This window comes from Passer montanus, unplaced genomic scaffold (assembly GCF_014805655.1).
Source record: "Passer montanus isolate IOZ18808 unplaced genomic scaffold, ASM1480565v1 scaffold103, whole genome shotgun sequence".
Taxonomy (NCBI): domain Eukaryota; kingdom Metazoa; phylum Chordata; class Aves; order Passeriformes; family Passeridae; genus Passer; species Passer montanus.
This window is the reverse complement of record NW_024356838.1, coordinates 673,816-745,904: the sequence shown is the minus strand read 5'-3', so window position 1 is coordinate 745,904 and position 72,089 is coordinate 673,816. Positions and strand designations below refer to the sequence as shown.

At 42.3% G+C, this 72,089-nt stretch overlaps 2 long non-coding RNA genes across 2 annotated transcripts in view; both read left to right on the top strand.

The window, feature by feature from the left end:
* The window catches only part of LOC120506554, a 20,615-nt gene extending 9,722 nt beyond the window's left edge, over positions 1-10,893 (top strand). The window contains exons 4-6 of the long non-coding RNA XR_005628536.1: positions 939-1,160; positions 4,701-4,731; positions 5,089-10,893. This is a non-coding gene — a long non-coding RNA (uncharacterized LOC120506554). The remainder of the gene's footprint in view (positions 1-938; positions 1,161-4,700; positions 4,732-5,088) is intronic.
* Positions 10,894-33,078: 22,185 nt separating this feature from the next.
* Positions 33,079-47,594, top strand: LOC120506363. The gene is made up of 3 exons (XR_005628495.1): positions 33,079-33,210; positions 45,677-45,750; positions 47,415-47,594. It is a non-coding gene; the product is annotated as an uncharacterized LOC120506363 (long non-coding RNA).
* Positions 47,595-72,089: the final 24,495 nt, after the last annotated feature.

Sequence of the window (72,089 nt, the reverse complement as noted above, 5' to 3'; positions counted from 1 at the left end):
ACCAAACAAGCCACACTGAGTAAAATTTTGTAGCTTAAAAAATTCAGAAAACAGTTAAAGTTTCACTGTAGTGCAGTGAGTTTCTTAGAATGCAGAACCCAAGAACTAGCTGCTGTGGCTCACTCTAGTTTAAAAGGTGACTCCTTCTGCTCAGAAGGTTGGTTCCTATAGGTGCAGAGGTATAGAAAAACACATCCTCCCTGGCCAGGGATAAGACTTCCAGATCCATCCTTTTGCTCAGTATAATGGTAGCTGGAGAAAGTTTTACGCAAGCCAGTTGTCCCCACAGTCCTGGCTTCCTCCTGCCCTGGGGAATGGTGGGTGTGCTTTGCTCTCCCAGTGACAGCGGAGGGGAGGGATGGAGGGGCTGGGCAGGCTGGGCCTGGCAGCCTGGCCTGTGCTTCTCCCAGGGGAAGGCTGGGCCATGAGTCCACATGAGGGAAAGCAGGTGTCATTAACAGCCAGAAAGCACCCTCTTCCTCAGGAGGAATGGGCCTGATTCCAGGGGATGGGAGCACTGGAATTGTGATGAATGAGAAGTAGCACAGCCTCTCCAGGAGCCCCCCTTGCTGTGCAGTGACAGCCAACAGCACTCACTCCAAGGGACAGAGCAGGACAGGATCCCATGGCTCATGAGAACAGGACCCCCAGCAGCCTGACCCTATGGGAAAGGCAACTGTCTTTCCAGATGGAAGACTCAAAAATTGGCAATGAATGAAAAATGAACTTTTTCTGAGGCTGCCAGTGGCTGGAGGAGGGCGGCTGGACTGAGAGGCCTTCAGCAGACTGCCTGCTGCATGTTTACCAAGGAGGGAACCTTGTAAAATGTGCTGGGGCAGATGTAGTGGTTACAAATCACACGTGCTGTCTAAATAAGATCTGAATATCAAATGTTGTAATGTTTGACAATATTTGGTTCTTGACTTACCTTATTTTAGATGGTGGAAATTTTGAGGCTCCTCCCCATCTATGGGATTTTAGTCCCATCAGGGTTTGGGAAGTTTGGTCCTGGGCTGTGGTGTGTTGAGAAGACAACAAATGTACTCTGTCAGGAAGAAGAGGGAACAGTGGTCAGATGAAAAATTGAAAAATGTTGAAAAATGTTTCTTCTGCTACTGGAAAGCTTCAGCACCTTTCCCTTCAACAGCATCAGCTTGTAGGTGAGCTCATTGCATGCATGGCTGTGCTCCCTGGATGCTCAGAGCCCATGGCCACAGTGACTTGACATGTTTTCAGAATAACTTTATGTAAATGAATCCAGATGGCATGTCCTGTTGCCTCTGCACAAATACCTGCTAAATAGTTTTTTAAAACTTTATTGAAGGACGATTCCCTTCTTGATTCTCTACAACCATCCTGCTGATCACTGTAGCAGATTCTGTTCTTAATTTCACTACAATAAATGTGAAGTGACATCACTGACATCTAATCAGAGGGAATTTCAGCTCTCTGCATTGCCTTGGGTCTACAGTCTTGAACACAGGTGCTGTTCATGTAGAGTAAATTCAGTACAGAGCATTAAACATTTGTAATTAACATTGGAGAGCTATATGAAGCCTTGAAGCTATGAAATCCCTAAAGTCCTGTAGAAAACGTTTATTTATGCAGATCTGAAGTGTTATTCAAATAAATTCACCCTCAAAGATGGAGAATTGCTGGGACATGAACATAAGGCTCTAAGACTATATATTGGAGAAAAGTTCCCTCAGAAGTGTGCATTTAGTCACCTTTGGTGACACATGCTGCCTTGCCTGCCACCTCTGCAAGTGTGGCCTCACTTTCACTGTTATTGCAACATGTGTCAAATGAAATGAAAACAGAGATTTGGGAAAGGATATAATTAACCTACTTGTAAACATTAACCTTAAATATCTTGCTAATTATCTCACTAATTTAATCACTGCAGCTCTCAAACTTGTTTGTTAAATATTTAATTCTACAAATTGTTTTTGGTACAGAGGTGTGGGGAGCTTTCTGTGAATGTAAGTTACTTTGTAAAACTCTGTAAAACCATTGTTATGTTCACACTTCATTGAACAAACCCTGCTGTCAACAAGACTTTTAATGGAAATCACAAGCAACTGTGCCCTGAGGCGAAGAGATATAGTGCCCTATTATTTTAAAATCTAATGAACACATTGTGTGGAGTGTAGACCAGGGTAAATTTCTTCCTGCACATCTTCAGGTTTGATTCCATGGGAGTATAGCCTAGAAAGCTCTGGGTTTCCTTGTTCCTTTGGTTACAGGGAAGCAATACAGCTATTTCTTACCTATTCACCTCTTTATTACTTGAGTAACTCAGCAAGATTATGTCCTTGATTTTCAGCCCTTTTTATCAAGTCACAACCTTGTGCTACAAGGAACCTACAAGGCGTTTAGATGCTTCAGTTACAATGCCACCCAGAATGCCTCTAATTATTCCTGAGAGGAAGCTCTTGAATTTGGTAGTGTTTGTTGAGAAGCTGAAAGCTCTGGTTTTGTTCCTTCCTCCCTGATGGGAAGGGGGCTGTGCTTGTGCTGCCTCCTGCAAACACCCACGGCACAGCCCAGCACTGCAAGCCAGGGCATGGGGACACCTCAGTGCTGAGGCTGGGAGAGGAAACAGGCAGGGCATGGGTGCTGGGGGCATCCCAGGGAGAGTGGATGGCAAAGCCAGGACACACTGGGGACATCCTGGCTGGAGTGGATGGCAAAGCCAGGATATGTTCTGGAGGCTGGAGGCACCCAAATCCTCTGTCCCATGGGAGGCAGGGGCCCTCAGCTGTGCAGTGCCTCCCCTCAGACAGGAGCTTCAGCCAGCCCTGTGTTTCCAGCTGTACCCCCATGGCAGCTCTTTGTCAGTGTTATTTTCTCCATTTTTGTTATATTTGTCTTCTTAATTGAGGAAGCAGGTAGATTAGGAGTCACATTGTGGTTTTGCTCTGTAATTCTTACCATCAGAGAAGGTGCAAAGGTATGCTAAATTCAGGTGACAGCTCACAGCAGACCTGTGACAAGAGCCATTTGATAAGTGTCCATATAAATACCTATTTGGGACTATATTACTACCTTATCATATATTATTTAGAATTTCATCCTGATTGTCTGTGGTTCTTTATTACACACTTAGGTACTGGTTAGTTCAATAAAAAAACCCAAATTTCTGTGACTTTAGCTGAAAAAAGCTCTGTTTGTTCCTGTTAGTTATATGAAGTCTTGTTCTTTCTGTGCCTTATCTCAATTTCTGGGCATTTTTCCCTTCATTTACTCCAAAAATTACTTCAGTACTAATGAATACTGAAAGACAGCCAAGACAGGATGAACTTTTGGACAATTTATGCAAACATGACAGATGATAATAGATTTACTGTAAACATGTCAGGCACAAAAGACTTGACTGCTTTTTAAATACAGTGATACTGGAAGAGATTTATGGATATTTTCAACTGTTCATTAAAGAGAAAAACATTTTGAAACTATAGGCTCTATCCTTTTATCCATTTTTGCCTTCCAGGCTGAGTTGCAAACCTTTGATGTTTTCTTCACCAAAAAATAAAATTAGTTATGAATTTATTTCTTCCAAGTACTTTTATTTTTGTGTCATTTTACAGTTTATATTACATTCTTGGCAGTCCAAATTATGGTGTTTGGAGAGCACCTAGAGTCCACAGCTCTAAGTTTTCTAAAAATAAGGACTAAGTTCACTTAATGATGCTTTCTGGCTATTGTCTTTTTTCTTCTCTAGTAATAAAAGGTTAATAAAATCTCTGAATACTTTAACTGCCTTTTAGACCAACCAACCAATTAAAGGTTATTCTATTCTAAATGACTGGAAGCTACTTGAATTGATAAAAGTTAACATGAAATAGCTAGTACCTGTTGGATCAGGTTAATAAAAAGCAATGTCTTAGACATGGAAATCATGTATAAATATGGTTCCTGTAGTTGACCCAGGTATCAATTCTTACAGCCAGACAGGCGTATTCTTAACTGTTTATTGTCAGAGTCTGCTTCTGTGCCCTTACAAATCAATAGTGAGCCTTGCTTTCAACTTCAGTGCAGCTGATGTTGTTGGCAGTCAATGATTTTGCAAGATCAGTTCAAGATACTGGAATGGTTTCAGGGAATTATTGGATTCTTTCTTTCTAAAATAGTGTTAAACTCGTAAGTAGGAATTTAAGGAATTTAAACGTGAAAATATATGCGCTTGCACTGCTTCTTAAAACTAGTGTATCTTGCCAAATCTCCTATCAAGTCAAAGCAGTGCACCAAAATGATAGCAGGAAGGATTGTGCAGTGCTCAAACATCTAATCCTGCATGCTCACAGTGCTGAGCATGCCCTCATTTTTTGAATAGATGGAGAAGGATGGAGAAAGATGGAGAAAGAGCAGATTTGGGTGGAAAATAACAGTTTTCAATGCAACCTTAGAAGAATATTGGCAATTTTGTAACAGAATGATTTGTGCATCCTGAGACCCTTCGAAGGAAGGCAGGAAGCTTTATAAAGGCTTCATTTTGGAAAAAAACAGAGAGCTGAAAGTAGTATTTTACTAATTCTCACTGGAGGTGCATTTCCTGCTTTTGAAAATTAAGAGCCACAAACTAACACACATTTATGAATAATATAATGCTGTTGGAGATAATGCAAATGTCTTTATAAATAACATATTATAGCTTAAATCATTCATTTTAATGCCTTTTTTTTCTCCTATATGAACAGGTCTGTGCTGGACTGCATTAATTAAATGTAGGTAGGTTTCTAAGGCCAGATCATCATTACTTCTGTGTCCCTGATTTAAATCTGCAGTAAAACATTTCTCCATTTAGTTTGGTGCTTTTGTGTCATATTTCATACACTAGTTGTCTCTTAATTAAATCCATGATAGCCCACCAACACAGACTATTAAAATAACTATACTTTGCACTTGACATATTTATGAGACAGATTCATAAGAGTATAGACTGATACTTGAACTACTCTCTGAGAAATGCTAATAAGATTATGATGAAGGTAAGATTAGAACATTCGTCTCCTTTTCACTTCTCTCTTCTTTATAGGAATTTATTTTTATAACTGCAATTCACTATTTCTATTTTCACTATTCCAGGCTCTTTGATGTTGTTGTATATACCAACAGTTCTTTCTGTGTCAATTTATTGTGGCAATGAAGAGTGGGAAACTGCTAATTTATATCACACCAGCAAAGTGCATAACTGTTGTGTTCCTTGAAGTATGAATGTTTGCAGACATCTGTAAACCTTCGCATGGGACTGACAACTTCAGGATAATACCTTTGGATTATTACCTTTGGAATTGGGTGATGAAGAATATGGATGATGGTGAAGTGCCACGTTTTTTTACCTTTATTGTCTTATTCCTTCAACCCTCCTGGTGGTGTAGAGCTGGCTGAGTCTGCTCCTGGAGGAGGGCGGAGACAGTGGCATTGTGCCTGTGACCCCTCCGTGCCTTTTCCTGTCTCTGTGACCCCTCAGTGCCTGTTCCTGTGCCCATGACTCCTCAGTTCATGTTCCTGTGCCTGTGACCCCTCAGTGCCTGTTCCTGTGCCCATGACTCCTCAGTTCATGTTCCTGTGCCTGTGACCCCTCCGTGCCTTTTCCTGTCTCTGTGACCCCTCAGTGCCTGTTCCTGTGCCCATGAGCCCTCAGTTCATGTTTCTGTACCCGCAGTCCCTCAGTGCCTCTCTCTGTGCCTGTGACCCTTCATTTCACGTTTCTGTGCCAGTGCCCCCTCAGTGCATGTTCCCGTGCCAGGCAGGATGCCCTTGCCCATCCCTCAGCTGTGGCAGATGCAGTGGGGTGTCCTGAGCTGTCAAACTGCTCTGGGCAGCTGGACTGTCACTGCAGTGTTGGAAATGGCCTGGGTGTATGGCCTCAGTGGGTAAGGAAAACAGAAAAGCAAGCAAATCCACAAATCACATAATTTGAAAGGCTGTTAGACATATGCTAAGATTTTATCATTCACCTGTATGAAAATCTTGAATTGTCTTCTTAGCATTATTTACAGACAAAGTTGCTGATATAATTTGTTTGTTAATTTTCTTAGTAATTTGGATGTGGAAAGTTCAAGGAATTCCATGTTTGAGAAGAATGTTGCTAGAAGTGAAAGAACTGCTAAATGAAAATCATAAAGGATTTCTATCATTTTTCAGGACCGCAATGTTCACATCTTAGGGACCTTTCCTCTCTATTTTTTTTCAGATCCACATTCTTTCATGGAAGAGCTTCCACTCATCATTGTGTTGGGGTCCAGGTGTGGGTACAAATGGAAAGGGCTCTAAATACATGCAGCTTGAAAGGGATGTATTTTACAAGTGGGGTCTATAGAAAGCCATGTCTATATGATGTTCAGATGTTCAGGAGGGTAAAAATACATCCCTGTGTTTCATCCTGGTATTCTCTGTGAAACAATGAAAACATCAAATGCTGGGATTTCATTTAGAAATAAATACAATATTAGAAAGTAAGAATAATAAAGTTATATTAAATATTTCATCCTCTACAGAAATAAACCAGCTACAGTTCAGGGAGCTTCACTAAACACATTAAATCTAATAAAATTGCCTACACATACTCCTGACACTAGTAGTAATTAAAATAACTTGTTTCAAAAAACTGGTCCTATACATGAATACTTATTGGCAATTATTTCCAAGTTCTTCAAACCAAAGATAAAGTAATTTGATTCACACACAATGTTCTTGTAAACGTGGTTCATACTGGGTTTTATATGCAGCTTAGGACTGTTAATTGCCATTTTGAGCCTCACAGTAAAATAGAGTTCAATATGTCGCTTTTTCTGAAGTATTGAGAAATGTTTGAGAAATGCTTGTCTTAGTCTAATCAACTGTGAATAATTTATTTCTGAGTCCTACTTTTCAGTATAAATGGATCTGACTTTTCTCAGAGCTTCTCAAGTCTAATCAACTTGTTACATTCATTTAATTAAGGAAATCTGTAGCGAACTGTGAAGTCTAAGTACCAACAGGCTTTTTTGTTGTGCAAAATTGGTGTATTTTCACTGTGAATGTGATTGTGGTTGTTTATACTGACAGGTAGCCTCTACTAAAGAAGTCAGGGGTTTTTTTCTACACATATGGGTCACTATGAATAGCACATAAACTGTTTTCTGAACTGCCTCTTCTGTAGTGGACCCACCACCCAGCTTCCCAAATTCACACAGCAGTAGTTTTCAGGCAATTCTCATTTCTGGAAGGGTTATGAGTGTTCTTCCATGCCTCAAAGGGGAGGAAGATATAATGGAGGTATAACATACCAGAGTGGGGATAATAGACTGCCTTTAGTCACAGTTAGCCTGAAAAAGATCATCACACTTGAGGATTAAAACACTGGCACAGGCTTATGGTCAGGATCTGCAAGCCACAGAGTCACCCACAAAGGCATGAGCTAAGGTGCTGATTCAAAGTCCTGTCTGTTTCCCAACCCTACATAATTTGTTCTCATTTCTCTGAGAAATCAGCATTCTAGGAAGGGAGCAGCTCATACAATAAAGGGCTTTGACATCATACATGCATTTGTTTTAGAAAAGGCCCTATATTTATTTGCTAATAAATGTTCAGAAGTCCATCATTCCTCTCATATTTATGTGATATGAGGAATATTTTTTATTAGAAATATAGAGAGATGCTGTGGAGATTGACATAATATTTTTTTCTCCTTATCCTCAGACAACCTCTTCAGACTCAGAAAAAGTTCTCAACCCTGGTCTAAAATACTGTCCAGTGCTTATGGGTTATAAAATGAAAATCATCAAAGCTGTCCTTGACAGGATGTTTCTTTCCATTAGTTGATTAAAATGGTTTATTGTTGCCTACAGCATTGTTACTTTAAATGTATTTTTTAACAAAGAGCAGATGTGGCCGTGTCTTGCACTGTTTCTCTTTCTGTGGTTTCTGATACAGAAGTGAATCACTACCTTGGCAGATCCTCCTGTGGAGAGGGAGAGAGAAAGGTGAGGAGCCCAGCAATGGGCTGGTGTACCAGCTGGGGGGGGCTGTGCAACAGTACTGCAGAAAGTTGGAGGCAAAACATGCAAACCTTCAAGCAGCAAGTGTTCAGAGTAGAAGAAAACCCCAAAATCTGGAATTATCTGCCTGTCATTGCTGTATGTTTGCTCTGACAAAGCAAGAAGTGGGTTTTGGCATTTTTTCAGACTGTCAGCTCTAATGTTTCAGATAGAACGTGGAAGTGGAGAGTAACTGATCCTAAGACATTAAACAAGGTTGTACCCCCATAAACTCTCTCTACCCACTGCTATAACAAAGAGAACTGAAAAAGTCCAAGTCTTTGAGATGTATGTTAAATTTCTTTGTTCCTTGTCCCCTCCATGTTTGATAGGGGAGCTGAAATCTCGGTACAAATCCTGTTTCCAAATCTAGGGGTCAATTATGTAGAATAGTTATAGAAAAGGTACCTTTAGCATAGTTATAAAATAGATTATAGAAATAGTTATAGAAAAGGTACCTTTCCATTTCCTAGCACAATTTTTCTAAGGCATGTTGTCATCTGATGATAATTGGGTCTTTCACTAGTGAATCTCAAATTATTGGCCATGTGACCTTATTTTCAATAAATATTTATTTGAGAATCATAGGTTAATTAATTTCCATTGTTTCTGTTTTAATTCTATACATGCTTATACTATACAATTAGAGAAAAACACAGCCACGAGTAAATGTTGCTCATACAAAATGTTTCTATTACCCTTTACTTTTAAAACCATTAATAGATTATTAGGAGATATAAACATTGGAGACCATGGATCATATTTGCATGTTAATCAAGTCCATGAATTATACATTATTTGCTATGGAGAGTACTAGAAACAATATTCCTCCTTTCTAATATCTATAAAAGCTGGAGGTTTCCTGGAGCACACATCACATGCCCTCTGCAATACCTTCTAATAGAAAGAAAGAAATCCAGCTTTTCAAAGCAATCTCTCACTAAATGAAATAGATTTGTTTGTGTTGCTTTGCAACACACAAGTGTGACAGTTCATTTTAAACAAAATAGTTTTAATAATGTCATTACTAATATCTCTTTGGTCATCTCTCTGAAAAATTGTGTTTTAATAGGAATGTTTCATTTTAATAAATGGCAGAAGAGGCAAGCTGCCCTGAGTCAGCAGGAAGTGGATATACACCAGAGAACAGGCTGATTGTGTTAGATTCATCCAGAACACTGAACAGCACACAGACAGTCCAAGAAAAAGCAACTGGCTGTATTCAAATGATTAGTCTTACTGCTATGCTGTAGCACAGATTCACACATTCTTCTATTATTCCTTGACCTTCTGCCAAAAACTCCCACTTCAAGTAATAATTAGAATTAGTGTTTCCAGTGCATGCTTCCATCTTCCTAACAAACAGTAATGAAATGTGGCTTTTACAAAATATGTAGTTAATTAAACTTTTTTTTTGAACATTGTTTGATTAATACAGTTCCCCTGTGCTAGCCCCTCATTATGCCTGACTACCTGGGATTGGTGAATTGAAAGAAAAGCACTATCAATAGGATGAGTGAGATATCAGAATTTTGCACTTTAAAATTGATTGTGCTTTTAATTTTTATATTTTTTTTTGCTTATGTCTTGGAATAAACTGAAAGGACAGCCTTTATTTGTAATCCTGTTTTTTCAAGTCGAGGACAGTATGTGTATTATATAACAACTCTACAAATACTCCCAGTGTGAATTTGAAGAACACATATATCAAGTGCTACAAGATAACAAGTGGATTTCTAGGCAAGCTTTTTGAAAAGGTGTCTCAGCACTGTATTGCTTAATAACACTATGCAAATAGATATTCTGATTTCATTTTTAAAAATATTATTTTATGCTTTTTAACTGTCTGCCTTAATTATCCAAATGCTGAACAAGTATAGTCTTTTGATTGATGAGAGTTCCACCCCTTTACCCACACCCCTGCAGATATGAGGCTCCACAGTTTAGTACCATAAATCACTGTGATTGTAAAACTTAACTACTGTATGATCAGAGATCACATGCAGTGGTAGCCTGAATATGCATTCTTCCTTCGTTATGAATGTTTTAGGGCTAAATTTAGTCTGGATGTTTGGAGAAATATCTGTTTCTTCACTTAAGAAAGTAATGCATTTTAAATAAGCAATTCTTGCAACAATTGGAAATAATCACAGAAGTCTTCTATTTGCAATCTTCATTAATGTGAGTTATTTCACCACTTTAGGAGAAATCTTTTCAGAGGAAAACAACAATTAAACCCCTCCCCCCAGGCTCTGACAGCTAAGGATCTATGGATCAGCCATTTTAGTAATTAACCACAATTCCTCTGATTTGTGAATTTCCAGATGATGAGGCAGGAAGCAAGTTACATCTTGGAGAAATTGCCCTCAGGAGAGAGGAAAAACTATTGCGAGGTTGACAGCACAACCTTGTACCGGCACAGTTTCCCTTCCCCAGCGGTTCAAGGAGTTCCAAGCACCCTCCTGTAAATCATCAGCTCACATCTATTTATTATCTTCCAGCCCAGTGCACAACACTATCTGTTACACACGGATACCAGCAATATTGCAAGGTGGACTCAAGGGATAAAAGACAGCAAACCCTGCACACCTCCTATGCCTGAGTCACACCCACTATAAAGCCAGGCTCTGTTCATAAAGTGCATGCTGTTGTCAGAAATGAAACAATATGAGCTGTTCCAGTTCAGAGTGGAGTTTTTGTAGTGTTTTTCCAATATGCTTGATCTTATCATCTTGATATCTTTGTGTTCTTATACAGAGACAAAACTTATCTGCATAGTAATGGACAAAATGTCTATGGAAATATTGCTATTCGTTCAATGATTGTTGTTATATTTGGACTAGGCGCCAGCCTCACTCTGTGATGCTTGTCCTGGAATATCAATAAATAAATCATAAAAGCCAATGCTTCAAATATTGAAAAATTCACACTTCAAACTGTGTTTTGAACTATACTGAGAGCAATGCCTCAGATTGTCCTTTTGCTTTATATGAACAGAGGAAATTCAAAGTAGGAGGAAGTCTCTCCCGGGATTTGGCATAGGGGAGTGCCACAAACCATCAGCCTTCCTGTCTCTGCTGTGCCAACGAAGCCTCTCCTGGGATGTACCACGAGCAGCAGACAGAGTGTCTGGGGAGTTAATGTGGCTTCAGATGAAATTATCTCCTGCAGAATCCATCTTGCCTGTTGTTTGAGTGCATGCAAAGGAGACAGGCAGTGGTGAGGAGCCAGGCCACAGCAGGGCAGGTGAAGGCTCAGAGAAAAGTAGAAGCATCTTCCTACGGCTCTGTAAAGTGAAGTTCTTTGCACCACATACTTATGCTGCTGGTGAAAATGGGACATCACGCCTCTTTTTCTCCTTCTGTCTGGAGCCCAAATTTGGTAAGAGCAAACTCACTGAAGTCCCCACTCTGTTGCCCATTTCACTCCTCACTAGTAACAGATATGTAAATTCCGTGGTGTGATTGACAGCATTAAAAGGAGAAATGAGGGCAAATGTCCTTCTGAAAAGTACACTCTAGTTCAAGCACGAGTGCTTGGGCTGATGCCCAAGTTGCAGATTGACTTTCTATGGTTTGCATTGTGCGGGAGGCCACTAGGCAATTCTAATGGTTCTTTTTCTTTTGCTTTAAAAGCACTGAAATTAGCTGAAAGCTAGAAGTAGGAATGGTATTTTGTAGTAATTGTAAATGCAAAGCCAGACGAGCGCTGGAAGTCACTCAGGTACATCTATTCAAAGGCCAGAAGAAAAAGCACTGCAGGTATTCAGTGCTTTATCTGATTAGAAAACAGCCTGGCACAGATGTGATTTCTGCTCCATATATCAAGCTATGGCAGGCTTTTGCTGCTTCATTATGAAAGCATGTGAAGTAAAATAGGTTTTGGAACATAAAAAATGACAAATTTGGAAAAATATCTATATGCCAGATGGGTGTAGGAAGAATCCTTGTGACAAATATATTATTAAGGGAATATGCATAAGGAAAGAAACTGTGCCCAGTTCTCCCAGGGATGGACGGGCAGGAAGGTAGCGTCTCACTGTGTCTAATGTATTCTCATCTAATCTAAATCTAATTAATTATGTTGCATCGCTGACATACAATCCAGGCAGCGCACACAACAATGGAGGGCTCCGGCAGGGCTGGCGGTCGCTTCGCCCTCGCTGCTTTTGTTCTCCGCGCTCGGGGCCGCGCTCGGTGACGCCATCCCCGCGGGGCAGGCTGAGCTCATCCCCATCCCGATCCCGATCCCGATCCCGGCCCGCCCTGCCCTGCCCCGAGCCTGCTCCCGGAGGGTTTCCGCGCACGCCGGCAGCGCTCCAGCTCCTCTCGTGTTCCGTGGAGAGACTGGAGCGTTTTGGCCGGGGCTGTCTGGCTCTGCTTGCGGAGCCGAGCTCGCTGTGTCGGAGCCGGTCCCGCGGCCCGGCGCGCAGCTCCCGGCGTGGGAAGGGCCGCTCCACCGGGAGCTGCCCACCCGAGCTCCCGGCTCACCCCCACGGCATGGGTGGGACAGCTCCGCACTGCCAGGGCTGGGGACACAGGGCGCCGAGAAAAGAGGCTGGGCTCTGCTGCCAGGAGGCTCCTGGGCAGGCAGCGGCTGGGGCTGGGCAGCCAGCCGGCCGTGGGGCAGGACTGATGGACGGATCCCTGGAAACTTCAGCTTTGCCATGGTGGGATCCGTCAGCCCAGACGGGTGGGGCCAGGCGCCAGCCTGCAGACCCTTGAGGAAACATCACTGCCTCTTCTTGGAAGCAGGCGAGTCAGTGCCCCAGCTTCAGTGTACATGACCCAGCAAGGCGCGCCGCTCCGGCCGCCGCTCCCGTGGGGCGGCTGACCGCCCTGATGAGCTGCAAGGGCTACTGCACACACCGAGCGGGTTCAGCCTTGGCTCCTCCCAAAGCTGGGGTAGCATACCTGGTCTGGGTTCAAGGTGCGAACGATCTAGCCATGATTAATGTGTTCAGAACTGAAACAGAAATGGAGGTAGGGAGGGTGGCACGGCAATCGTATCATTTGGCTTCACGTAATTTGATTTTACTGATGCCTCATCCACTATCTGATTACTCTTTTCCTATTTAATCCCAGCCAAACCAGGAGGCTTTTGCTCACAGGCTTTTAGTACTATTTTATTTGGCAGTTATGGAATAAAAGAATTTTAGTATTGCCTTAGAATTTCTCCTGACATCTATCACAACCAATCCAGCTCATATGTGGGTGAACTGTGTTTTGATCCAATTATAAAATTCTATTGGAGTCTTGTTACATTCTTATCCCATGTGCATGTTGAAAAATTCAAGAGCAAAAGAAAATTCTACAAAATGTTTCTCATTTACTGTAGGCTTAGAGACACAAAACTGCATCACACAGTCATTTGTGGAGGCTAATAGCAAACTAGAAAAACAACGTATTCTTCAGGAAAAAACCCACCCTGTTAATCAGCAGCAAGATTTAGAGGGAGAATAGTACAATCTGTGTATAGATATTACTGGCAATCGTTTCTTGGAGACACAGCCTTACTTTTGTTAATTGTAGCAATGAGAACTTTGTTGATGTTCATCCCAGAAGTTATAATGAAAAAGGATCTGCCAGTCTGAAGACATTTTGGAGGGTGCATAAAAATGACAAATTTGAAAGAACCCAGACACAAAATGACCAAGGTAACACATAGCTAATGTCCCAATGGATTGCAATGAAGATATTTTACACATTCTTAGCATCTCTATAGCAAAAATGCATTATTAAATCAACAGCCCATGCACTATTTGATTACCATGATGGAGAAGTTGATCTAGGATATTTCTGTCTCAACACTTTCACCGTCTTCAGGCGACAAAATATAATAAAAGGAATTAGGTGTCTCCCTTGCTCATCGGCTATAGAAAGCCATGCAGAGGCGTAGCTTCACAGACAGAGTGCTGCTCCCAGGAGAGGAAATGCACTTGCTCCAAAGCTTTCTGCCTCCATCCTGGTGGAGTCTCACACACACCTACAATCCGAATCCCCATCCTAAAGCTGGGAGGTGTCAGGACCAAGCCAGCAGCCCTGAGCCAAGCAACTGTGGCAGGGCCAGGGCCAAGTCTGGAGCTCAGACTTCAGCTGTGAGCTGTTCAGCCACATGGAAAAGCCAAAAGCTCTTTGACTTTCCCCAGTACTGCTTGTAATTCATCCCTTTCAGGTCTGTAGGGATCCTGTGGCTGCCCCCAGGAGCAGAGGCTGGGTGGCACTGCTGGGATGGATCTCTGTGCCTTGCCCAGCTGAGCTGTGCTCTCTGTGTGCCCCAAGGCAGCAGCAAGGCCATGCTGGGGGTGGGCAGGACATGGTGGCACTGCAGGGTGCTGGCCACAGCCACCAGCAGTGGTGACCAAAGCTGAGCAACCCTGCTACGTGCAAGGATGAGAGGTGCATGTGTGCCCACAAACCATGTTGGATCATTCCCACATCAGTCTGGCCTCTCTGTGATTCCAGTAGCTTGATAGTCCCCTTTCCCTTATTTCCAGGGTACAGACAGGTTGTTGGTCCCCCATTCTGGAATGCTGTCTGTGTTTTTCTGTACCCCATGGGAGGCTGATAAACATGGCACCTCTCCCCATGGCTTCCCCTGGTCACTCTAAGCCCCATCATTAAGCTCTGACAAGAAAATCTGTTTAGTCACAGTGGCAGATTGCTTCCATGAAGCGCAGAAATGTAATTTGCCAGTACTTAAGCTACAATATTAAATACTAACATGAAGTTCCTTCCCCTTTTCAGTTCTTTGTAGCAAAAAATATTTGGTGTGAAATCTTGTTTCTACAAGGGTAAGTGATAAAATCTGCATCAGTGACAGAGCAGCTTCTGCCCTTCCTATGGTGAGTGGTTTTATTGGTTTTGCATTTAAAGCTGTTCCAGTGCATCGGTGCTTTCATTGCCAGTCCAGAGCACTCCTACACTTGCAAAGCTGGTGAAGAGGTCATCTCCATATTCCCCCTGCCCCGGTCGTGTCCCAGGCAGCAGGACAGCCCTGCTGGGGTTTATTCTGCAGTGGTTCAGCTCTGAGGCAGAGCACACTCCAGTACACCTCACCTCAGGCTCCAGCCCACTGTAGTTAATCATTAAATAATTCTCCTGGTGATGTTATCCAGTGCTGATAAATTACAGATTTCATTGTTTTGCCTGGAGCAGCTTTAAATTGTGTTAATTTCATTGAAGATTGACACTGGCTTTTATTTCCTTTTGCTACTGTTTTGTCCTGCAAAGCGACACATACTGCAGACTTCAGATTGCTCATATAATTGGTGCAATAGATTTTTTTCTTATATTTAGAGAAAATTTTAATCAGAGCCTTTGAAATACCAAGAACTTTGAGATCAATAAAATACTAATGATAGTGTATTAGAAGAGGAATATTACCACAAATCAAATAGCTTTTAAAGCAACCTTATTGTTGACCATGTTTGTTTTACATGTGATCTCAGAATGATTTCTAATTTTATACAGCAGTGAATTTATTCCACCTACAATACACGTTTCTGACACAGGGTTTTCTCAAAAAGTGAAGATAAAATACATTATACATCTTCCTGATGAGCCAAACTCTCATCGGTCTGATTCTCTCCTTTGGCAAAGCAAAAAATATCCCCAGGTAGTCCTACTCTTTTCAGGCAGAAGAAAAAGACTGTTTTAAGTTAGTGGGATCTTGATCTGTTCTTTGATGACAAATTCCACCTATTTTGGAACAATTAACATAATATTTCAATGGGTATTGAATAAAACATATGGAAAATTTTGGAGCTGTAATTTACAACTAAAAATGATATTAAATAACTTCTGTACTAGCAACAATGTGACACAATACAGTCGACTGTTGTGGTAAATAAGAGAAGGTTTTGATTGTGCACTATTGTAGCTCCCCAAGCAGAGTGTTGAGTTTAGCTAGGAGATATTGAATAAAACCTCATATCCCCTCTGAGACTCCATATCACAGCTGGTATTTTTAATAGAGATCTCTCTTAATATTTTCACCAGGGTACTTGGGGTTTGCTTTGGTGGGGTTTTGTATTTTTTTTTTTTTAGTGCATGGTGTAATGCAGTCTAACCCCCCACTTTGCTGTAAATGTGCACAGAAATTAATTGAACAATAAATTAGGTGTCAGGTGCCTCAAGGCACTGATAGGTATTAATGCCCCTGACCAGCCTCACCTGGGGCGTCCCACCCCCTCCAGGGACTCAGGATTTAAGCTCAGCCCTTTGCAGCCCCTGGTTTCTCAGCAGTGCTGTGGGGCTGCTGGTCTCCAGCTCCTGGTGTGTGCACCCTGCTGCTGTGGACTCTGGCCTGTGTGTGTCCCCAGGCTTGGTGACAGAGCTGTCCTGTCAGGATGGACCTGGCTGGCAGTCTGCATGGTGATCTGGTTTTGACCCTGACCTGCAGATTATCCCCTAAGCCTGGCCCCAGGCCTGTGTGGTTGCTGTGACCCTGCCTGATGTTGGGACTGGTGGTTGAAGCTGCCCTGTTCCCTCCACCAGCTGCTCTGTGACTGGTCCTGATCCTTTCCCACTGGGAGAAGACATGGCTAGCTGAGGTAAGTAAATGCTTTAATGGAGTTTACTTAACCTGGAGGGACCCACCCTGTCCCATGTCTCTATAACCTATTTCTTATTAGAAAGGCAAGTTTTCTTAGGAGAATAAAAAAGTAGCTAGCTTTAATATCTTGGAGCAATTGTTCTGCAATAGCTTTTCAGCTCTAGTGTTCCAGACTTTTCCTCAGGGACATGGGGACAGGGGCTGCAGCTCCTGCAGGGATGCAGCTGGTGGAAGCTGAGCTGACACAGCTGCAGCTGAGGTTGTGCTCTCCTCTGAGCTCCTGTGCAGCCAAAGGGTTTCTGTGCTTGCTCACCTGCCTCACCTTGTGTCAACCTATTCTGTGCAAACCCAAGGTATTGTTTGAGACTTTTGTAAATCAAAACATAAGCCTCCTGGCATCCATGTGTTTTGTGCAGGCCATGGTAAAAGATTTGGTGTGGTGGCAATTGGGAGCTGAGAAGAATCTGAGGGTTTGTCTTAGCTTGCCTTTTTTGGGTCAGAGTGTTAGACTGGTTAGCTGATCCAAATTGCATGCATCCTTTCAAGAGGGGGACTACAGTTATTTGCAGCAGAATGAATCAAGTTAAAATTCTCTAAAATATCTCCTCAGTAAACATCCAGCTCTTAAGAAACCTGGGGCACTGTTTCATACATTCAGCAGAACAACTTATTTACACATGTAGGCCATTTAAAGAAATGGGATAAATAAAGCACCTTATGTTGCATTTCTCCACCATTTAGAAAAAAATATGGAAAAGAATGTCACTATGCCTACATTTTTGTCCAACTCTATACAAGGCTTATCTGGCCTCCAGGAGGACAGAGGATAACTACCTACAGATTTCAATCCTTACACTCAGTTAAGCTACTACTACTTGGGCAGACTTTCCAGTTTTCCTTAAAAAAATATGAAATGTTCGCTATTTTTTTTTGCCAGATTCTGATAGGACAAGTTTGAAGTGGAAGCAAGAGTGTGCTTCTCTGGGATAAGTGCAGGGTTCTCCTCCAGGATATCTACCAGTGTATTTGGATGTATGTCTGTTTAAATGTAGTATTAGTGTGAAGGTAATAGAAGAATATGGGCTTCATCCCACAAAGTTGTAGACTGGAGCACCTGCCAAATCAGATCCTTTACATGTGGGGTTTGATTGGCATAATCTCTGAATGTTTTTTGTTTCCAACTGCTCTACATAGATTAGCCTAGAAGATGAAAAAAACCTGTGGGTCCCTCCAAGTACTTGGGATAATATATTCTCATTTTAAAACTATGGTTGAATATATTGAGTAACGGAAAGAAAGGCATAAAATCAAGACTTCAGAGGCAAAGCAAAAAGTCACAATGTTTGTTTCATTATATATCTTGGCTCTTACCACCTGAAAAGGTTTGAGAAGCAGACCTTCCAAATAAAAATAGGAGAATAATAAAACAATAATAGTAAAAAGCAGTGGTGGGGTTCTTCAAAAATCTACATTTTACAGAAGTGTAATCATGATTTAAAAATACAAAAACACTGTGACTCAAAGGAGGGAGAGCGTGGGTGTTTTGCTGGGGATGAGTCAAAAGAGAAGAAATTTCAATTCCAGAAAGCAAATGCAAAAGATGAGGCTCTGTAAGTAGCGCCTGCAAAAAGGCAGACCAAATTTATGCATTTGTTCTGCATCCAGGGTTCACCTCCATGCTATGCAGAAGTCATTGATTAACTGACATTAGATTGAAATGGGGCAATTAGACAGAGTAAAATGTCTACAGCATAAATTATACAAGAAAAGTGTCTGAAGAGAGCCTCCCCTTTGTCTTTAAGACTTGCCAGCTGTTCCTTTTCTGCCTTGTGATTTTTACCTTTCCAGATAAGCATATTCCTTTCTGTAAATCAATCTGACGGAACAGAGCTAACTGTATATCACAGAGTACAGCTGGATGTCCAGATACATTTTTAATAGGTCAGCCAGTCCAGTGGCAAGACAGCACTGATTCATGGTAGCAGATGAGGAGGAAAATGATGCTGTGGAAGCACCTACAGCAGATACTGCTGCACACTTCCTTGGCCCTGATTACTTGAAACAGTTTGTCACATGCTTGAACTGAAGCATGTGCTTTGGTTGCCTTTGTAGTCAGTGAATCAGGTGCTCAGTCTTCTACAGTATTGAAAATTAATTACAGGAGATGGAAATCCTGCTGTTTTCCAGTATAAATAATGGAAGTAAATCACTGATTCAGTGAGAAAAGAAAGCTGAGGCAGTTCTGTGGCTATGCTGGCTCAGTGCTCTTTGCTTGTAACAGTGCAAAAATGTGTTTAAATGCTTTTTTGCAACAAGAACAATGAAAACTGGGTGGGTTTTTTAGAAATTGATTACTTTAAGACTCCTCTTGTGGTTATGGCTAACACAGTGTGATCCAAAACACCTTAGTAGCGAATTCAGCTTGTTTGTAAAGGAAACGTGCAAGCCTTAGCATCCACCTGTTTGATCAGCACTGTACTACACAATGACATGGACTGGGCTGTTGGAAATAAACTGGCCATTAAGCATTTCCTGATCTTCCCTTTACTCATGATAACAGGACTAATGCATGAGCTTTTCCACTGTAGAATCATGTGCAATTTGTGGTGTGGCCATGCGAGGTGAAGTCTTGATCTTTTGTAAAGCCCAGGTTACTGTTTACAAAGTGGGGAAGGGAGAAATGGATGTTTAAAATTGCTGTTGGTCTGTGCCAGGTGATTCAGCAAGTAGTCAGTCCTGTGCTGAATGCAGGATTTGACAGTGTGTTAGCCTGAATTGGTGGTAGCTGCTGGATGACCTCTCCAGTTTTGCATTTAACTTTCAACATGTTGTCCATGTAATTCAAGTGGTATTTTCATCCATTCCTTTTCACGCCCTTGTGTAGAAAGTCAGACTTGCTCTTTCTGTGTGGTTCTAGCATGGCACTGGTTCAGAGCCACACAAACCTGATGGTATCTCCCCACTTACCTGCAGAAGTCAGTACCTGATTCCAGTTTTATCAGGACTGCCTCAAACATAGGAATTCCAGGAAAATCAGATATTTATCTTATTTGTTCAAGTTTAATGTGCCCAGCCAAGCAAAAAGGAAACCAGGTAAACATTTGGCTAAGTGGCATTTACATTGTTTTTATGCTGGGCTTTATCTGACATGTCAGACACACACTTAGTATTTTATAAACATGTCTCCCAGCCTTCAAAAATGCAGATTTATGGTTTTGAAAATATTTTACCTAAGCTGAGAGCATTTAGCTTTTCATAATTGGGTTGAAGGGTTGTACATATCTCACCCAGTCCAATCTGAAGAAAAAGTGCAGCATTTCCATTTTTCATGTATGGACCGTGAAAAGGTGAAGGTTGACTCTAATGACAATATATAAAACAAGAGAGAAATGTAAACCAAGCCAGTCTCGTGTGCTTGTTCAGTAATTTCTTGGTGGTGAGGAAACAAGAGAGAAATGTAAACCAAGCCAGTCTCATGTGTGCTTGTTCGGTAATTTCTTGGTGGTGAGGAGTATTTATACAGCACTGAAGTTAAAATATCTGAATATCACAAAGCATGATGGTTTTGTACTGTGAACTTGAACATAACTCATTTGAAATGAACCTGTCAATCATCATTAATGGTCTGTGAAACCCTATCCCAAGCTGGTGCCAAGTCTTTCCCACAGAAACATTGTGATAAGCTCTGCAGTGTTCACAGTAAATCAGGGACTTGCACAATGAGTTACATGATAAGCTTTGCAGGATTGCACAGTAAATCACTGTGTTGAACAATTACACAGTAAGCCTCCTTAGTTTTTTCTTTATGGGAGCGTCTGTCAGCAATGGATAAAAGTCAATATTCATGTTTTTATGCCACTTCTACTACTTATCTCAAATACAATTTATGGACGCTTCCTAGGTTGGTGGTAAGACCACTTTGTTAGCCTTGTATGGCTGCACATATGTGATATAGTTAATAAAGTACTGGGGGACAGGGCACAAGGAGCCTAGAGAAGTCTAAAGGCATCACTGAGGCTGACTTGGTGATGGCAAAGGTACCCTTGGCTTTCTGTGGAGCTGTGCCAGTTTACACTAGCTGAGCTGGCTTTTGTCTCAGTTCTTCAAGAAGATGTGTACTAGGATTTCCAGTTTATGCAGGCATTCACGTTTACTTTGCTCTACATTGGTTTTCATTGTCCCATTCAATTTTTTTCAGTCAGCATTGCTATAAGCAGCATCTTTCCTCCTAAACTCTGTTTTATTGATTCTTGTGGTTTACAAGACCATTTCTCTCCCTGCCAGCTCCTCTTATGTGATTTAACCTCTACACCTATTTGGTTGGTCCTATTCCAATTTATTTTTTACCCTGAATTTCAGCTCTTCAGCTGTCTCCAAGACATCTCCTATTGATGTTCCCTTGTCCTTCAATGCTGCAGGCTGGAGCTTAGCTTCTTGCCTTTCCTCCCAGGCTAATGCCTGGAGCCCCTCCCCGCCTGTTTTCAGGGTTCAGACTTGTCTTGTTTGCTTTGCTTTCAGCTCCTCCTCCCTCCCCATGTCTGCTGCTTCTTAGAGACTTGCAGGGCCTAGTGCCAAGTGCTCCAAACATGCAGTTTGCATTCCTCTTCCTTGGCAGAGCCTCCTAAACTCCCACTACTGCACCCTTTGTGTGCCACTTCACAAATGCACACCTTCTAACCTTCCAATCTTGACAAGATGAAGCAATAATAAATTAATTTCCTGGTGCCATTTCAGCATGGTTCCTTCAGGTGTACAAATTGTTGGTGTCAGATTGTAGGAGATGTCTGCCTTTCAAAGAGCAAGGAGTTGTGTTTGCATTAATGCTGCCTCAAAAAGCATCGTGGACTGGAAAGGGCCATCATGTACACCAGAACTGCAGGAGCCAATTCCCCCTCTCAGCACAGCAGAAAGGCTCCAGTGGCATCAGGGGCTGTAGCTCAGGTTTGTGCTGGCTGCAGGGCTGGCCTTGAGTGGGGGCTGTGGAGTGCAAGCCAGGAGATAGTTACTGAGGCCCTTTTACCTCTTTTGGAAACCCACTGCAGACACAAAAACCACAGGAGAGGATCTCGCTGAAAAATAGTAAGAAATCTTGACACAATGCTTTGTGGTTTTAGAGTGACCCTTCACATTTGCTTTATTGATGAATATATGTTAGAAAAATAAAATGTTTTGGTTCATGAGGTTAGAACTGCTGCTGTCTTCTAAAATCCTGGCATGAGGCATTACCTTGTACGTGTACATGAGATTTGTTAGTGGCAATCTGTCCTACATGGTGGTGAAGTCAGGAAGGAGCTCAAGTCTCTGCAGCCAAGTTTTGTTGCAATCACTGAGAGTAAAGTTTGCTATTTCTTTTGTCTATTTGAAGTCACCTTATTGTTTCTTTATAGATGTTCAGTTGAGGTGGTTGTGAGGTTAGGAAGAGAAATGAGAGGTGAGAAATGTGGAACCCTTTCTAGTCTGTGTGCAAGGCAGATCATGTACAGCATACATTGCTAGTTTAAAAGCCCTCGGAGGATGTCACAGGGCTCTGATGTAGTAAGATATGTGCAATATCACCACTTGCTGCCCTTATGAGCAATGTCATAAAATGGGATGCTTACACTTGGTGCAGGAGGCTGTGCAGCCTCAAAGAAGCATGTGTAGGTAGTTATTACAGCTTTTTCTCTGTGGTGTGCATCTGTTGTGGCCAAACTACAGATTAAATCCTGTCTTGGAGCTAGTGAAAATACTGGCACATGCTGTTGCATGAGCAGCCTCCAAACGTGGCACAGAACATGGGTGCTCCCCTTTTGCAGGGGAGCTGCTTGTGCTGGGGGGCAGGAGCCTGCAGTTCAGGTTTGTGACTGGGATGTGTGTTTGTAAAACTTGATGGGGGAACCCAGAAAGGCTCTGGGAGAGCTGGAATGGGGTGAGGCTGTCACGACAACAATCAGAACTATATGTGGCCCTCATATGTGCAAGTGTAGTGTATGTATTGACACCAGCTTATTAAAGCAGATATTTAGGAGCCAAGAGATAAATTTACAAAAGGATTTCATACTTGGGAGCTGGGCCTTTGAAGCTGTTGTTCCTCTCTTTTATAAAAATCAGGAGACATGCTGAAATTGCAAACTGCCTTGTCATCCCTGGAATCAAATCTTCAAATGAAGAGGAAATCTTTTCTTTTTCCTAGAAAAGATGCACTCACTGAGTCTTTTCAGATACCATTTCTATTTGTGACAGGAACTTTTTCAAGGAAATGAGCAGAAGGTAGAACAGCATGCTGCTTCTGATTGTACATTTCTTAATATGCTTTAGAAATATACACACTGGCAACACTTTTACAAGAAAATGCCTCATCTTTCATTAAAGAATGACTTATAAAAAAGCCTTGACTTTTGTATGGCTGTGTATTTCATTAGGTATATTTCATACTTCTCTAACAACTCCTAAATGGCAAATAGTCCCGAGTAAAGCAATTTGCTTTAAATGGTTCATTTAGGTGAATTTAGCAATTTTATTTTGTATATAAACTGAACAGCTTTTCTTAGCTCAGCTTTTCCACTTAGCAGAATACAGGTGTTTAGTTATTGACAGAGATCATGCAAAATCTCTGTAAGACAGCTTAACAAAAACAAAAATTCTTGGTTTTCAAATGTTATTTTTAATTACTCCAGAGACAGTACTTGGATATTACCATGAGCAGGTAGAGTTAGATTGTTTAACACTAATGGGGAACACATCTGATTTAATCAGATTTCCTGTAAGCTATAGGAACTGTGTGTATCAAAAAGCAACTCAGTGAACACTAACTCCAAGATAGCACCAGAAGTCAAGTTCTGAGTGTTTTATATACATGTTTTTCCCAGAAGTCATCTTGTAACTTTGATCCTCCTAACATGCTACTTCTAGCACAAATTTCTTTGAAGCAAAACAAAAGCACAGAGTAAACAGAAAAGCCAAGCCCAAAAAGATTCACATCAGCAGGCTTTGCAGTGAAATCATAGTGTATTCTCAAGCAATGATTTCTCTTACTTCCTCCTTATTACCCTTACTTACCCTTCCTTTATCCTGATGCTTGAATTAAATCAGTATACAAGTGCTTTTCTTCTCTGAATGTCCTTTAATTTGACAGCCTCATGGCCTCAGTGCCCTTCTTTGCCAAATATTGCCTTTTGTAGACACAAGTTAATTCCTATCATATTGTGAGACAGCCTTGTGCAGAGTGAAAGCCCAGCTTGCAAACTGCCTCGTTTCTTTCCAGCCCCTGAGGAATTCTGAATGTGTCAGTAAGAGCAGATAAAACTATCAGCATGTTCCTTCTGCTTTCTTTCTCCAGTCATATCCCAAAACATGGGGTGTTTGTTTTCTTACTTTTTATTTTGCCCACTATTTGCCCCATCCACTTTCTTCCCATCTGCCCCATTTCCCACTTCCCCTGCAGGAATGCAATGGCCATGTATCTTCACTTGATCTTGCTGCAGTTGTTTCCGTGGCTGGAAGGAAGTGCACTGTCACTCGTGAGCCTTCACACCTGCCAGAGCTAAGGAGCTATGTTTGACCCTCATTCTGATGGATTATTCAGAACTTCACACTCCCAGGAGAGTTGTAGTGTCCCAAAGGAGCAGCTGAGTGCTACTACAAATTTTTCTAATAACAAAAGATTTAATATGCTTTGTGTAATAAAGATATTGTGGAATAGATCCTATTTCACATCTAAAATGCATTTTTTTCATGGAATATAATTCAAGTTTCAATAGCAGAAATATAATAATGGTATTTTTATTGATAGATGCTTCAAAAGTTTATTTGGACCAATGGAAGTGATGCAGAAATAGCAGGTTTTTGCAAAGGTCCTTCTGCCTGGCCTGACCCGTGATCCTGTACTTTGTTTTTGGTGTATGTCTGCCCTCCTTGTTTTTGGTGTATGCCTTGTTCTCCTATTCACTCATGACAGTGACTACTCCTGAGTGATGGAGACTGAGCTGGGATCAGAACTGGGTCCTAAGGCTCATTGTTTTGGTGACATAACTCAAAATCATGACAAGTAGGAAAAGGAGATGGGTAGTCGTTCTAAAAACATTAGGTGATTAGTGATGTATGAACATGTTTGTGGTCTGATAAGGAAAGCACTCAGAAAACTAAGCACACATTTTCCAAAGCTTGTCTGGTGGGGAAGGGGGCAGTGAAGGCTGGTGGTGCACCCTTGGGACTTTCTCCGTGGCCATCTGGATGTGTAGCAGAGGGGCAGTGCTGCCAGTGGCACTCTGCTGATGTGGGGCAGGTGTCCCCAGAGAGAGGGTGGGCTGGTACTCACTGAATTGTTGGGGTTTTTTTTCTTTTACCTCTGTGGAGAGACTGTTATGTTTTGAGGAATTTTCAGATTAATGTCTAGACAACCTAGAGAGCCTTTCAAAAGATCCACAAACCCTCTGAGCCAGTGTGTTGTATTTATCTCTTAAGGAACCTTGTCATTAGGCTCAAATTAAAAATGAGCTGTCAGTTTCTATTAATAATTAATGCCGAAATGTTAGCACTTTGAAAGACTGTTTCAAGTGTAACACATTCCATTTAATGCTGAACAGTTTTATATTTACAGTAATTCCACCTTTCATCCCTTAATGTCAACCTCTAAATCTTTAATGCTTTAATCACACTTCTTATTTTGATATCCCAAGTGAGCTGTTCTAACCTGTCCGCTCCCTTTCGATAAGGTGCACATTTTATACTGGAAGGTTAGTCAGCAGCACTTGTTAATTATTAAGGAAAACAAAATGCTATTGCTGGAAAATTATGTTTGTTCCCAGCTGTATGTGTTACCTTTAATCTGTACTGACAAGAAGCAAGAGGAATCATAAAATAATCAGAGGAGCCAGGAGAGAGGATTGTTTGTGGAGAACATTACCCAGCAGAAATGTAGACAGCCTTGATTTGATTCCATAAATGAACCTAATTACTGGGTAATGTATTTTTCTATGGAAATAACAGATCTGTAAAATACTTAGTTAAAAGAAGGCTCTGTGAATGTGAAAGCAGATGACTTCTGCTTTTGAGCTGTGATTCCTATAGCATATTCCTGGACAGCACTAACTCACTGAGAGCTTTTGTCTTGTGCATAGACAACACAAACATTGCCCATCCTGCAGCATATGTCTGTGAGCCAAGTTCTTTATTTGCAGCCTCCCAATTGTGAATAGGGAAAAATTCTGTAGAGAAACAGGCCACCTAAATGTGAAGTTTTATTTTTAGAGTGCTTGTCTCCTGTAAATATCCAAGACATAATACAATAAATACTGGGAATTTTCTCAACTGCAAAGCAAAAAATGAATATTCTAGAAAACTAGAAAAAGCACTTACATTACTTCCCAAGAAAGGAGACGTTTTTGAACTTGTAGCTATAAAATATATTGCTCCAATTTGTTTCCCTTGCTGTTTCAGAATAACTCCTTAAAGTGAGATGTAGCTATACAATGAAGGGTATTGGTGATGAAGTTTACATAATATTAATGGGTTATAGAACAATATTAAACTAATCACGTACTGCTTAGTTACTGGGATCAGTGGAATGAGACTCCACCTTGCATCTGGCTGATCCGTGTGCCATGTATAACATATCTTGCTACCAATTTATGTTAGCAATTTGTTATTCAGGCACGTGTTTTCTGGGATAGATACTTAAGACTATTATCCATATCTTTTTCCACAAGCGCTATTGCATGGAGGAGTCAGAAAGGTGTTTCACTGTAACAGAAACCTCAGCTTGGCCCTTCCTTTGCAGAGATTGAAAACCAAGCCTGGTGCTGGGGAGGGACCTGCTCTGGCCTTTGGGAGCCCCTATGGATGGGCCCCATGAGGCTGTCCTTGTGTGGACCATGTTTTAATCATGTGTATCTGTCTCTGGGAAGACACGCAGCCTCTGAATGCTAATCATTTTTCTGTAATAATGTGTTATTTCTTTTATTCCCCTGCGTCATGTGCTCCTTTCCTTCACCTTGTTCATAGACATGTTTCTCATAGGTGTACTTGAAAATCTCTTCATTGGCTTTGGGTTGGTAGCTGAGTGTTCAAACACATGTGCAACTCACAGCAAGTCCTACCTCACTGCATGACAATTCATTTGAAGTCAGGGGACTGTTAAACTGAGACTCCAAAAAATCTCTATCCTGTTTGGCTTAGTCATTCCCATGCAGGGGAGCAGAGTGCTGTGTCAGTCAGATCGTATTTTGCACCCATTTCACCTAAGTGCTAGTGAAAGCATGATGTGCAAAGTGAAGTTTTGGTACTGTATTTTGATCAATTCTAGCAGCATTTCCACCACAGATGCACGCATTTCAGTGAAACCAAAATAGAATGAAAGAAGGTAGGATATTCTCAGCCTGTGAACTTATGCTTGTATTATCAGCTCTCATCAATATTATCTGCTTCTTTTATCAGACTCTCATTGTCTGGGCTTTTTTTGATAATTATATGAAGAGTGGATGAAGTCCTATTAAGTTGTCTGTGACTAGAAAAAGAATTACTGCACTGATACTTTCAATTTCACTGACATGTAAAAAAGGCATTCAGAGTTTACTGAACCTCTCTGCCTCACACATCAAAAAATAAATAGAAAAATTCCTGCTGATACATTATCATGCAAGCATCCAATTCAGTCTTGTCGTGCTGTGGAGACATGCACAACATACAGGAAAGACTTAATATTTATAAGATGCCCAACAGGACTAAACAAATGGACACGTGTAGAATGTGTACGTTATTCATTACAAACATGATTAGTGTTTCATATAATAGATGTGCTGTTAAAGCACAGTGGATTCTTCAAAGTTTACAAGTTTGTTATGAATTGATTTATTCATGAAATGCTTTGTTTCTATGACAACTTTATTGGTTTGCCTGTGGTCTAAATACATATAGGCATGGCAGGAATTCTACAGTACAAAACAAATTACATGCTCCCACCTGAATGGCTTGATGCCTTTAGGGAATGTACAGAAATAGTCCACAATGAGGGCTGAAATCACCATAGACTGTGCCTGTATGAGAGGGCTTACTTAATAAAGAAAAATGCTTAAAGGTCTTCCACAGGTTCCAACTCTACAGTGAAAGCAAAAGATGGAAACGAAGAAAGGAGTCTGGTAGGAAAACATAAAAGGGACCCAAAGCCCAGTTGCAGAGATGCTAGTGTATTCAAGAAAAAGCCACAGATCAAAGACCAGCACTCTCCCACAAATAGAGCTTGCAAGAAGCTATTAATATTCATAACAGATCTAGACCTACAAAAGAAACTGGAGAGCTGTTTTTTAGTAAAAAAATTAGTGTGAAAGTATAGGACATTAGTTGATAAAAGGATAGGAAGGCTTGCTAGGGCAACACAAAATGACATCAGAGAAAAAAGTCAATAAGTGGATCAAATAACAGAAATGAAAATACAAGAGCGGTAATTAAGACAGGGACTTGTAAGAGAGGTCAGAGACCTAAAAAGAGTAACAGTTTTCAAAGCAAGCAAGACAAAGTTTATGTAGCAGTGCTTCTATGAGTGACCCTGTGACACAGGGGTCTCTCCAAGACAGTGCTGTAAACTATGGTAGAACAATGATGTTTTGGCTCCTTCTGTCCTGTGTGACCAAGACAGTGCTGTAAACTATGGTAGAACAATGTTTTGGCTCCTTCTGTCCTGTGTGATGCAAAACCTTTTGGGAAATGATAAGCAAGAGCAGTGGAAACTAAGTTTTCAAAGCAGGAGCAGAGAGAGTGCACTTCCATGGAAAAGCAAGTTTTCTGGTGATGTTTTTAAATCTAAACAAAGCTGCATGGTATTCTGGATCATTTTTAGAAAATTGGTATGAGAATTTCAAAGGAAAGTAGGGGCACTGATAATCCTCTGCCTAGCCTGAAAGCCAGTGTGAAAATGCCTTAAATTAGAGCAAACCAGTACAAATGCAAATTCTGTATTGGTAAACCACAGACTGCACCTCTAGCTCTTCTGCCTCCCTTGGGAACCTGTGCTGTGGTTTAGGTGTTCCATGCTCACTTGGCTCAGACCAGGTTTTTGCCTTGTAGTTTGGCTGTTGGGCTGTCATTCATCCAAGTATTTCACTGATTTTGTCTCTTATCGTAGAATGTTCAGAGGACAGGCAGATTTTGCAGCACTATGGATTTAAGGATGCATTGCCTCCCTTGCACTGCAGCGAAGCCAGACTGTGAAGCCAGTGGGGTTTGGTACCCAAGACTTGGCTCAGGGAATGTCTTAGTCAAACGTTGTTTTGCATTTGTGAACCAGGTCATCTGCTTTGAAAGGTGACCAGGCTGATGGAGACAGCACTGCATGACAGGCAGAGTCCTGAGGCCAGAAAGCAGAGAAGAGGAAATGCAGGGAGTGAGATGGGAGGCTGCACGTGGCTTTGTGCTGGGCACACAGCATTCACAGCTCACCCACTCAGTAAGTGCCTAAGACATTTGACTAATTTGACATGGAAGCACTAATAAAATAAAAAGCTTCTCCAATTAGTGCATGCTCTCTATTATTTCTGACTTGTGTTCTGACCCAGTCCCTTCCCTACTCCTAATTGCCCATGCTGCACTAAGTGATATTGCCTTCCACACATTCTTATGAGCTGCGGTCTCCTGCAAGAGAAGAGATTTGTGAGTAGCAGCCTCCATGACTGACTTGAAATTACACTGTTGTTTCAGCTGGTCAAACTGAGTATTTAAAAACTATGGGATAGCTACAGAGATAGACTTTAGAGGGAGGGAGGAATCACCTCCTAGAACAGTGGGCCTAATTCTCAGCTGGTCATCCTTGCGTATCTATCATGCTTGCTTCAAAATCCTTCATAGCAGCAATGGATTTTGTTTGGGGTTGTGTTTTGGTTTCCTTCAGGCTGGGTATAAGCCTTGGCAGAGAAAGGAGTGTTGACATCAGCCAAATAGTTCATTATTCCACCATGCCTTTGGGACTGAGAAAATGCTGAAGTAAAACTACTGTGCATGCTGAAACAAAATGCAGTGTTTTTTTTCTGTTTCTTTAGTTCTCTATTTCCAAATACCAAGTCTTCTGTCTCTGGAAGGACATTGAACCTTTCAAGGTTCAAGCTGGATATGAAGCATGTAGTGAAGATCTCTTTTCTTTCTCAAGGAAAAGAATAACCACAAAATCTTTTCCCATTAGTATTCCTTTCTTACTGGTTTAACCCCTATATGGTGCAAATAATGCATTTTCAATTTAGCTTTTAGTTTAAGGAAGTACATAGGCTGAGTAGTGGAACAGGTTATCCCTCAATAAGGCACAGAGCCAAAAGTAATTCTAAATCTCCCTTAATGAACTGGTAGAGGTTCTGCTTTGCACTCCTGAAATATCTGCTGGCTTTTCAGCACTGTTCCTATGGGACCCAGCAAAGAAAGGCTTCTGGTGGAACACAGCAGAGCACCAGATGCACAAAGAGGTTTGATGGCCAGAACAACCCCAGAACTCAAGGCAGCTGGTCAGAAGCCAGTGGTGCAGGCACTGCAGAGATGGGCAGCCTGCATGTGCAGACAGCTCAGCTGTTTTGTTACAGTTCTTTGTGCATCCCCTTCTCATTTTGAGAAATTGGGCAATATTTGGAACATGCATCACAGGGATGCTGCATCTCCAGCATCCAAGACTGTGGTACACAGGTGGCACCATCAAATAATGCTGCTTGTAACATATCAGCACAGCTTCTGCTACGTAGTGCAGGGGTTTCAGTAAAGAGTGGCTTTTGACAAACCTGTGTGGCACTGAGTTCAAAAACTATTTTTAAAGTCTTATAAATGCTTTTATGGGCTCTTTTAAATGTTGTCTGAGCTATGTAGGAAAATGTCATCGTTTATCCCATAACTAACAGCAATATTTAGTTTAATGATGGCTATAAAACAAGTGCAACAAAGAGAAAACTGTTCTGAACTTTCTTGACACTGTATTCAGCAAATACTTGCTCTTTACCTGACATGCCATCATTTACTCCCTCAGCCCTCAGAGAACAGCATGATAGCTGAACTATCGACACAGTAGAAGAAATCATAGACAAGGAAAGTAAACTGTGATATTTTGAAATTAATGATGTAGTTCACTTGATGCACTGCATGCCTAATAATGAAAAATCTAGAGGGAAGAGCTTGCTTAATGAAATTTTGAAAATCTCTGCATTTCAGTCACAGACAGTGGGATGCCATTTGTGTGTGTATAAGGATATGCCTTATATGATCTGATGTGGTAAGTTTGTGCAGACAGTACTTTACACATACATCAAATGCTTAACTTAATAGAAATGTCCCTTTTCACTGCCTCTCTGGGTTTGGGCTCGTGTATGTTTGTGTGTGCATATGCATGCATTCAGAGGGGCTGGGAACAGGTACCCTTTTTCATTAAGTAAGTGACATTTTCATGCTGGTACAGCATCTATCTATCTATCTTCTTTCTGGCAAAGCTGTGTGCCTTTCAGTCAGCATCTGACTAAAGATCAATGAGAGAAAGCTTTTTGAAGGTGCTTTCAGGTCCTGCGGCAAGGGAGATGATCAGAAAGCTGCCATAAGCTTCGGACCCACTTGACAAATGAGGAACTATTTTGGTGCTCTGTAAACTGCTGTCACATCAGTTAGAAACACTAATTAGAACTACTTTGCTGTTGAAAGTGTCCAGTGCATTAAATACCACTTCTGCTTATTGCAATTAGCTTATCCATTGACTTACACTTTATACCACAAGACTATCAAAGATGGAAATGCATAAGGGATTGTTTAATAATTTATGAGGGAAATTAGAACTGAATGGCAAATAGCTTTTGCCTGCTACCCTTTGACCTTTCATTCCTTGCAGAGCATGAAACTCACATGTGAAATGTGCTCATCCTTGGTTTTTTCTAGCTGGAGAAGAGTCAACAAACCAGGATGCACAAATAAGCAAGTATCAGATTGTGTTTTCTTGGTGATGTGGAGGTTAAATGATGTGGGTAGCTTCTGAAAAGCAATAGGGCATCGTGGTACCACGCAGTCTGTAAAGAGAGAATTGTATACACTTTCTGTACTCTTCTTCAAACTGGTTCTTGTTATTGATAAAGCAGGGAGATTTTGTTCAATAATTTGTACCATGCAAAATTGTGATGATTTTAAATGCCATTTTTGTCTTTTACAGGGCAAAATTTCAAATGAAACATCTAGTAAAGAAGTGAAGTTGTAAGGACTGAGTCCTCATATTTTTGTTGTGAAGTTAAATTTTGAGTCCATATTTAAGCATGCCTTAGGAATAAGAACAAGGAAGTAAAATTTTCTCATACTGTAAAAGCCAGAAGCAGTCCAGCCATTAGGAATGCCATGCCTCTACATGGTACACAGAAGTTTTTTAGCAGAGAGGGAAAAAGAAAATATCATTCCAAATAGCTGACTTGCAATCTAGCTCCCAACATAAAATCACAAGGCTTCATTCCTCATTCTGCTTTTTTTACCTTGGTCTGAGCACTTATTCTTTCTGCTTGGATTCCCACTGATGATATTAGTTCTTAGTTTGGCTGCCAGGGTGTTAAAGACCAGGATTTGTAATTTGTTATTTTAAATATAAGATGGCAATCTTACCACCACTCATACTTTTCAAGAGCTGGAATTATTTTCTCCTGAAGTGCTTTTTTTGGTTTTTGTTCTCAAACTTTTGTTGTTCTCCAGGACCAATACAAAGAGCACCTGTGTTCTCTTCCTTAAAAATTAGTAAGGTGTAACTGTAATGCACATTTTTTTCTGGAGTTCTCTTTTAAAGATGCAGACAGAAAACAAAGCAGTAATAGACAGTTCCATCTAAAAGCTCCTAACAGGAGTCACCTTCAATTATCTGATTCCAAATATATGAAATTCTCCTTGTCTTCAAATTTCTTTGCGATGGATGCAGAATATCTTCCTGAAACCCTGTATTTCATCAGACTGCTCCATACAGAAATATTTCTGAAAAAAGTAATTACTATTTCATTTTCAACAACCTTAAATGATAAAAGATAAAATACTGTTAACAAAGGAATGGGCTTACATGCACATACCAAAATGCAAGTATAAATTACAGTTTAAAATGGTTTTGTTCTCTGAAGCAGTTTACAAGTTTGGGGGTTTTTGTTGATTTAGGAAAGTGCTCTGGAAGAGCAGAAGAGAATTGCAAGATCTCAAGCCATAACTGAGCCTCCTCATCCTGCTAACACCAGAGACCAAAGCAGTGATCTCATTTGTGCCCTTCGCTTTTGCTGCCTGTAGCTGGGACAAGGGAGAGAATTGGTTTGGTTTTTTAGATTGGATTCATTGAAAATGATGACGCAACAGACCATAACTTAGTGTCGCATGCAGAACTGTCTGAGGCCTGCTTTGGTTTGGAGCAGTGCAGCTCTTTGGGCCCTTGGAAGCTGCTGTTCCTTCAAGTGGCTCTGCTCTTCTGGCTGCCGTAGCAGGAGCACAATGGAGACATTCAGTTTTAATTTTTTTTCCAGAAATACATTGCATTGTTGAGAGTTTCTGGCCATTGGGGAGGTCCAGATCCATATGGGAGTTATGGAAGACTTTTGAGGTTCAGCTGTGAATCCACCCTTGCTACCAGCAAAGTTGCTACTGATGCCATTGGAGCCAAGGAACAATGCCTGGGCAGGAGGAGTGGAGTGTGCATGTAAGTCCCAGTCTGAAGCTTTGCTTCCCTTCATTTCTAATTGTCTGCTGCCTTCTTTTAAGACAGGTAACCTTAGATCAGAGGGAAAAAGGGGATTATTTTTAAGCATGATGAAATTTAACTTATAATTGCTGTTTCCAGAGCAGCCAATTGAGAGGTAAGAGCATAGCTTTCCCAGGCAGCCCATAATCTCTAGGATTTACAGATGCTGAAAATGAGCAGGAAATCAGGGCAGCAGTGACCTACCTGGAGTGCAAGTACAACATACACTCACAGATCTCCATGCTAAAGACACAACATTCTTAGCAAATTTTGTCTCTCCTGTGCAACTTTGAAAAATCTCATGGTTTGATGTTTGTGCCATGTTTCACCTAGTATTCATCACTTGGTGAAATAACACCTGCATTGCATTTAATGTCAGTTTTGGTATCCCTCTGCTTGAGACAGGGTGCCATAATAGATTCCATTGCTGGCAAATTTCAGCAGAGAAACAGTAACTTACTCATTGACTGCTTCCCATGATGGTTCATGTTCCTGTAAAATCAGCTACTTAGAAAAATGCCCAGTATTCATTTTAGCTTGCTCTGTCCCTTGAAACTGCTAAGACAGCCCCTGTAAAAAGCAGCACTTCATCAGATGTCCAGTGCTATGGTGTGTGCTGCAATGCACGTTTTGGGAGCCAGCACCAATTTACGTTTGTCCTTCATTTAAAGCCCCTCTATGGTGGCTGGCTAAATTCCTTCAATTCTAGGAAGCAATTTGGTTTTCCTACAGGACACAAGGTAAGCAGAAAGTGTGCTGTCATGCATATGGTACCTTTTGAGAGCCTGCCCTCTCACAAAATGTGCCGTGGTAGAGAGCTGGGTCCCTGCCCCACCCTTGGCTCCTTGGAGGCAGCGAACACCCCAGCCCTGAGCACGGCACTGCTGCTGCTCTCCCCTGGCCTCTGTTTGCACCTTGGCTGCTCCAGGCCAAGTCTGACCTGTGTGTGTTGGCCAAGACTATTGTTTCAGAGCTGCTCCGGTGCAAGTGTAAGGGTTTCTGTCCTCGAGCTTTGGTAGTGTTAATCATATTCCTATGTACTGCTCAGAATGATCGCTGAGGAAGTCTTAAAATCCATGCCCCACACAGAATGCTCTGAAAAAAGTGTTTGTTGTTGTCATTCTGTTCACCAACTGCTTTTCGGGATTTGTGTAATCAACAAATATCTAAATGAAGTACTGGCAATCTTCTCTGTGTAATCCCAAAGAAAACATGAAAGAGGAAGTTATACAAGGCTTTAGATGATGTCTCTTTCATGATATCAGGGAATCTTTTTTGTTCCACTTTAGACATTTTTTATTTTTTTGTTTGTTTTGTATAGAAGACTCCTAGCCCACTAGGGAGAGTTTAGCCTTTCTCTAGAAAAAAGGTTTATCTGTCAAATATCAGTTTGTTCCTTCCTCACCTGCTACTAATTTTAACATACCCCTCACTTAAGCAGCAATAAAGCTTCTTTAAGTGACTGTCCGTGGGCTGTGTGAGTGTGGCCATGTCCAAGAGCTGGGGCAGGGAGCTTGGCCATTCAGGTTTGTGCCTGGTGGGGGTGTCTGGGTGCTCTTGGCCCCTTTTTCCCTGCTAGAGGGCAGGATATTCTGGGGGGACGTCTCCAGTTCAAGGTTCCCTCCTGACAGTTCCCAGGTATTCTTCCATGGAGTGCTGCTGGGGCTCCACCTCCCCTTGTGGCCCTGTGGCCAGTCTTACCCAGCTGCTCTTGGTGTTGAGGAGGTGTTATTGCACAATATTGTTATTTTCCTAATTGATAGAAAATAGTTAATGTATTAATTCTGTGTAATTTAACCAGTGTATGTATTAAAAACTCCCAACAGAAGCACACGTGTCTAGGACAGCTCAGTTGAAGGCAGTTGTCTTGGGAGGAAAAGGCTGTTTGTAAATTAGACTTGGTCCAGAGGTGTCATTTTGTGCTCTGAATTAGTGGGACAGCAAAACTCTTTGTATCAGCTCTCCTTGCCTGAGAAAAGCTTTTGTGAACTGTTGTAGTCCCTTAAAACTCCTGTAGATGGAAAAATTCCAGTGAGAATTTTAAAATGGTATTTGAAAATAAATATAGGGTATATAAAAATACTGAATAAGCAGCTGAGCAGTAGAAAACTCCAAGAAAAATTGCTATTGTGTAAAGATATATAGTTGCAACAGTAGACTGATATCCAATAATTTACTACTAAGTTCCAAAAACCAGATGACTGCAAAGTGTTTGCTAAACCATTCTTTTTCATCTGACATGTGGTTGGATTATGTGAACTGACTCACCATTTAAATGGGGCTACTGAGATTGGTGTGTTATTGATTCAGACAATCCTTGACCCCAGGGATAACACTTGCTGTAACAGAGGAAACTGGCTTTTAGTGTCCTACTCTCTCTGCATCTATGTTATTTGACAATACTGAAAACAAAAATATTAGGGAAGCAAAGAATGAGTTAATACTGGCAAATTCAAGCAGCTTGTTTGATGAAATAGTGCTGGTGCTCTCCAGTAGAAAAATGGAGAGGTGCTGAGACTAGTTCTTTGGATTCAAATTGTTTTCAAGAAAGCTATCAATGGGCACTTGCCTGGCTGCCTTCAGAACCATTTTTTTCCCAGAGAAATCTTGAAATAACAAATAAGTAATACAGCAGACTGATGATCACAGTCTTAATTAACTGAAAACTTGCACTTTAAGGGTATAATTCTTAGGCCTGTTTGTCTACTTTTTCAATCTGTCATTCATCAATCTCCAGACATTGAGCAGGTAGCCTGGCACTTGCCCAATAGGTACTGGATGATGCTGCAGCTGCTGAACAAGTACTTCATCAAAAATTATTCTTTGGCTTTTTATCAGCTTTTTCAAATCCTAGGTTGCAAATCAGTTGCTTCCTTTTTAGTTACACAGAAACAAAATGAGATGCACCTGAATACTTTTAAAAATAATTACTTCTAATACTATTTACCAAGGGAAACATTCATCCATCCTCACGTCTTTCTCTGTAGACTATAGCCCTCAGTCCTTTATTACTCTTTCATATGCAAACACTATGTCTGTGTTATAATCACTGAGCATAAGTCAGATAAAAGCAAAATCTGATGTATTAACAATGAAAATGTTCTTCTGAATAAAAACATGGATTACCATGGAATTTTTGCTAGGATTATGCTAAGAGCCTCAGAACTTGTCTCTGAAAGACTTATTCTTCTAATCAAAGTGAACATCCCATTTTTCTATGCCTTTTTCCCAAGCAGGTTGACAAATGATCTCTTCATATGTACAGCTTTTCCTAGGCACAAAATTTCACTAAAATCATTTGGGGAGAGGGCAATTGGAAATATCTTATGGATGATCTTCCTTTAGTCTCTCCAGTGCTATTGAAACAATATGCAGAGTGGGTTGGTCCTTGGGAGCCTGAAATCTCCCACTCTGAGTGGTGTTGTGAAAACAAACCTCTTTTTGAGTGGGAGTATCTGCAGAGAGCAGCTGATGTGGGCTCTCCTTGCAGAGCACCGGCTGCCGTGCTCACACTACGGGGCTGTAGGTTCCGTGGTGGGAGGGAGTCAAATGTGGATCCCGGTGGGATGTGTGTGTGTGCTAGGCTTTGGAGATATGTCTCTTGGAGTTTCAGACAGCCCTGAGCCATTTGCTGACCTTTTGAAGGATTCCTAAAGCTGTTAGTCAGAAAGCATTAGTGTTAGATGCTGACAGTTCTGAATGGGTTACATACAATATGTTTCCTTTGCGTTTACATGCTTAGATGATGCTTTACCAGTGCCAAGTGGTGGCAGACAAAAAGTTATCAAAAATGGGTATGGACATGGATAGAGGGAAATGCTATGTGTGCAGAAATTCTGCTTTCTCTCAGGACACAGGACTACTGTTCAGTGTCACTGAAGTGCTGGTAAATGTGTAAAACAACAGCCCTTCCCATGCCCACAAAATGGAATGGCAGTGTCCTTCTGCCATCTGTGACTCAAGTTAAAGCACAGTCAGCACAGGTTCAGTGCCTTTTTCCTAGTAGTAAAAAAATCCAGTAAAGTCTTCACAATTATTCCTAGATGGATCAATGTAGCATAACATAGTAGTGCACAGATCAGATGAGTCACATTGAAGCTGACTCCATGCTGACAGTGAATTGCTTTCACTTCAGCAAATTCTTGAAGCACCTCATTTCCTATGAGCTAGATTATTTTTTCATAAATTGTGGACAACAAATAAGATGAGTTTTAGCCTTTGCCTTTGTTGCGGAATGTGGCAAGCTGATCTGTGAGTAATGGAGCCAAAAAGAGCAATCTGTTCCAGAGCTTCCACAAAGTTTTCCATTGTTTGGGGAACGAATCAGTCCATTCTCTACATGAAAGGGAAAGTCACGCTTAGGAACTTGATTTGTTGCAATGATCTTCTTTAATGTATTGCACTGCTGGTGACATTCTCGCTGATATTGGGGCCCTTTGTGTGCTTTGTATCAGTTTTATTTTCTTGCCAGGAAATTGGCTTCCTTACATATATAGGTGTTTCAATCTTGGGTCTGTCGAGCCCGGAAGTGTGCCTGCTAACATGCTCCTGACCTGAATGCATTCACAGTGGCACGGAACCAAGGTATGAAAGCTGGCATTCAGGATTTTACCCCATCTTCCTATTGCAGAGTTAAGTTTCTTCTTAAAATTAACTCCAGTTGTAGGCATAAAAAGTCATTTGAGAGCTCAGAGTGGCATTTGGAAGGGCATGGCTTTTGCCACGCTCAGGTGGTTGCTAGATTGGAGCTGGTTCAATGTTTCTTCTATACTGAGACAGGACTAAGAGAAAAATGTAACTTGAATTCACATGATTTGGTGAGTGCTAACCTGGATGTCCACGCCTCCCCAAGAAGAAAGAACAGATTTTACAGGGAATTCCTACCTGGGCCATCTAAGTCTAAAATAAGTAATGGGTGTCAGTATTAAGAAACTTTTAACAAGAAGAAGGAAAATGGAGACAGAATTGAAAAAGAAAGATGAGCAAAAATTTATCCGTAAGGGCAGCTTTATCTGCATAGATGGGGAAATGGAGAATTCATTTTGGAATTTCCTTTCTGATAAAAATGAAGAGTTTTTCTTTTCCCTTAAAAGTATTATATCATGTATATAAAAAGTTATTCACCATTGTCAGGTGTTACTGTAGGTGCTGGATAGATGTGAGCAAGAGCTCATTCTTCCAAGTGCCTCAGGGCCTTGGATAGGGTGTGTGAGGAGTGATTAAGGAAAAGGTGGTAGCCACCATTCTTCATGTCTAGCAATGTGGATTGCTATATGAACAGAGTGGAAAGCCCTGTTGGGTTCAGGGGTAGGCACTGAGACTGCATTTTTACCCTCTTGTATAGGGCTGTTGACATACTGATCCCTTCTCAGCTCAGGAAAAACCTAATTAAATAGCTTCTCTTCCCATGGCAGCACAGGCAAAGGCTAGGAGGACGAGGCTCATGCCATTATCCTGAGCTCCCTCTGGAGCCAGCAGAGCTGCAGCCAGTGGTGCTCAGCTCAAAGCTTTCATCATCTCCTCCAGGATCTTGCCATCCTAGTGTTCTTGCAAGGTCAGACTAGCAGGGTACTAGTGAATCCAAGAGGTCACACAGTTCATACAGCACCTGTCCTGTGTCTTGGGGAGGGAAGTCTGAAGTCTCAGCTAACCAGCTGAGAAATGACAATGTAAAGAAAATCATGTTTTCTTTAAGATGGCTTATAAATCTTAGCAGTTTTAGGGCAAACTCTCTATGGCCTAAGGCCACCCTCAGTAAGTTTGGGGTCCCAGACGTTTGCAGTGCAGGGCCCCTGCTGGCCCCTGGTATCCAGCTGTGCTGAGGTGTCCCTGCTCCTGCTTGCCAGGACACTGTGACTCTGCCGAAGCTCTCCTGCTGCACCTTTGCTGCTTCACTGAGCGTTTGTTTGCTGTATCCTACAGAAGTGCCCTGGTCTTCCAGTGACCAGAGCCCTGCCCCTCCCTGCACCTTGCCTACCAATAGCCCAGCATGTGCCTCATTTGGCAGGGGGAACAGGGACTTACCCAAGGCTTCCCAGCAGCTCAGAGTCCGTGTGAAATCCGTGCAGGGTCACTGGTGTAAATCCCAGGTGTCCTCTGGAGGCTGGAAATGCCTTCCTGAGCCACTTCAGCTGAGAGGCAGCGGAGTCTGATCCATCAGCTTAGGAGGAGACTGGAAATGCTTGTGAGAAGTTGCTTCTACTGGAAAAGGAGTTAATTTTTTCCAGATTTTTAAAATTTTTTTACTTTTTTGGCTTGTTTTACTCTTCAGTTTTTGTCTTTGCTCCTCAGAAAGGAATGTGAGCTCAGCTTACAATGAGTTAGGACTAGACCACACTTTTTTAAAGAAAAGCTTGAGATTCCAGGGAAGGATTTTGTTCCTTTTGTCTGCTTTTCTGTAGAAGAAGCTCATTAAAAGGAGAGTCTGAATTTCAAGAGCAGGCCTATTAGAGAGGTAGAAAGCAGCTCTAAAACTTGACTTTGGATCCTGATTTCTTCCAAAGTCTGCTGAAATTCAGATTTAAGCTGGTGTGATGTGTGCTGCTCAGAAATATGCCTTGCAGAATATTTCTGAGCCATACCAGGCTCAATTAACTCCTGGCAGCTTCTGGTGGTCGTTTTGAAGCACATTCTGTGGGGTGTTTTTCAGGGGTCATTCAGCAATGTCTCGCTACAGAGAAGAGCACTATTGAACTCCTTGGAAAAGCTATGAAATTTCATACACTAGCTGCAACCCCAGGAGACTAATCCAGCCCCAAACACTATCACTCAGATTTGTGTTTCATTCAAGAAGTCATGAAGCAATCTATTTTGCTAGGGAAAAAAAAAAGAAACCATTATTTTATCATCATTCTGAGTACTTTCCATAGGAACAAAATTTATCAAAAATGCCTGAGATCTTTGAGAAATATCTCAGTTGTGCAGAAAAGCATTACATTGATTGTGAACTTAGTCTTTCTTTGGGTTTTTCTTCTTGTCATTTTTACTTAAATACAAATATTAATGAAGACCTAAACGTGCCCTTTTGCTATTGCCCTTTATTTTGCTTTTCTATAAAGATTGCTCATAATCCTGCAGCTATCTTTTTGCACTTTAAAAGGTTCTTGCTTCTTATTGCTGTCAGGATAATAATGCTGCATCATTCCACCTAACTACCAATAAATAGAAATGCAGAGCCATGACTTCTATTCAAAAGCATGCAGGCTCCTTTGTATGTTTTGGTATATATAAATATATCTTTCAACTTGTAGCTGTAGTACAACATCTGAATTAAATCATGACTTATTCTTTCTATTAAAGCTGTGTTGTCCTTGCCATTATCCCTTTTTCCAGTAAATGAGTACAATGAAAAATTGATTCTAGCTGTATTGGACTGCAGCAAAGTAACAAAAGATGATTGTTACATTATCAAAGTCCTCACTGCATCCATAATATAGGAATTGAAAACACCTGTCTTTATCTTCTCAATCAATATTGCACCTGAGTCACATTTTCCTGGAAAACACTTTAAAAGGTGTCCACTGTATGTTATTTAGATTTAACAAATGCATTATTCAGGCTGTCTTCATTTATTTTGATTACCTGAGATTGCTCTGCCATCCCTGTGAGTTATAAAAAGCCTGATATTAAAAGCCACACTAGACTAGTATGTCAGTAACAATATCAGATGGCTTCTCTTATGTGAAGCTCTGTGACAGCTGAACAAGTACATTTTGTAAAATGTATGTGGAAAACTGGTGTTCAAGGGGGACATTTCGTGTCATGGCATTCTTTTCTATAAAGTAGAGCAGGGCAGAGGGCTTCAGTCAAGGGTAGCTTGACCAGTATGACCCAATTGGAAGCAGATTTGGGGGAAGTGACAGTGGACATTAGACATTAGTCTGTATTTCTAGAAAGGATAAGCCAGAGCTGGTTGCCTGAGACTGTCAGCTGTGCTTTACAGAAGTGCTTTCTAATACTTTTAACATGCAGTGCTTAAGAGCAGCTAATTTACTGCATGTCTCAATAGCAGTCTGAAACTGTTGAGCATCCAGTAAGAACAGAGAAATAAGTGAACAGCTCTAGAGACACGGCCATAATTTCAACATGTGCATTTGCATATTCCATCTAATGCCTCAAGTCAGATGCCTAAAATTAGTAGATTTATTTGGATGTGTGGAAATAATTGTAATTTGTTTCACAGCAATCAATTTGTGATGCTTTGATTTCCCTTTCTGTAGAATTAAATTATTAAGGGGCAAATATGATTTTCAAGATACTTTTTATCATTCTCTCTGCTTGAAGTTTTGTCAAGTTTGACACACTATAACCCAACATTCTGCCATGAGTAATGAATACTTAAAAAAATAAACCCAATCAAATAAAAAACAAATTAAGTATGAGACATGCAAAGAAATGAGGGACAGCAGGCTAGTGGTACCTTGCCAGGTAATGTGGCCATAACAGGGGTCCCTTTTCCATATCCACCAATTATCTTCAGCCATGAGAGACAGCAGCAGTGGCTGAGTGAGGAGACTGTGCTCCTCAGTGCTGGGACTGCAGGGAGTCAGATGAAGGGTAGAGCTCTTCTTCAGAGCTCTTCATGATGCTCCACACACAGACCTTCTCTCTGGCAGGGCCCACAAGGCACAGGCTAATGGGAATTGCAGCAGCTCCATCCCAGCAGAGACAGGGCTGCTGCAGTGGTGCTCAGCAAGGGCTGTCTGTACCAGGATTTGAGCCTGGCAACAGGGAGAGATGATGATCATCTGAGCCCTGCTCCAGCTCCTCAGCTCCCTGAACAGAGCTGGGGCAGGGCTCAGGGCAGGAGGAATGTCCTTGCTATCCAGGAGAGGTCTGGAACTCCGCCTGAGTGCTGTTTGTACTGCCCCAAGATGCCTGGTGGTGACCCACAGTGACATGGCACACACTTGGGAAGCAGGAGGAGTGTTCAGATTTTGGTCAGTACCTGAGGCTAACTTGTGACAACTCATTTCACTAGCCCTGAAGAGCAAGAGGCCCCCCTGTTCCAGCAGTGGAACCATCAAAGCCCCTGCCTACACTTCTCTTGCATTTGGCAGAAATACCCATATTTTTTTCCATCCTCTGCACTCATTATGTTTGTGTTTAAAAACCTTGCTTATTGTTTTAGCAGAGGAGTAAAAAGATCTGCTTAAAAATTAACTTCAAAGCCCTTAGTCATTGCACAGCTACAAGGAGAGAAATATTCCCTCGCAATCTTTTTAAATCTTGATGTTGTTTTTTTGTTTGTTTTGGGGTTTTGTTTGGGGTTTTTTTGGTTGTTGTTTTGTTTTTACAGCTGGGCACAGAAAGACTGGGCTGGTAAGTCAGAACCCCAGCTTCACCCTGCCTGCACACAGCCAGTGCTGACACCTGGCCCTGCTGCCCCAGCCCTGGGACCAGCCCATTCACACCCCACTCACCCACCAGTACAGAGTTTATCCAGGATCCAGTGAAGCTGTGAGATCTCCTCACTCCTTTGTGCCAGATCCTCGAGTCCCAGAGGGGTCAGGCTTTGCTGTGGCTCTGTACACGGGGGCACCAAAATGAGAGGGGAGCAGAACAGCCCGGGCAAGTGCAAAGCCTTGTCTTCAGCTGTCCTGGATATTGAAAGGGATAATTCAGTATCATCTGAAGTTTGCCTTGGCTCAGGGGAGACCCTGAGTGCCAGGATGCCTCTGTCAAACATTTTTAACCTTTAACTGGTAATTTCACATTGATACCTTGATGGGAACAGGCTTTCTCAGGAGCTGTGACCACCTTTGCTGCCAGCACAGCCTTGCTGGTGGCATTTTGGAGCTTCTACTTCTGATCCCAGCCAGACCAAAGGTAAGGAGGGAACAAGAAATTAGAAATTACATGGAAAAAAATGTGACTGGCTCTGGTTAAAGGTTACTCCTGTAGGAACTTGACCTCTGTGCATGTGTCTGGCCCCCTTCCACATGCCTGTCCCCTGCACAGAAGTGTGCATGGAGATGTTCACAGAGGATCTGAGCTGAATTTCTTCCTCTGCTCAGGCCAGGAGTGTTCAGGAGGCTCTGCCTGCACCACTGGGGGGTGATGGGAGGGGGCTGTACACCTGGATCCATGGGAACCTGCAGTCCTGCTATCTGCAGAAATGAGCTGCAAAGCTGCTGCTTAACTCTAACCCTTAATATATTCATATTCTCTCATCAGGGCAACTAGCAAGTGAACTAAAAACTGAGTTTATGATGCGATTCTGGCTTTCATTAAGGAATTTTGTACCTATTTAAAAAAATATATGCAGGAGCATGTTGCTGATTATTTTGAGAACCTATGCAAATTTATTGATTTGCAGTAGGAAAGGCTTGCTGTGAAGTGTAAATTAAGCCATTTAAATCATCTTGCATGGTAACTGGAGCATCAGCTCTGTTTGTTCACTGTGTTAATACCCTATTTCCTGCCATGGTTTTATAATTGCACTTGTGGTCATTGCTGTCCATCTTTGCCAGCGGATAACCCCCCTGCTCTCTGGGCTGGGTGTTGTTTGTTGCTCTTTGATGGTGTCCCAAAGTATGCTGGCTGCTCCTTTGGGCAGGCAGGACTGGCTCCCCTCAGCACAACAGGACACGGGGGCCTCGAGCGAGGGCAGTCTGCAGAGCCAGGACATCAGTGGCTACGTCAAGCTCTGCTTTTGATTGCTACAGATCACTAAAATTTCTCTCTGTGGGCAGAGTTTCCACCTAAATACTTCTGCCAAACACGATCAGGGATATATTCAGTTTCATCCCCATCTCAAGTCACCAGTGGGTCAGATGTAATTGAAGATTTGACAGACCCTAAATTTTTTTCATGTCCCTGCATATGAACATATGGAGGCTGTTTTAAAGACAGACCAAGGGATATATTAACACATAAATCCTGTAGATAGTTGTATTGGTTCTCAGGCAAATGTACATATGAGCATGTTTTCAGAAACACGAAGCTGAAGGCTGAGGTAGAAAAAATTCTCTGGAATCCCTAACTGAAGCTCTGCCCTCAAGTGGGGGATTGCACAAAGTAACACACCAGACAGGTGAGGGCTCCTTTAGCAGGTGCTCTTCATTAATTAAAAAGCTGAAATTGAAGTTTTCTATGGTGGAATAACTTTCCCCTTTACCTATGTTGTATGCTAACATCACAGTTTAGGCTTTTAATAAGTTGCTCTCAAATCTGCCTCTTCCTAACAGTAGAACTAGAGCCATTCAGTAATTGAGGGGTTGTTTGATACAGGAATAATGAACATACACATCAAGGCAAAACCACCCCGACTTTTGAAGGCCTTGCATGTGGTGCACACAGCATTTGCCTGTTTAGAAAAGCACAGGCTTTTAGGATAACAGACCATTGGCTGAGTCAAGTGATATTGAGTGGCTCAAAACTGTAACTCGGTCCTGCTATGCAATGCTGCATTCATTCAGGGAAAAAAAAAAACAATGTTCTAAAACTTCCAGATGAAACAGAGAAAAAAATAAATGCAAATGTTAAAATGCATGTTTTAGTTCTCACATTTTACAAATTTAAGAGGTGCTGAATTTTACTGACAGTTTTCTTGGCAGCAAGTGAATTCCAAAGATGCACATGCAAATATTTGTCAAAACTGAATTTTCAATTTTGCATGCATAAGGATTACTCCAGAAGTGCTGGCATACTCACTTGCTCCCAGAAGAAAAGTAATGTCATGTGGTATGTCTGGCCAATCACAGAAAAACTGTGTATTTTTAATTTTAAATATTCTGATTAGTCCATAGAGTAAAAAAATATAGTGAAAAGAAAGTCACTGAATATATTTGAATAATAAATTCAAGATGGTGTGATTGGCTTATATATATTCCCCAAGCAAGGAGAAACAAAATTAATCAAATAAATTATTCATTTTGAATTATTTGTTCTGATCTGTTTTTACAAGTAATGTCTACTAGTGATGTCTGAATTTTGCAGTTTGCTACAGAAGCTCTCCTATTGTCCTGATACCCACTGCTTTGTTTGGGTCTGATTTCTCCACAGGTGAGATCTGCATTTGCTGTGATGGTGTATCTTCTGTGAAAGAGTTGCTAAAAGCAATCAGGCCTTTAGTAGCAGGCACTGAAAGTCCAAGGTGCTCATTGACCAAAAGTCATTAGAAATATAATGGTGCCCATTTCTACTAAATCATTACAGCACAAATAGCATTGCTCTGCCTTGGCCTTTGAGCAGAATTAGATTCAGGTTAGAGTGCATCTGTACACTTACCCAGAGAAGCACTCAGTGCTGCTCTCCTAATTGCACCCCAGATATCCAGACCATATTTACAGAGAGGATTTAATGGTTCTGCCACCAAAAGTCTGTTAGTCTTTCATTGCATTTATTTTCATCAGAGAATCCAATCACTGTGTTCTCTGAGATAAATACAGTAATTAAAATATAATTCTTCTTTCTTTGATAGCTATGTCATGTATGGTGCTTGTCCACAGTCTTGTTCCAAGCTCATAGAGGAGGAAGAGCACAAAGTTGAACTATGTAAGCATTTATCAGTCTCCTGGCATTGATAAAGCCTTGCACTGGGAAGAGGGTAGTGGGTTTCTAAACAGAGCTGTGCCTCCTTGGCAGCACAGTGCTGGGCCAGGAGCAGCAAACCACCCCTCGTGGTGGATGGGGAGCTGAGTGTGCAGAGGGACTGTGGGGCTCTCCAGAGCAGTGTCTGCAGCTTGCCTGAAGCCCCAGGGCTCACCACTTCTGTGAAGCAAAGCATCAAGGTGCTAGAGCATCATTTTCCTCCATCCACTAAAGGTGAGTGATGGAATGACAACTGATGCTGCAGCACAGTTCTGCTGAGGGGAATTTAAAGTGCTAAACAATGTGTCTCTGCTCCAAAACCCACGTGTGAAGCTGGGGGTTTGATCAAGAGCCTGCCAGCCACATCCTGCTGCCCAGGCTGCAGCCAGGGCTGGTGCACAGGGGGATTGTGACAAGGCTGGCAAAACCTGGAGCAGTATGGTCAGCTTTTTTCTGCAAAAACTGCCAGATGATTGTGAATTTCGTTGCCAAACATGACTCGTTTTGAAACACAAAAGTGCACAAATGTAAGTGGCACTGTCAGCTCCCTTAAAAATCACATTTTTGGAAGTCTGTAATAGTTGTTCTGTTCCATATGTGGAGGGATTTTTATGAAATGTTCCAGGCAGAAAGTGAAAAACTCTGTGGTGTACTGGCATGATAAAGCTATCTTGCATGAATGCAGTGCTTTCCACTTAAAGTGACTTGCATAAGTGGAAATATTATCCCCATTTTGCTGATGAAGAAACTGAAGCCCAGCATTTCCTTTGAGTCACATCCAGTGAGCAAGGATAAAGCCAAGAATGAATGTGCTGACATGCAGGATTTCCCATTGCCACCAGACAGGTTGTCACCACTGAAAATATTTCATTCTGACTTTATAGTTGTCTTCTCCCTGATTAAAGCACCATCTTACTAACCACTTTATTTCAACATGATAGGAAAAAAAGGAATTGTCTGTATTTGCTCCAATCTGTTCTCCAAGGCATCTCATGATGTGGCAGGAGACTTTGCAAGCTGCACTTGCAGTGACTGGGCACACCAGAGAAGAGGCAGTGTCCTAAATTAGCTGATGCAACTGGTGCCTGCACTAAATCTGTATCTTTGCAGGTCTACAATATATGGAAGGCAGCAAAATGTGGCTCCTAGAAGACTTATGTTGTCTGTAAGGAATCATTATAACTTTGGTTAGAATTGTTAACCATTCAGCAAAATGATACGCGACGTAATTATGTGAGTTATTGATCGATGCATATTAAGAAAGACCTCCATTTGTAGGTCATTATGAAGCATTATTGGGGCCTCCAAGTGCATCAATAAAATCATTTATTTCTTCACATGGATACTAAAGAAGACTTAGAAAGATGCCATTTGCAGAAAGCTGCTTGTGCCAGTAAATTATATTTACATCTGCTGCATATGGATAGGCGGGATGCAGGCCAAGTATGTGATGGTGGGAAGCAGCTTGCTGCTTCTGTTTTGGGAAAGTTCATCACGGTTGAAATTTTGGACAAATTAGATTCTGAATCAAGCTTGAGAGAGAGCAGCAGATGAGCTCAAAACTTTAGTTGCTCCAGAAACTCCATTCAGAATAATATACTATCTCACGTGTCTTGTCTTTCCATCAGAGTTCTGAGGATATTTTCTGGTTGCTGATGGGAGTAGAGGAGAAGAGAGGATCTCACATTGCAAAGGAGAAAAAAACCCCACACAATCCGCTTCACTCGAGTTTTGTGTTTGGAAAATGAGGACATGGAAGAGGTCCATCTTTGCTGCCATTTGGATACAACTGCAAGAAAAATTAAAAAGGTATGAAAGTCAAACTATGCCAGTGGCAAATCTGGTCTTCTGCACTAGTTTGTGCCCAAACACAATATAGATGATAGATAAATTCAACTACAGTTTTTGGGCAAATTGTAATGCTTGGAGATGAAGGATACAGATACAGGCATTTTATCCCCAGAGGCAAATGAGTGCAATAATTTCCTTGGTACAGAAGCAGAGCTGAACAGACACCTTCCATAAGGTCTTCCGGCCTGGCTTTGCACCTTTTTAGGCTCTTGTCCTGCTGCCACCTCCCTCCATTGGGCAGCAGCTAGGGAATAACCTGGAGTGTTATGCTCAGGGACCAAGGTGGGATCTCCACCCCAGGGCTTCCCCTTGGACAGGAGGATTCCAGACTCAAGCTGCTGAGGTGGGGGTGGGGAGCAGCTTTTGCCTTTGCTGGTTGTGCATTTTGTCCCTCTGGATGAACAAGAAGCTGGATCTGCCTCCCAGTGCTGTGCCCAAGGCAGGAGGAAAGCACCCTGCCTGGACAATCCATCCAGCAATGCAGCCTGCACATTGCTGTTGCAAATCAGGAACACAGTGCAGACCCTGTTTTGCAGTGCAGAAAAAGCAGCCCTTTCTTTAGAGAACGTGATAAAAATGGGCTCTGGCTTAATCTCCACACCTGAGGCTGGATTAGTGACTCAAGCAAGCAGAGCTACTGCTCTGTAACCCAAATAATGTCTGAAATTAGCTCAGTGGAAATGGCTGCACTGTATGTTTGGGGAAACATAAACACAGAAGGAAGGGGGAGAATGAAGGGCTTTTCAGTCACTGTGCTGATGGTTTGTTGGCTTGTGGCTGTTACACATGGAGAGCTGGCTGAAAGGTTGCCAGGTGCTTTCAGGGCTGGCTGCTGACAGGTGAGATGTGTGTCAGTGAGGAGCAGGCTGTGCACAGCTGGCAGTGCTGGCAGAGGGGCTCAGGGGCTCCTCAGCACTGCTGCTGGGGTGCACACCAGGGCCCTTTTGCAGCACTCTGCACCTTTCCTGTGTGCAGCAGCTCACAGAGGCCATGGCTTTGTCCAAAGTCGTGGACACTGGCTGATCCCTGTGCAGTGCCTGGCCAGGGAGCCTCTGATACCAGCATGGAGCATCCTGCAAGGATGCCACTGCCAGCGTTTGCTGCCCAGGGCACCCGTGGATTGCCTCACAGCACCTACCTCTGTTTCTCTGGCAACTATTTCACTTTAATCCATGTTCTGAGTCACACCCAGACAGTGACAGCTCACCATAGGAGATCACAAATAGTGAATATTTCGCAAATCTAAAATAAAATTTTCCTGTCAGGGATATGGGGTGGAGACCAAAGGAGACTGAAGACCCTTTCCCAAGCCCTCACAGGGCAAGTGCTGCTGAGGCTGGAGCAAACCTGACTATGGAGGCAGACTTCTGCCTTAAACTCAATGGGTCCTGGCAAGTAAAATTACAGCAGGTACTACAGTGGTTTGCAGAAGTAAATGTTTATTTCACCACTAAAATGCAAATGTCTGGTGTAGTCCCACAAAGTGTATGCTCCTGCTGATGGCACTTGTTTGTGGCTATCCAATTTTGGAATAGGTTTGCCTCTCAAATTTAATGATTTTGACAAGTTAATTTCAGCCTGTTCTTGACAAGGAAAGTAACTATGAGGAAGGCAGTTTTGATGTGTGTCAGTGCCAGCTCCGGGCTCTGCCCCTTGCCTCCAAGGCTGTTTCTTTCAGTAAGGGGCTGCTGTGACCAGCCCTTTCTCTTTAGCTGGAGGGAATAGCTAAGCCTGTGACTAAAATCCACCACAGCAGAGACAGAGCAGCTCCCGGCAGACCTGAGAGGAGCTGGGATGGGTCTGCTCTGGTTCTGGGGCTCCCTGGCAAGCCCTGCTCCCAGTGCCCAGCTGCCCTGTGGCCAGGACCCAGGCATGCCTTTGCCTTGAGCATCTCTGGCTGCACTTACTCCACCCAGCCCCCTCCTCCACAGGTGATGAATACTTGGGTGCGTAAATTCAGAGAAAATTTAAGAAAAATTGGCTAGAGAAATTAAAACTGCCTCAGGCAGCTTAACTTGTACAGCGACACATACAGTACTTAGCACCCTAGATTTCATTATTCTTAACAGCATAACTGGAGTCCTATTTTCACACATTAAATATTCTTGGATTTTTTTCCCCAATGAGCAGACATATGATTTTTTTTCTCTGCCATCAACATGCATGTTTTGTCCTTTCAGAGACTTTTTTCAAATTGGAATACAGATTAGTTTTACCTACGATTTAAAGAACTCCAATGCTTGGTAAGGCCTCAATTTGTTTTTTATGGAAATGCATAGCTGTGGGGCTATGGGGAGCTGCTCACTGCTTAGCACTTCTGAGAGCAGAGCCGTGCAAGAATACACTATTTTCACATCTAGGCTTTCACAGACAATGTCAAATTTGACTGTTTGCCATGAAAAAACAGTCTCCTTAAGCAGGAATAGGCATGCTCTTGTGCTCTCCCAGGCCAGACCTGGAAAGCCCTGAGAGCATGAAGGGAGAGGAAATGGCAAATCCTAAATAGGCAGGGACCAAGTGAGCAAGGCCAAGTGTGTACCTGAGGTAGAGGCTGAGGGTGTGTAATGAGGAGGCTGGCAATATCTGAGATTTCCGTTTGCTGCTGGAAACAGTGAGGGGAAAAGACCTGCCCAGCAAGCCCTGTGGCAGGCAGGCTCCTGGTGAGGTACCCACGGTGTGGGTGGGAGCACACCAGAAGGTGTTTGCTGAAGCAGACTGGGGGGAAGCTGGGGGTGCCCAGCCTGGGGGGAGGTTGGCGAGTCCTGTCATGGGAGCCTCCCTTTGGGAGGTTGCTGGCATTGGTGGCTGTATTACCTCTGCATTTCTACTTCCTGGGTTAAGGCAGTGTGTGCAATGAAAACTTGTGTGTCAAAGGCAGATTTTGCATGTACACATCCCTGCCTAGACCTTGCTGGGCTGTTTTCTCACATCCTTCTGAAGTGCTCGAGCCCTTCAGGGTGAGATTTGTGCAACAGGGAGCTGTTCATCAGAGAAGAGAGCCCAGGGAGTCTGCCAGCTCAATAACATGGGTACTGAGCAGCTTGCTAGGCTCCTCTGCTGTCTAGTGTAAAGCCTTATGGACTGAAAAAAAGTCTGGGGCTGCTTGTGGAACTGAATCCCATCCTTGGGACTCTGTGCTGTGAGACAGAGGGCCCCCTTGTCTGTGCCTCACGGATCTTGCCCTCCCCTGGCACTCCTGGGGCTGTGGTCCCTGCTGGTGCAGTGCTGTCCTGCCTCCAGGCATACCAGGCTACCTCGTGAGAAGTGTCAAGTGGCACTAGACATTCATGATTAGGAACTCAAATCCTTCTGTAATTGTCCTGGGACCAGAGTGAGTGAGTGCTCTGGTGCAGAGTATCATCTTTCCTAAGATGATCTTCAGGTGTTTCCATCCTACTGCTCATTAAGCTTAAGCCTCACCTGCTGGGATGATCCGGGCATATCTCATCTAAATAATTCTTTGCTATTCCAGGGGGCTTAAATATTCCTGGCAGCTTTGTCTGTCTTGTTCTCAACCAGTGAAGCACAATTTAATCTTAGGACTTGAAATGTTTTACTCTAATGAAGTCTCTGAGTTTAGAGCACGGGTGAAATGTAGTAATTTATATGGTACAAGAGGTCAAACTCTAAATGAACTGATAGTCTATTTTGGCCCTAAATTATGAAGTTCACAGAATGATTTCTAATAATGAATGCATTTGTAAAACTTGGATGCCTTCTCAGGGATAATCTGCAAACAGAAAAACAACTTGTTTTGTTAAGCAGACTGTGACAAACAGTTCTTCCAACTTTATGCTATGCAGACATGTATTTTTGGATATTCTTTGGGGGAAAAATCTACTGCAGTGAAATCTACATAACCTGCAAGAAAAGAATCTGAAACAAAACAAAAGATATATGTAGATGATGAAAGGTAGAGAATCAGGTTGGAATTCTAATGTAAATGTATGTCACTATCAGTAGAGATCACTTGTAAAGCACTACTTTAACTTGAAAAGCCAAGAACTAGAATATTAAAGTGAAAGTCTTTTTACTGTGCATTTAGAACAAAAGGTACCCTGTCATTAGAAATGATATGTAACAGGCAGATGAGGGTTGTTGTTTGCAGTATTTGGTTTAAACACAATAAAGATGAACAGAATTAAAATATGTTCATTGATGCATGAGGATGAAGTCAAGATCAGAAGTACAATTTCCTAATTTTTAGATTTATTCAAAGACTCTTCCTTTGTATTAACTGCTACAGATGTTTAATGAATACTTAAAACCAAACACCATTCCCACCTTCCCCCCCACTGTGTTCAATGTGTTTTGTACAGGCAACCTGATAAAAAGAATATCTAGGAGGAGGGGAAGGCAAAATCAAAGTTGATGTATCAGAACATCTACTGCATGTCTAAATACAATGAAATTTGAACTGTGTGGGTGTATTCACTCATTTTAAAGAGTGTTCATTGATTTTAGTTTTATTATGTTTGGAATTGTGGTATGTTACACAAAGACCATTTTACTGATCTTTATGATTCCATAAAAGCCTATAACAATTTGGATAACACTGGCTGCTCTGTATTTTTTCTTTGTTTCTGCTGTTAGACTTTATGCTTAGCTCCAGGTATAATGAGAACACAGAGCTTTCTCCTCTTCTCACTGAAAACTATAGAAACATTGCTACAGACTCTGGGGCATCCAGGCACAGGATACATCCTGGACCCTTCAACAAAGACACCTAGTTTGGCCTTGTGTGGAGGTGGGACAGTATGAGGCTGGCATGAGCTGAACCCGTGGTAACAACAGAGTGTTGGAAAGGTACCAGTATGACCAAATTTCCATGAGTTTTGAGGTGCAATGCCCTATTCTGATGAGATTCTCTCCTCCAGCTACCTGCCTGAAAGTTCACTTCCCAACTTCCCAATGTGAACATGGAAAGAATAATATTGATGGAAAGGTGAGTCAGTGTCCGAGCAAAATTCTGAAGTTTTCCTTTTTCTGTACAAACAGGAGGAGGCAATTGTAGTCTGAGGAAAAGACACAATATCCAGGAGTGTCAGATATAACCAGGGAATGGTAAGAGGACTTAGAGCAGGGGAGTGGGAGTCCTGAGAGTTGGAGAATATTTATAACTCTGCAGAGATCCCACTGTGTGGACTTGGACAAAGTGCTCCAGATTGATGTGAATATCAGTAGCAATACATAAGACCCCTGTTGGCTTCCAGAAGCTTTGAAGTATGTTTGAACCAGACTTCAGTGGCTCAGTATGCACTGCACTACCTGCTCCTGTTCTCCCAGGCTGAAGCACAGACCTCCTGTGTGCAGCTGCCAGGCCAAAGCTTTTTTTCTCCAAGACCTGGAGGAGACAGAACAAGGATGCAAGGTATTGGAAAGCAAGGCTTTTGTGTGGAGAGACTGGACAGTGGAGGACTGGAAGGCATCACTGTTATGAAAAGACACCCTATCTGGCTGGGCACTCCTTGCCTTGGGTGCCCAGGGCAGTTTTCTCTGGGCACAGCAGGGTCTGCTGGACTCACAAAGACATGGCAATTAACCCCTCTGTGCCAACTGGCCAGTACTTGCAAGGAAGTCAGGTAGGACAGGGTTGCCATGTAGCTGGAAGCCAGAGGGGACAAAAGGCCAGTTGGTGCCAGGCACAGGTGAGCCATTAGTGTAACCTGCACCTCCCAGCCTGTGGCTGGCAGCTGTAAAGCTGCCACTGTTCTGCTGTTCCATGAGTGAGGTTTTCAGTGGTTTCATTTCATCTGATGGGTGAGACATATTTCCTATAGTTAAGTGGAACAGACAGCTCATCATCCTGGCTACATCTTTCAGGGGTGTTTTTAAGTTTGTGCACACAGGTTTTCCACAAGGACCCACTTTCTACTCACACTCTCCCTTTGCTAAGTGATAGCAACCAAACCATGCTGTGTTCAAACTCCTAAGCTTTCAGATAAAAAAAAAGATTTTCTGAGGAAGGGAGCTTACAGTCTAATTAGTTGATGGTGTTTCTCCTCACACAGTTTGTACTTCTTGATTGAAGGTTGAGGCAATTTAAGCACTGGCTTTCACCACAACGAGCACCCAGAGCTCAGCTAAATTCAGGCAAAGCCCAGGCTTCCAAGGCACAGATTGTATGCCCTGTAACACCAACCACTATAAAGATGGAGACCTTAAAACTGATGTTGTTATTGCTGATCCCAGCTGGAGAAATTTTGGTGTCAGAAATAAGCTCATGTTTAAAGAGATTTTTCTCTAATCCTGGCATGTTTCAAAATCCTGGGTGAGATTTAGTTAAATCCATGAAGGGAAAAGAGATGAAATTCTAACCTCAATATCCACAACAGTCCTGAACCAAAATGGACACCACAGGATCATTAAAGAGCTTATCTCCATCTCACAGACAGCCAACATGTGCACACAGTGTCTGTGTGTCACAGGGAGGTGTCACACACTGGGAAGGTGGGTGACACTCAGTGTGCCAGGGATGCCTGTGGCAGGACACAGTCAACTCATGCCACTACAGTGAGTGCCATTGCTGCTCAGCCTGCCTTCCTCTTCAGTTTATTATTAGCTAAACACAAGTGTTGGTTCATCTGCCATGTTGGGAGTAGAGAGGACACAGCCCGGCTGTGTGGGAGATGGGGCTGCGTGGGCACCTGGGTTCCTGGCCTCCTTACTGGCACCACGCACAAATTCATGGTTGATTACCGCTCAGAATTGTACTGTCAACGGTCTCAGCTGAATTACTGTGTGAGGAGAAGAGGCCCAAAAAGGAAAGTTCCTGGTTTTGTGACACCAGTGTCCTTCAGGAGACTCTGGTTCAAAGGGCACAGTTGGCAGTGTAAGTGTGGGGGTGGAAGGCACACGCTGCCGTGCTCCTGGTGCTTTGCTGTGCTCTTTATCTTTGCCAATTAACTTCTGGAGTGCTCTTGCCACAGCAGCACCAATTCAGCAGCTGTGAGTGGAAAGTCAGCAGCCCTAATGCAACAGCACAGCAGCGTACTTCTATTAGGTTTTTCCAAAAGAGACTCTTCAGGCTTCTGTCAGAACATATTCATGACTTCTTGTATGTAAACTGGTCTCTTTCAAGACACTGAGTTGTGTTCTTAAAAAAAAAATCCTATTTAACCCAACAGCAATGAAGCTGAGGGCTATGGGTTTGCTTTAACTAACTGGTTAATGAATTTTTCACCACCACTTTGTTTCACACATTGTCAAAACAAGAAGCTTGTGCTTCAGAGGGAGGCTGGGTCATCTTATGTAGACTCTTTCAATGCTAGTTTAAAAATTTATTGGGGGTATTTGTAATTTTTTTTCTGTTTTGAAAGTATCCAGTTGTGCTTCTTTTTAATTATTAATAATTATTAATTATTTCTAATTTTTCAGAATTCTGCTGATTAGACTCCACTTTTTGAAGCAGTTTCTTTTCTATCTGGATTTACTGTGTGTTTTTTGTGCACAGGGTGCTCAGTATTCTCTGTGCTTGCTGTTTTGCAGGGCATGCACCACAAACCCTACATAATTTTTCTTGGTTTAGGACAGATGATCCTGGCTTGTGTGAGAAATAAATTTATCTTATGTGATAGCTGTCTCAATGGCCAGTAGGGTAGTCAGTAGAAACATCAGACCCGTGGCATGTGTGAATTCAGTTCTTAGACTGGCCTTGGTCTGCAGGTACAGTCAGAAACTGCACTTGAGTGCCATACAAACAGAAACTCTTCATGTAGACAGCTTCCCTGGCTGAAAATATCCATTTCCTTCTCCCTTGCTGGGAATACTGCAGTAGTCTTACTGAGAAGCCAAGGACAGGAAAGTTCTGGTGCAAATTCTACTAAGCAGTTTTTCAGGGTGGTATTTTTAGACAACACCGTCTCTTGCATTCATTGTGCTCTCCCAAAGACAAGGCGCTGTGGAGAGCATTAGAAGGTAATATTTGTGTTAACAGGATTCAAGTGCACTCTGGTTTTTAGTCTGATTTGCACCCACATTTAATTGTTGCAAGATTTTTTTGTGCCTGACAATAATTTACTGCTGGTGCGAATGTCAAGATGTAGCCATTTAGCTCACTGATTTGTGGGAGCAATGAGGTAATTTTATGCCTAGGTCCTCTCATTTGTACCTGCCAGCAATGCAGAGGCAGTCTTTCCTAATCAAGCATTAAAAGTTCTTCTTGATTAATCTCTGACTTTGTTGGAGACATTCCAGATTTAAGCCAGTGTAATTCATTTCAGGATCAGACCCATTAAGCGTTTTCCAATGAGTAATATACTGTGTCACTCTTCTGCTCTTAAAGATGTCCAAAATCACAGAGGTACTGGTGTTGATCTGGGAGATACACGTATCTTCTGACTCCACTGGCACCTTCTCTCCCATTTCCTGACTTTTGGAGATTTTCTCTAGGTGAAATTTCTTTATTTCAATTTCTTTCTGCATTCAGCTGGAAGAATTAACAAATGGTGAAGTGTGATACTGTCGATCCAGTGCTCTGTGTGGCCAGGCAATCAGGACAGAAATAATTAACACAGAAAGTGGCCTGCCAGTATCCTGCTGAATGAAATTGGAAGGAGTTCAAATACAAAAAGATTTTTTAGCTTACCACTTCTGGGCTACACATAGCAATAGCCATTTGGAAGGACAACTGCCAGCTTCCATTTCAGATTGCTTGACAGCACTAACTAGAGCACTAAGAGCATCACTCCATTTCAGCAGGAGCCGTTAGCCAGATTTGAGATGCGAAGCATTATTTCCAGACAAGGCAAGAGATCAAAGAGGGAATCAGGTGCTGCTCTGATGTGTTGTAAGAAGGTGAATTCCTCTGAACATGGGAGGAAATGTGGTGTGGGGAGTGCCTCTGGTTTCTAGCCTGCCAGGCAGCCACACGTGCTGTCCCGGCTGTATGGAGACCCCCTGCTCCCCTGGGTGCCTGCTGCTGCTCCCTGCCACCTCCCTGTCCCTGCCTGCTGCAGCATGCCACCACACAGGGACGATGGCTGGGCGTGGGCATGGCCACACAGTGCCCAGCCATGTCACAGGGTCTGTGCCTGTGGGGTGATACAGGGGAGGGCAGCTGCAGCTCTCTGAAGACCACTCTCCCTTCTTCTTTCTGTCTGTTTCAAAGATGGCTGATGCAGCATGCAAAAGAACAAATGGTGGCTGTAAAGGTTAAGAAATCTTCCTTAGGAGCAGGGATTTCTCCTGCAGGAGATGTGACCATCCCCTCTTCTACCATGGTGTACTGAGCACCCACTGAGCATCCAGGTTAAAGATGTGTTTGTATGACACTGCTATACTTTAGCTCATTTCTCTGGCTTTGCCTCCCAAAATGCTTGCAGAGCCACCCTGCTACAGCAGATTCCCATGCAGAGAGTAAGAAAATAATGGTTTACTTGCTGTAAACTGGTTATCTGCTCTGATAAGAACTACAGCTGTACAGACAAAAATTAGTTCTGTCCTGGCAAGCGCAGATGCTGCTGCATACCTTTCATGCCCTACAATTAGCAGTGTGTTGCTTTGTCTTACATCTGCCTACATATTCCTTTCAGGAATATGCTTGGAGCTTTCAGTGTTTGCAGAAATGGCGATGGAGCAGACAAATAGGAAAAACAAGGGAAGAGAAAAAATTAGGAGTAGCAAGCTTCTGAAATGGATTTCCTTTGGAAATTGTTCAGAGTGGTGAGCTGAGATGCCTGTGGCGAGACTGCTTTGCTCTGTGGGGGCTGCCAGTTTGCACGTACAATGAACTGCACAGCATTTCTTCCAGGATCCCCAGTTCTGCCTTCTCCTGCTTAGTGGTCCTGAGATGGTCCACTTATGTCTCTGCCACTGATATTTGTCATGGATGAGCCATTACCTCAAGATCTTACAGACCATGCTCTTAAAGCCACTGGACACCCAAACAGAAAAAGTGCCATGCAGGAGCTATGTGTTGTTAATATTTACAGGTAAGTCTTGCCCTTCCTTTCCTTGTGCTCTGTGGTTCTTCTTGAGCATGAAAATGGTCAGCCTCGTCTCTCTGTTGCAAGGAAATGTCATGATGCACACCTGAGGAGAGAGGAAGAAGCACTGGGATCTAGCTGAGCATTAACTTCAGAAAATGGCTTCATTAGCTACTTGTGAGAGTAGTGTTTCTCACTGACATTGTCATTTGCTTCCCATCAGAGGAGCTCTGTTGTTTTGATCTGCAGGTCTGGGGAGTTGTACCTCTTCTTAGAACCAAGATGGTTGAGATGCTTTATTAGAATAGCACCATAATTATTATGAAGAATTTTACTTCAGGTTTTTCCATGACTTCCATTGCATCTTTTTTCCTCAATTTGTACCAAATGCATGTATTTCCTCCTTCTCATGCATCCTGGATTCAAGTTTTAAAATGGACCTTGCTTAATTTGACCTTATCTAGCTAATTTATCTTGTGCCTTCGTTTCTAAACAATGTTAAATGGAGCATGTTTCCTTGTATCTTCCCAAGTAACTAAGTCTCCTGCAAAATTCAAACCATTAAAAGTGAAGGTGATAGAATAAGCTCCAAGAAATGAGTGAACTTAATATAAAAATTTATAATCATGTCAATTCCACTTTTTGAACAATTTCTGCAATGTTAGTTTGCTAGAACGGCTGGTCAGAAGCACAAAGGTTAGGTTAAGCTTCCTTCGTTAATGGTTTGGCTCAATGCACCCAGCAGTATAATGTATTTTATCAGTGAGGGAAATGATATTGGTTTAAGAGGTTTCATGTAACAGTCATATCCTGGCCAAATGTAATTTTGAAAACAATCAAGGCCATTATGGCTCACACAGAAAGAAAGATAAAGACAGATAGCTGTATATGGGTTTTTAATAAGTAATTCACCCTGGGTCTTGAAACATCAGATTGCCAAGTAATATTATTAATGTATAAGCATGTTGCTAAAATCATGTATTCTTTCCCATTGGTTGACTATAGATATGTTTCTGATGCAAATATCATGTAAGTGTATTGAATCCAAGCTATGTAAATAGACTATATAGTACATCCATCAAGCAGTTGACTTGATTATTCCACACACTAAAGAGCATTTTCTGACATCAATCTACATTCTGCCTAAATAGAACATTTTTCACCAATGATATTATGCATCATTTACTGTATATTTGATACTAATTGTTCAGCATATCGATCACCTGTCACTTGGAGTTTAGTGATCTTTGCAACTTGTCCTGGCAACTTGGAAGTTGCAGGCGGTCGGTTGCCCATCATCTGTGGTGGCAGACTGAGATTTCCTGGACAGCACTGAAATCTTGCCCTGGGCAGGCAGCATGGAGAGGAGTTAAGTGGGGGTAAGGGCCTGCCAAATTGGTGCTTGAAAAAATTACACCCTTTTGATTTTCAGAGATTAGGCTATAGCAGCACACAAACACACTGCAAAGGTTAACAGATGTCGTTTATTCTGGGCCTTTCTGTTTGGAAGCAATATTTCATTAAAGGGTCAGGATGAGGGCTGACCAGCACCCTTTACATGGATGAACTGTGCTATTTTGTTCCATGAGTTCAGGATGCAGAAGGTCTGTGAGCTGTTTCTCTTTCACAAGTGGTTAAAAGCAGGGATATCGAGGGACTGAAAGGTCTTTTTTAGTTACTCATCAAAAGACAAAACCCATTGATAGCTAAGGGACATGGCTCTAACTATCAGAAAATATCCAGCCACCTGATAAAGGATCTGTTTTAATATAAATATGTTGAACCCTGATCAATTTTCAACATCTGCTTCATATATGAAAATGTAAAGATTATTTTAAAATAAGTTTAACTGCAGCTGGAGGGGGGCTGTTAATATTGACTGTTCTGAATTTCTCACAGCATATACATTATCAAACTCAAAAGCTACTGGAAGCAAAAATAGGAGAAGAATATATTGATTTAATAATTTCATTCATTCAGCAGTTCTTTTACAACATTTTTTACAGCACAGAGTGGGGACTGTCTTCTTTCCATGCGCTTTATTCACCAAGCAGGTCATATCTTTACTGTATTTTGCTTTATAACCCCTCTGTATTCCAGGCCTTTCCCTTTTCAGGCTATCATAGCTCCTACTCCCTCCATGTAAAATCGCTGGCTTTACTCCTCCCCAAATCTTTGCTTTAGTACCAGGAGTGCTGGAATGGCAGCAGGGAGCCTTAGGGGCACTAGGGGTAGTCGGGCATGGAAGGACTGAACTGAGTGACCCACAGGAAGGGATAGATTGAAAAATATTTGGTGATGAACAGTACATTTTCTGGAAAACAGTATTTCAGGAAAATCAAAATAGGTTATGGTGAGACTCAACACATTTGCAGCCAAGGAAAAATACCTGGGAAGTGGCAGGTGGCAAGAAATTTTGAAAACCTTGAGACAATTCACTCTGATATTTAAAGAACCCAATCCTGTTGACTCTTTGCTTTGCAATGCATTTCTCAATTCCAAACTGAACTGAAAGAGGGGAAAAGATTATGGAATAGATTAAAATAACCCCAAACTTGAAGCAAAACTTTGTCTGGACTTGAATGACAACAACTGACTGATCTGATTTGAAAAAAACCCATGGGTTTTTTTCAGTTGCAGAACTCAAGCTTATGTTATTTCCCAGCTTCACCCATTGAGCCCCTGGTGACAGACACAAAGTGTACTGAATGTACATACTAGCTGTTTCTTTCTCAGTCTGACCCCCAAACTACAGTCATCTGTTTCTACTCCCTTCCCACATTTTGAGTTTTTTTAGAAGAAGAAAGGATTGTACATTAGCTCAAAAACTGTGCCAAAATCACTAATATCAGTCATCTGTTTCTACTCCCTTCCCACATTTTGACTTTTTTTAGAAGAAAGGATTGTACATTAACTCAAAAACTGCGCCAAAATCACTAATATAAAAAAAAATAAGCAAGAAGTAATGTTAACACTGTCTTATTGGCTTTGCTTTTCTCAAAGGCATGGTCCTACACTGCTTCTATGGGGATGTGGTCTTCCTCCTGCTCTGGGAATCTGCAGCCTCAGAGTTTGTCCGTGTTTCTCATGAATTCCTGACTCTCAGGTTCCAGGCTTCTGCCAAAGGATTCTCTGAGTCATTCTGGGGACATCTATAACCCATCACCAAGCAAATAAAGGGAATTCTCACATTCAGGTACGTGATTGCCTTTGCCGTGTGTGTTTTGCTTCAAATCTTTTTAGCTGTCGTTGTGGAGACCTTCTTCCCAGGGGTTATTTATAAAAGATGCTTTGATTCAGGCAGCATGTGGGTTGTGTGTGTGTCAGGTAGTGCACACAGTGCACTCCCCACAGTGGCTCCTTCTTCCTCTCTGCTCTTCCCTCCCATTCTCTTCACAGTGCCTTGGCTGTCCCCTTCATCTCTGCCTCCTGGCTCCCTCCCTCCCCCCCGCTGCTTCTGTCCTCCAACACCGAAGAAATTTGCTGGATCCACAGCTGTTTTTGGAGGGAGAAAATTGTGTAGCAGCAGCTGTGGCAGCAGGCATAGCAGCGAATTACATGAGGATACAGATTATCTGAGCACTTGTTTCAGAGAGGTACAGCTTATCTCAGATGTAGACTCTGCATAAGCAGTATGGAAATGCCAGCAGCCCAGAACGATGAGGCTGCCTTGGTTTATTTAGGCTGTTCCCTGCTGGGGCAGGCATGGCCCATGTGGGGAGGTGGCACAGTGGGGTCAGGGGCTGCAAGCAGACAGCTGTCCTGCCTGCTCCTCTGCCTGGCCCCAGGCGTGGTCACAGCACCCAGGGCAGCCAGCGTAAGCTCCTCAGGGCAGGAAATGTTTCCCTTACTTACCCATGAAGTATCATGCAGAGCAGCAGTGGTTTATAAATAATAGATGTTTAGAAACACTCAGGAAAAAGCCTTCAGTAGAATCTACACAGTGAAGCCTTACCGAGGCATCCCTGAGCCTGCCGGAGCCACAGGCACGGTGAGCAAAGCCGTAATGTCCCCCATTCATCTCCCTAACAGTCATCACTCTCTGCTTTACATAGCTGTTTACTTTTCCAGGCATCTTATGCCACAGCATTAAGACACAACAGGGTGTGCTTTACTGGGACATTAATAATACATCGGGTGCATTGTGAGCCGTGACTGCAAAGGCTGAATGACTTCAGTAGCCCAAGAAATGTATTAATGCTCCAGTAAACCACATCCGAGAGTGGTAATTCAAGTTTTATTTTGTCATTTTATTAATGACGCAACTGACATGACATTATGTGTGACTCCATCTAATGGCACACGGGCAGTGAGGGGGCAGCAGGCCACAGGCAATGCCAGGCACATCAGCTTCTGTCCCCTGCATGCAGGAAGGGCAGCTTTGGTCAGGGAATTTTAACCAGCTGTGTGTGCTTTGGGGAAATAGCACAGCAGCAGTAGAGACAGCCCGTGCAAACCTGTCTAACACATACAGGGAGGCTGGGAATGTTATGGAAGGGCACATATACTACCTGAAATGGGAAGATGGATCTTTTGTATATGCCTAATGCTGAAACTAAACGTATCCTTTGGTAGGAAACCTGGGATACTTGGTAGTCAGAGAAATGATGAAAGATAGGAAAAAAAGAAAGAAAATTACATCTTAAAGAATGTGAGAAATAAAGAAAGACAGACACCAGTTTATAGAAGCATCTCACCTCATTAAGCATCTTAATTCCCTTTTATTGTCCCTACTGCACTGAAGCCTACAAGATGTATGCATGATTTATAAGCAGTGCTGTGCATCAGCTGAGCAGTTTTATATAGGGCTCTGAAAGGCGGAGGCACATGTGACACTCGGGTTTAGTTGGGTGTTTCTGCAGTGTAAGAATCTTGCCTGATTTCATTCATGGTGTTACTTGGCTCTGCCATACTTGTGTGTTATTATTTTGATAAATAAAGTAACATCTATACCCAATGAAGCCAGGTAAGTATGAGCCTGCTTTATTCGGATATAATTTTAAAACTAATTCATACCTGGATTGACCTGCATTTCATTAAAGTCCAGTAAATAAATTAATGATGTTTATTTGGACACAAGAAATCTTTATAGATAATTTTATAGTCTTTTAATATATTTGTTCACTTTAGCATATTTTAGATTTTTTTATACTCTTGGCTATAGAGCTGTACAGTCATAAAGAAAATGTAAAACAACAATGAAAAATGCCAGTGTTCAGATCCCAAGATAAATCCAATAACAGCTGTGACAGGATTGATTACAACAGAATCAGCAAAACCTCTAGACTCTTTTTAATGTGGTTTGAGACATAAAGAAGATAATGAAAGATGTTACTTGACAGTAGTAGGATCTATGTTTAGACCTAAAAGCAAATGACTCTGAATTTTGGGGTTTTCTGTTGTGGAAACATTTTTCCACTGCAAATAAAATTTTTGTCAAAATTGACATATTCATGAAATCATGTTAATTTTGATGACATTTTCTTCCCCAAAAAAAGTATTTTTCAAATGAACCTTTGGAAAATTCTATTTTGAAAAATTAGATAAAAACGAAAAGCACTTTTGGAATTAAATTGTTCATGTGTATTTATTGTTTTAGTGTCATTTTGTGCTATGTCACTGGCGTTATCATTTTCTGTGCTCATCTTACAGAACCTAGTCCTATTTGCCTTCTCTTTCTGCACCTTCCTGCATCTCTGGGTAATTTCATCTGCAAACACACAATCAGCTACTGTCCTTGCACAACTGACTTGCAGATCTACCTGTGTGCTCCCAACCTGTCTCCTCAGTCCAGCCTCATCTCTGGGTTTGTTTCCCTGTCATTTCATGTAGACGACAGTCTGTCAACTCAAGCCCAATGTGGAAGAGACAGAACTTTTAATCTTCCCCAGTTCATGTCTTCCCTGCTAGTCCCCTCTTTGATCACAGCAGACAACCTCACCACCCTGCTTGTCACTCAGGCCCATAATTTGTGTGTCATCTTTGACTCAGATCCTTTCTCAGGTCCTCACAGCCAGGATATGGCATAATCCCAATGACTGCTCCTTCTTAGCATCACTAAGCTGTTGCCTTTCCTGTCCATCCCCACGGCTGAGGCCCTTGTCTAGCATCTTCTGTGTCTCAATTAGTGCAACACATTTTTTACCCAGCATTGACAAATGCAACATAAGTCTTTTGGTGCCCACTTGAAATGTCACTGTGAGTACTATTTTCTTAAGCCATCAATCTCCCATTTTTATGTCCATCTTTCTTTCCTCTCCTCTTTCAGCATTGCACCAAAAGTTACCTGTTGTCCTCATTTTCATGCTCTGTCACAGTATGGATCCAGTTTTCAACAGCTGCTAATTCCTGCTAGCTGGGGTCACCCTGGTGCCAGCTCCATTTGCCCTTGTGCTGGGGGCTCAGCCTTGCCCCCCCGGCTCTTCCCACTTTTGAGGGGACCATCCTGCAAGCAGCCACCTTGCATCCTCCTCCCCATCCCACAGTGAGTCTCCAGGCTCTCTTTTCCTAACTAGAGCTGAGCTCTTCCTTTGCTGCCTGTCCCGTTGCTCACTATCATCCTGTTTCCCTGTGTATGGCACCATTTATTTGCTGTGCCCCACTTCTGTCTCTTGCCTCATGTTGTAAGGCTTTAGGAACATCTTTCTCTTTTGCCTAATAGTTTGAGGTTCAGCCCACAATCAGGTCTCGTGGGGTACAATCCATTATACTCATACACATTATGATAATATAAGCAGTTACTCTTCATTAATATTATTAGTGTGAAAATATGGCATGGTATTTATCAACCCAGGCCCTTTTATTACTTATTTAATATTCTACTGTTTTATTATCCTCTACTTCTATATTATTATTTTTATTTGAATAATTAGCTTTGATAGCTATTAAGCAAATATCTGAAGCCTCCTATTCTCTAGATCAAAGCATCTCCCACTTCTGTTATAATGAAACACTTGAATTCTTGGACAGTCTGAACAGAAAACTTAGGTAAGAGTCAAAGTGTTTCATTACAAACAACAAAGAGATGCTTTGATCTAGAGAATAGGATTTCAACTATTAATTTTTCATCTTTAAGATAAGATACATTGTAAATATCAAGTGAAATCACAGTAAAGTTCAGCTATTATATTGCATAATTTGCAGAATGTGTTGGGGGAACTTATCCATCACATGAGGTGTGTCAGAAGCCTCCCTGGCCCACCCCCTCAGATGCTGTGAGTATCAAAATTCAGTACCAAACTCTCTAAAAAACCTTGAATTTAAAGCTGAGAGGACATTGCTGGGAGCTTCCTGTGATGGAAAGGTCCAGTCAGGCCAATGCTGCAGTTGGTGGTGGTTCTGCTGTGCAAAGGGTGATTGCAGGGGCTCTCTGTGATCCAGCTAGTGCTCTCTGTGATCCTGCTAGCATGGCACTGCAGCCTCTAAGTCTCAGGTTTGCACTGTTAAATTTCAACTGACTTTTTTTTTTTTTCTTTTAATTCTTTCTATTCTGGCACATTTTGATACCTGACAATGCTCTCATTTATGGTGGGTGTGAAATATCTGTCTTTCCCATGAACAGTTGTTCAGGTTCTGGGTTTTGCAAGTATATCATTTACACTTCCACCTAAAATACACCATTTTGCCATTTTACTTTGCTAGCAGAATGCACTTTAGTGTGGATATTTTGCAATGTCACCAGAAAGTGGGAGGAGAAAAATGTTAAGGACTGCCAAAAAAAAAAAAAAGGGGGGGAAAAAATACTGTGAGAGATATATTCACTGTATACACAGAGAAGAGCTATCTTCTTGCAGAGATTTCCCCTAAGCCATGGCAAAGGTGACCACTTCTTAAAGAGTACTCCCTCCTCCTGCTGAGAAATCCATGGCCTGAGAAATCCACAGTGCCTCTTTCAGGGAGTGTGAGGTCCGTGGAGCTGCTAAACCCCCAAAGATCCTTTTGGGAACCAACAGATGATGGATTAATATATTTCATAACAATCTCCATGGAGACCAAAGCCGGGCTGGCGTGCTCCAGACTGATGGTGATAGAAAACCCTGTTGGCAATGTGGATTAGTGGGTGCCTCTGTCAGAGTCAGAGGCTACCCTGGATGATGTCGTTTATCTCAAGTGTAAATCAGATGTGACTCAGCGGCAGACGCCGCGCAGCCAAACATGCAGAAAAGTCGCGTCAGTGTTGAATCAAAGCCTGCAACGCTGATCATTATTTCAAGAGAGTTATGAGAATGCCATGAGTTTCAAGAAGATGATCAGTGCTGCTGAAGAAGTGAAAGCCAAGAATTAGAGATACACTGATAGGAAGCTCTTTGGATTTATTAACTGTTTTGTTTGGACTTATTAAAAAGGAATGACACCCGTTAAAGTGTATCGCAGCAATGAGCTATCTAGCAGCCCCAGGGCTGTGACTGAAGGAGAGCTCTGTGATAAGGTGAGGGCTCTCTATTGCTTTACAATGATGGGGCTCTCAGTAAAAAAAAAAAAAGGTTTTGCTTTATAAATTGCTTGTTCAATTCAAGAATTTTCTCAAGCAAATGGCCCAATTCTCATGAAATACATAGATCTGGGCATCAGTCTGAGACATTTCTGGTGTTTTTTATGACAATTCAAAGTACTCCTACAGCTGTGTTATTTAAGGATGATGTGCAGATGGCCCAGTGAGAGTGGGGGCAGGGCAGGAGCCAGCCCTGCTGGGGCAGCCACTATTCCTGCCTCCTGAGGGCCATTTACTGGGGAGACCTTGGCAGGGCCCAAAACGTTGCCATTGCTGTGGAGAACTCAGATGAGTGACAGTACTTTGACCATTCTTTTTTTGCTGTCTCTTCACAGCGGTATTTCAGGTTGCTGAACTGCAGGCTGTGCCCTACGTCTGTCTTTACTGAAGCATTTCTGTATTTACTGGAGCACTTCAGGTGCTGTAGGAACCAGACGTGCTCCCTCCTCCCCATCCTTCCACCAGCCTCCTCGTGCACATCTTGCAAGCTTTGAATAAGCAAGAGCCACAGCTGAAGCAGCTTGGGGCTGCCCCCAGCAGCAGGAGCATCCCATCTCTTTCTTGCTGTCTCTCTTTCAGTGTTTAGTCACTTTTTGGTGTCAGCAGCTTTCTCTCAGTGCAGAAGTGAGCTGGGTACTTGGAGGTTTGATTCACTCACATACACATACACACCCCTGGGTCCTTTGGAGAGGTGTTTCTAGTCCCCTTTCCATGAGGGTGTGTTTGCCCCCCTGCTGCCTGCTGTGCCCCCCAGCACCTCGCTGCCTCTGGGGTTTTCTACTGCGTGTCTTAATAAGCAAGTACAAGTCACAAGGTAAGATAAATCTCTTCATCTCCTTTTGTTACATCTGTAACAGCCTTTGAGTCATGTCAAAACAACTCTGGGCTCACTTACCTGCATTCAGGAAATTCTTCTTTACCAATGTACACTTCAGACTGTGCAAAAATGATTTCTTTTAAATGGTAATTGTCAGTGACAACTTTGAGGCACAAAAGATGCAATCCTGCATGGAAGGTCAAAGAGCATAGCTTGATAGGTTCTAAAATACTTTTGCAGATGGATTTCCAACATGTACCTGAGCTATTTACCATGCCCCTTCAACTAATTGTTTCTATTCAGACCATTTTTCTTTTCAGTTTTAAAGTAGTGATGTGTTGAACCTCACCAGGAAAACTGAGGTTCAGCTGGCTACTTTTCTTTTTTGGAAAATAATCATTCACTCCCCCTATGATACTGCAACAGGAGAACATCAGATCAGACATCCTGTTTTACACTGATTTCCACCACTGCCCCATGGGAATGATTGGTCTTTTGTGCATACTTTTTTTTCATTTGGGCAAACTTCATTGCATTTTATTATTACTGAAAGTTAGAGAAGAGATTGAAGACTGATTACAAGGTTATGGTGTACCATGGGAAAAGTCTAGTTATACAAAAGCTTTGTTTAGAGTCAACTAGTTTCTGTTCTGAAAAAGCTACTGCAGACATCCCTGTTGTTTTTATTGATCTTATAGATTCAGTACTGGGGCCTTTAGAGTTTGGCTTTGCTTTGGAGACTGGTATATTTTATTTGAATTTGCTCAAATTTCAACAGATTAAAGTGATCTGACAGCTTTTTGGATGTTGACCTAGAAAAAGAACTAGTTTCTCATACAAGGTGAGACAGCTGTCTCCAGAAGAAGAGTTACCCATCCACATTGTCACCACAGAAACTCTGGTCAGGTAAGAAGCCTCTGCCAGGGCAGCCTGGCAGGTGGCACTGGGTCAAGAATCCTGCTCTGCAGGCACCTCTCCTCTTGCTGGCACTGTGCCTCCCTCTGGGGCTTCAATCAATTCAGATCAAGCAAGTCCTGAAAATCAGCTGGGAATCCAATCCCCAACTCCCTATGCCATGTACCTTGCTTTCCAAATCTTTACTGCAGTGGCATTTTCTGTATTTTAAACAGAAATGTTTCAAAACTGTGATATTCCCAAGGATATAGAATAGTGCTGTCGTTGCTATTTTACTTAATATTAAAAGGTTAAGAAGCCCATGAAAACATATAGCTATGTGGAAATTAATGATGCTTATCTCTTGTAAACTACTGCTGTATATGTACCTATCCACTCATAATGTTTTAAAATATACATAGCAGAGTGCAGATAGTGATAACACATTTGATTTTATCTGCTACAAATATATATATATTTGTATGTCAGACAAATAACCTCTCTTTCTGCTCTCTGTATTGATAGAATCCATAGAGGATTTAATCTGAGTGTGCTTCTCCATGTTATTCATCTCAACTGTGCACTCAGAAAGTTCAAATATTTAAATTGGTTGAAAGTTAGAATATTAATGGCTGTTCTTAGCAATTCAATAACAGTTACATTTTCCCAGCTGATGGATACTGTCACAAATGGCTACTGCAGGAGTGTAGGTAGTTAATTACTCAGCAACAATTAGGATCTTAGCCCAAGTACATGAAGACTTCCTAGTATGTGTAAAGAGAAACACTGGAGCACTCTGAGATCCTGGTTGCTGTGGGAGTGTGTTACCAGTCCTAGCTGACAAACCTTGGAGCAGCTGCTGGCAGCAGTGCTGTGTATCACCTAGGTGCCAGGTCTGGGAGAGTGCAGGTTAGCCCCTCCAGAGGACACAGGATTTGGTGTAGATGAACATTTTTTACCCTTAAAATATCAATCCTGGTGAAAGAGAAAACTGCCAAGGAGAAATACAGTTTCTCTCCAAAAGTGCAGGTTTTCAATTAGAAAGACAGAAAAAGAAGCCTAAAATTTGCAGAGAATTCAGCAGACAAGGAAGCAAGCTGTGTGCAATGCTACCCTGCAACTAGCCACCTCCTCTTAGTGCAAAGACTGAACACATGCTTCATTTAAAACCATGCTTCATTTCTGTTTTTAAGTACACCCCTAATTATGAAATCATTACCCGAGACCTGCATGATAAGGAAAGAAGAATTATTATATTAACCTGGGGTCCTCGGTGCACTCAGAGGCATCACAAAGCAGCTCTCCTGCAGTCAAAGCCTGCGCACTCCCTCTTTTCTCTCATCCAGTGAGTCACTTCTTCCTTTTAATCTCCTATTAAAATCCTTTCTATCCTCTTCAGTTTATGACTCTGTTGCTGCAAGGTGGTTTGTGGCACTCGGTATGGCTAATCCTTGGGATCGCCTCGTATTGAGAACAGAATAATTGAAAACAGCTTGAAGCAGTTGTAGTTAGGCACACAAATCAATGACAGATAATCATTTAAGCACAAACTGAAACAGACATTTACATGGAAAATAATCATGGCCTTGGAGTTACACCCTGTTCTTGCCATGCAAAATCTTTCATGGATTTGGCAGAGTACCACTGGATGCTAAATCCCATTGCCAATGTGCCCATTCCTTTGAGACAGCCCTGGCAAACCCCTGTCAAAAATCTGAGCTCAGCTCTAAATAGGTTTGCATTAAGGACTATCCACCTTTAGGTGGAATAAAACTGCACTGGCCCCCAGGCTGTGTGAGGGTTTTGGTCTGAGATGAGCTGTGCAAAGCCACAAGGCAGACAAGTGCATGGAGCTGCATTTCCCCTTTCAGGCTTCTGCTCCCATCCCAATGGAGGGCTCGTGCTCAGGTGCACTGTTCTGGGTATGGAAGAGCAATGATAATGAAGAAAAACTCCTACATTGGAATGTTTCCTGGCTTGGTAGTGCAGATGGGAGCACATATTTCCCTGTCATTTTCCACTGACAATCATATTCATACCAGCTGGTTAAAATGTTTTAATAAGTGATTACCTGATGAGAACACTTTCTCATGGTTATGGTGCTGGGGTTTGCTCATTTTTGCCGCATCCAAATAAACATTCAAATTAAAAAGCAGGAAAAAACCCAATATAATTTAGAATCTTTAGAAAGGCACTTGGAAACCTAAGTCCCAACTCACCTAGAGAGCTCTAATCTGAAGAAAATATGTTGGGGATGTCATATTCTTGTCCTTGGGGGGCTGGAAGAGCTGAGCCTCCATCCCTGTCTGAGGGTCCATTCCATAGCCAGATGAGTGAGTGAGCATTGTAATTTGTGTGGGTCCCACACCTCTGAATTTCTCTGGGTGAATTTCTCTGCAGGGAATTAACTCCACCTCTGAATTTCTCTGGGTGAATTTCTCTGCAGGGAATATTCCAGAGTTAATATTCCCCTCTGCTTCTTGTGAGGCTGGGAGTCACAGCTGGCCCAGCAGCCCCCAGCTCCCTCACTGCTCTCGGCTGCAGTGCCTCTGCCAGGAGCCGCCCTGCTGCTGCTATGATGCACAGGCAAGCACAGAAACCAGCCCAAAAGGGCTGGTCTAGTAAGTTCTTACTAGTCACATCTGCTTATAAGTAGGCAAGTGGGGTTTTATCCTATTATTTAACCTTTTGCTTTGAAAACATCAACACCTGCATCAGAGAAGTTCCTAAAGTTTAGTTGCCAATTTTTCTTCCACTTTGCATGACTCTGGTGAAAGGGTATTATTTATCAAACTAAGCGTGTATTATAATCTTTGCAAAATGGTAAAGATCAAAGAGACTACCTTGCATCAAGCAGAATTACAGTGCCATAACATTTTTTCTTGTTACAGCTGATATCAATCACACTATGACAGCAAGCCACAGAGAAGATTCTTCAGTCGGTATCACTGACACTACAACATCAGAAATACAGCAGCCAGCTAGCATGTGCTCTGGGTGTGAAAGGGAGCAACCAGCAGCATCAGTAAGTGCCTTTGGTATCAGTGCCATTAGGTAGGGCCATTTGGCAGCAAAATGCATGCACGCAGCTTTAATTCTGCCCACGGCTGGTGTGGCCTCGCAAGGGGAGAGATAAAAGCCTCGATGAGAGGAGAGGGCTTGATTTCAAGTGGCAGTGGTGACATTTTCAGCCGTGACCCCCGAGTGCGGCAGAGTCTGCCATATGATACTGCTGCCCCAAAGGCATGTGCACCACCCTCCCCTCTCTGGGAAGAGGTGGGAATTTGGATGGGTGGTGAGGCACGGACCCAGCGGAGCCCTGAACACATCTGGCTCTGCACGCGGGGCCGCTGCCAGCACTGCCGGCAGCTTTCCTGCACCAGCCGTGAGCCAGTTACTTTCTTCCCACGACTCACAATCATATCTTTGTTTACTTTAGGCTTGACAGTCTTTTCACCATGGCCGCAGACTACCCAAGGAAAGGAATGAGATTTCTCTTGCTCCTCCCCAGGACCCTGCCAGGCTGGTGAGTTTTACAGTTCTAGCACTTAAAGTACTTCATGCATTGTGTCCCCCAGACTTACCTCTGGGAGCATCTGGTGGAGAACAGAAAGGAAAGGGGAATTACACGAGAGAGCTGCTTGCATACATATCCCTTCCATCTCTCCTCTGCACACCAAAAGCCAGCCCATGTACTTCTCCTTGCAATAGATACAAGTCCACAGCAGCATCTTTCCATGCTGTGCTCACAGCCTGTGCTTCTGCCAAGTGCCACCTGAGCTCCCAGCCCATGGAGGGCCCCCCGGGCCCTGCAGCAGGAGCTTGCAGCAGTGGGGCACACTGAGGTGCATCCTGCCGTGAGCCAGGAGCAGCAGGAGCAGCAGGGACCAGCCCGTGGAGGCAGTGCACTGCTGCACACAGGTGGGAGCCCAGGAGCTCCAGGCAGAGCGAGGCTGGAGTTGTATCGAGCAGTATTGATTCTGGCAGTGACTGGAGCACTTTGGTTTCTGTATCAGGGCTATATTAATGTTACAATTTCATAAAATGCAACTTCACTTCAAATGGTCCTGCAACTGTTTCTCGGGCACTTCAATCTCTTTGCAATGAAGAAGAAACAAAGCAAATTCGGTTGGGAAAGTACAAGGTTCAACAAATTTAAACCTCTTGCATTTTCAGGATTCTTCTGCTATTTGAATACAAAACGGCATGGTTTTAGACAAGTGCCCATCTTTAATTTTTCAGACTCCTTTTTCTTTGCTGCTGAGAACCACACAATGTACTTCCCTGCCAGTTACTAAAATGCTTCTAAAAACTTGAAGAATTA